The sequence below is a fragment of the Neoarius graeffei genome, chromosome 23 (assembly GCF_027579695.1).
Source record: "Neoarius graeffei isolate fNeoGra1 chromosome 23, fNeoGra1.pri, whole genome shotgun sequence".
NCBI lineage: Eukaryota > Metazoa > Chordata > Actinopteri > Siluriformes > Ariidae > Neoarius > Neoarius graeffei.
In genome coordinates, this window is record NC_083591.1 from 60,575,184 (window position 1) to 60,633,058 (window position 57,875).

The 57,875-nt window shown below is 43.1% G+C and overlaps 1 protein-coding gene, 1 long non-coding RNA gene and 2 other non-coding genes across 5 annotated transcripts; 2 read left to right on the forward strand and 2 right to left on the reverse strand.

The window, feature by feature from the left end:
* Positions 1-4,022: 4,022 nt before the first annotated feature.
* On the reverse strand, positions 4,023-4,763 carry LOC132871392 (uncharacterized). Its single transcript, XR_009651284.1, has 2 exons — positions 4,677-4,763; positions 4,023-4,446 (listed from the first exon to the last, which is right to left on the reverse strand). It is a non-coding gene; the product is annotated as an uncharacterized LOC132871392 (long non-coding RNA).
* A 37-nt stretch (positions 4,764-4,800) lies between these two features.
* On the forward strand, positions 4,801-4,872 carry trnap-ugg (transfer RNA proline (anticodon UGG)). The gene has a single exon. It is a non-coding gene; the product is annotated as a tRNA-Pro (tRNA).
* An 811-nt stretch (positions 4,873-5,683) lies between these two features.
* trnai-aau (transfer RNA isoleucine (anticodon AAU)) lies at positions 5,684-5,757 on the forward strand. The gene has a single exon. It is a non-coding gene; the product is annotated as a tRNA-Ile (tRNA).
* Positions 5,758-13,233: 7,476 nt separating this feature from the next.
* ngef (neuronal guanine nucleotide exchange factor) lies at positions 13,234-51,920 on the reverse strand. Of its 2 annotated transcripts, none has more exons than XM_060906602.1 (16): positions 51,731-51,920; positions 41,661-41,945; positions 34,603-34,684; positions 33,919-34,137; positions 33,763-33,830; positions 32,844-33,115; positions 32,030-32,190; positions 31,373-31,525; positions 31,106-31,235; positions 30,886-30,960; positions 29,869-29,958; positions 20,113-20,276; positions 18,937-19,095; positions 16,916-16,995; positions 15,004-15,108; positions 13,234-14,326 (listed from the first exon to the last, which is right to left on the reverse strand). In XM_060906602.1, the coding sequence occupies exons 2-16, from the start codon at positions 41,908-41,910 to the stop codon at positions 14,106-14,108; spliced, it is 2,229 nt and encodes a 742-aa protein (XP_060762585.1). In that variant the 5' UTR covers positions 41,911-41,945; positions 51,731-51,920; the 3' UTR covers positions 13,234-14,105. The 2 variants fall into 2 exon arrangements, with proteins under 2 accessions (XP_060762585.1, XP_060762586.1); XM_060906603.1 differs by lacking the exon at positions 51,731-51,920 and adding an exon at positions 50,502-50,757.
* Positions 51,921-57,875: the final 5,955 nt, after the last annotated feature.

Below are 57,875 nucleotides of genomic sequence, written 5' to 3' on the forward strand. Positions count from 1 at the left end.
AATTAAATGTGATGTGGCCCATTGTTACATTAATCTAATATTATAAGTGCATCACACATCATAGTTTCAGTGTACTGTTAGAGTGACATGTTAGTCAGGATAGCATCATTCAGGAGTGTAGCATCAGACAGAATGTTTAAGATGGCCTGTGGTTTTCTGATCTAAAATGCAGTCACTCTGTAACTTGAATCTGGTTAAAAACTGGTGCTCTTAATTTTGCACTGGCCCTTGGCATCTTAGATTTTTCCATAAGTGGCCTGCAAACAGAAAGGTTTGGCCATCCCTGTTATAATGCATAATAATATACTCAGCTAGAGACAATAATTTCAAAAAGGCAGAATGAAAAACATCATGAGCTTTACACAACTGCCTGCTTCCAAAAATATTGAACTGTTTAGAATGTATATACAGTGGTGCTTGAAAGTTTGTGAACCCTTTAGAATTTTCTATATTTCTGCATAAATATGTCCTAAAACATCATCAGATTTTCACACAAGTCCTAAAAGTAGATAAAGAGAACCCAGTTAAACAAATGAGATGAAAATATTATACTTGGTCATTTATTTATTGAGGAAAATGATCCAATATTACAGATCTGTGATGGCAAAAGGATGTGAACCTTTGCTTTCAGTATCTGGTGTGACCCCCTTGTGCAGCAACAACTGCAACTATCCTTGCGGTTGATTCTCGCAAGCCATAGATTTCTCCTTTGTATGCCGAGTTTGTTTGTTTGCTCGCCTTCGTGCTCCCGTACAGTGGGAATTCCATAAAAGCTCCGCTTGACGTCATCATCTGACCTATTACGACAGCCGTGAATACAACAGGTGTGCACCACTGCTAGCTTTAAATAGCCTGCTTGGGTTCTTTTGAAGACTTTGTACTCGCGCGTTACAATGTGTGCTCAGTGACCCGTACGGTAAGCTTGACCCGCAAGATGGCCGCCACTAGGGAATCCCCGACTCTGTGATGTCATGTGAAAACTATCTATTGGGAGGACGTTGAAGGCAGAGCTGCCAAGCAAGAGGAAATGAGGAGGTTTATGGATGGGTGAGAGAGGACATGCAGGTGGTTGGCGTGACAGAGGAAGATGCTGAAGGCAGGATGTGATGGAAATGGATGATCTGCTGTGATGGCCCCTAATAGGAGCAGACGAAAGAAGAACAAGAAGTAGTTTTCACTTTTAACTGTGGGTGGTAGAAAAGGGCAACTGAACTTGCTTGAAGATTCTTGAAAACGTTTCACCTCTCATCCGAAAGGCTTCCTCAGTTCTGTCTGACTAATAAGGAGTATCAGATATTTATCCTCTCATGGATCAGAATCAGAATTCTGATGACAAGCTCATCTAAGGTGTCGTTGAGGCATCATGTTGGTGTGGGTCACTGGAGGCTGGGTGTGAATGGCGAGTCATTAGGGTGATCAAAGGATTGCCTGTTAGGGTGATCAATGGAAAGCTGATTCTCTCTGTCCTCTTGTGAGTCACCGAAAACAGCTGGGTCTTGGCGTGCACCCAGCCGTCTGGGAAGAGTGCCCAAGACCGCATTGTAGATGGTTGATAAATGATGTCTTAGACCCCCACCTCTGTTCAGTGATGGCCGTTCCAGGTTAACAAAAATGGCTTCTTTAACTCCTCGCTCATACCAACGATCCTCTCTGGCTAAAATGCGTACGTTGCAATCCTGAAATGAGTGTCCTTTGTTGTTAAGATGAAGGTAGACAGCAGAGTCCTGGCCTGAGGAACTGGCTCTCCTGTGTTGAGCCAAGCGCCTGTATAGCGGTTGTTTTGTTTCCCCAATATATGAATCTGTGCAATCATCACTGCACTGAATTGCATACACTACGTTGTCCTGTTTGTGTCTGGCTATTCTGTCCTTAGGATGGACCAGTTTCTGCTTCAGGGTGTTGCTGGGTCTGAAATGTACCGGAATGTTGTGTTTGTAGAAGATCTTCCTGAGTTTCTCAGATAGACCAGAAATGTAGGGAATGACAATGTTCTTGCGTTTGTTCCTGTTATCATCCTTGTCTGTTATGTTCCTTTTTCTGCTCTTTAGGAAAGACCAGTTGGGATACCTGTGGTTCTGAAGTGCTTTCTTGATATGATTCTGCTCTTTCTCTTTTCCCTCTACCGTTGTAGGGATGTTCTGAGCCCTGTGTTGCAAGGTCCTAATGACCTCCAATTTATGTTCCAGTGGGTGGTGAGAGTCGAAAAGTAGGTACTGGTCTGTGTGTGTGTGTTTCCAGTAGACCTCGATACTAAGGTTTCTGTCTTGTCTAATGTGTACATCACAATCCAAGAAGGCTAGATTATTCCCACTGACATTCTCCCAAGTGAAGTTGATGTTGCTATCCACTGCATTAATGTGTTTAGAGAAGGCTTCCACCTCATGGGTTTTGATTTTAACCCAGGTGTCATCCACGTATCTGAACCAGTGGCTGGGAGCAACTCCTGCAAAAGTGGTCAAAGCTATATGTTCCACTTCCTCCATGTATAAATTGGCCATAATAGGGGACACCGGTGAGCCCATGGCGCATCCATGCTTCTGTCTGTAGAAACTTTCATTAAACTGGAAATAAGTGGTAGTCAGGCAGAGGTCAAGCAGGGTGCAAATCTGATCCATGGTGAGGTTCATTCTATCCAGTAAGGAGCTATCCTGAAGGAGTCGTTTTCTAACAGATTTGACTGCTTCTGTGGTGGGAATGCAGGTGAACAGAGAAGTGACATCGTAGGAAACCATGGTTTCATCTGAATCTAGTTTGAGGTCTGCAACTTTAGTAGCAAAATCTTGGGAATTTTTGACATGATATGGTGTCTTCCCAACCAGAGGAGTCAAGATGGTGGCTGGGTGTTTGGCAATATTATATGTGACAGAGTTTATACTGCTGATGATAGGTCTGAGAGGAGCTCCTTCTTTGTGAATGAAAATGTTTCACCTTTCGGATGAGAGGTGAAACATTTTCAAGAATCTTCAAGCAAGTCCAGTTGCCCTTTTCTACCACCCACAGTTTACTACGACCTGGATGACTGAGAATCTTCACAGACGTTTTCACTTTTAAAGGTATATTAAAGGTCCACTATGTAGGATGCAACCAACTGAATGACCCTCCATCACCCCTCCTTTACCACGTGTGTATTGATTGTATGGTGGCTGTCAGGTGCCCACAGTGTACTTACAATATTTACATTTTACGCTCCCTTGCTTTTTCTTGTGCTAAATATTTAGTATGAGCCTTCATTTTTCAAACATTTGGGTTCTCAAACTTGTTAGCCAGCACTAGCTTCTTCATCTTCCTTCTGGTGTTTCCTAACAGATTCACGCTGCCACTTGTAAAAACACATAAAGAACTTTCCTGAGGTTTGTCCGTTCTAGACTACTGTAGCAGTGCAACATGGCAGCTCCGTGGACTGATGCCTTATACAGATATAAATGACTCATTGTAAGCTTATGAAAACACAAGGATTCGTAAAAACAGGTAATTATACATGAACAAAAACAAATGAATGAATACTATATTTCATTTCTGCTGATAGAGCCCCCTAAATCCTACATAGTGCACCTTTAAAGACCTGCAGCAGGATTCCTGTCTGTACTCATGAACAAACTTCACAGACGAGTCGCTGGCTGAAAACCCACCTCTTCACCAAACACATAAATGAGCACTGATTTACTCATTTAAATAAAATGATCTCATGTTCTGTGTGTTTTAATGATGTACAAACTCCTATCTCTCTCGCTCTCTCTCTCAGGGTTTTAGCTGGATGGCTTTCCTACTCCAGGACCTCCCGATCTAACAGGAGGAAGTTTCTGATGGAGACACAAAGCTTCTGTACTTCACTCCAGATGAGAGACTCTGCTGTAAAGGATGTAAATGTCATGAACTAGAATCTTCAGAGATCAACACACATATAAAGCACAGCCCTGCATGAAATGAGTTAAATAATGACTTGTAATACATAAGGATTATGGGTAGGCGGGGCAGGAAGTGGATGTAGTTGGGCCACTGAAGCAGGAAGTAAACAGGAATGCTAGAAGAAGAAGCCTTTATTTGTCACATGTACACTCAAGCACAGTGACATTTCTTCTCTGCATTTAACCCATCTGAAGCAGTGAACACACACACCTACCACACACAAGTGAGCAATGAACACACACACACACACACACACACACAGAGCGAGAGAGAGTGGGCAGCTATGCTCCAGCACCCAGGGTGCCTCACTCGGGGCACTTCAGCCCAAGGTTGCCCCATGTTGACCTAACCGCATATCTTTGAAGAAAGCTCCCAGAATGAAGAATCTAAACTTTACAAGAGCTTGTGGTCTGTTGTGTAGCTCAGTGCAGCGAAACCTCATGGAGGACATCAGACATGGAGCTGAGCTGCAGGACAGCAGTGAGGGACAGAGCCACGTGTCTCCACTGCAGTCACAACATAACACACACCAATCATCACCTGTGTGTGATTAAACAGAAATGAGTTACACACACACACCTGCTGAATCATCATTAAATAATCATGGACACTTTTACAGGAGGACACAGTTTGACAGTCTGTTGTGTTTCCACACCACTGATTCTAACAAACAAGAATCTATAATAACTTTTAAAGACTAGAAAAGTGTACAAAACTATCAGACACTCCACGGGTCATGGCCTGTCAGATATTCATCCTCTGCATCTCACCTCGTAACTTCCAGTGTGCCACAGTGATAGACATCTGAAAGCAATCCCATAATTCCATGCGGTGTAACTGTGGAATTGACACATCAGTTAATAAATTCTCTCACACTCATGAGTTTTCCGCGGCGGCTCGTTGGTCTAGGGGTATGATTCTCGCTTTGGGTGCGAGAGGTCCCGGGTTCAAATCCCGGACGAGCCCAAGTTGCTGAATATTATTTACTTTACATTGACAATATTATTAATTTGTGGCATTGTATAAAAGAATATCCCGTATAATAAGCATATAATAAACATACACACTGTGACTCAGAACTGAGGAAACAATTTCTCAACGGTAATGCTACAGCCTAGACAAGTTGTTTTTAAATAAAATAACACAACATTAAGGCAATTAGATTTGGATACATTTGAACACTTTTTGATCATGGAAGCTGGAAAATAATTTATCAGCTGGTAAAGACAGTCTGGTTTGAGGTAGCTGCAGTCAGACTCAGCAGGGATTTCACTATTTCAATTCCAAATATACGATAATATAATAATTATAATTTTATACCGATTTGCACAGAAGAGAAAGTTAATCCACACGGTTTTCTGAACGGAAACATCATTAATTAATCATTTAGCTGGAAACAGAACAGTTAAAGAACATGCTAGCGTGCTGTGTTAGCATGCTAATAAACTATCGCAGTAACCAGGGCAGGCATTAAAATTAACCTGCATTCATTCATAATAAATTAAAATACTTCTAACAGCCGTGTGTAAGTAAATAAACTGATGATTAATGGCTTCAAACGCTCGTGCACAGCGTTACACTGAAATGTCTCCCCTCGGATGTTGTTATCGCCCTTAGAAACGGAACATGAGTTTAATCCAAATAATTTCTCTCAGTTGACATAATTTAGAAAGCGAAACTATTAGGAAAAAATAAATAAATTCTCGGTAATAAATATTTCTCATTAAATAGGATAGATAATAAAGTTAATTTTCCTCTTTGTGTAAGTTGGCTTTAAGGCCGGTTAGCTCAGTTGGTTAGAGCGTGGTGCTAATAACGCCAAGGTCGCGGGTTCGATCCCCGTACGGGCCAGTAAACTTTATTCTGTTTTTTAAAAACAGCATGAGTCGTGGTTCGGGTGAGATTTGGACAGAAACGGTTCAAACACAGTGTGCACCCAATCAGGAGAACATGTATGAGGCCTCTATCAACGTGAATTTATATTCATATTTTCTATAAAAGGGACATCATTAGGTCACTGAGCTCAGGTGTACTGAGTGAACACCTTCACCTGTGAATAAAACACATGACACTGTTCATGTAAAAAAACAAAACCTGCTGGACTCGAACACATTTTATCCCAATTACACTTTTTATTCCATTTTTACACTTGAACATGGAAGTAGCAAGTTTATGCACATTTATCATCATATGTACAGAGAGGATAATAATATAATTAATACAAAAGATGGCGGCGCACAGTAGAGCAGCAGCTTCTCGAGCTCCCGGGACTAAGCCCTATTCAGAGGCCGTTTTTAGCGCTAGTTTAGAGCTAATTCAGCGTGTGAAGTACAGCCCAACCAAACGTATGCTCATCAGAGATAGTTTGGTTACTACAATCTCACTGAAGCTGAAATCCGCACTTCGAAGACAGGGGCTCCTGAGGACAACGGAGTGGCACAGCAGAGTATGGGGAGCGGCCGGCAAGAGGAAACGATGTGCCCGAAAACAAAAGCGAGGAAAACGGGCAGGCACGCTTGCCCAGCTGAAAGCTAGCAGGCCACCAATTCCAACTCTCTTCCTGGCCAACGTCCACTCCCTGGACAACAAGGTGGACTTGTTACGTCTGAGGCTGAGTGTTTCCACAGAGATGAGGAACTGTGCTATCCTTTGCCTCACGGAAACCTGGCTAAATCACAACATGCTGGACTCAGCGTTCCAGATTGACGGCCTGCAGCTCTTCCGGGCGGATCGCGACCACCGGTCGGGGAAGTTACGAGGAGGAGGGCTCTGTGTGTACGTGAATGAAGGTTGGTGTACAAATTGTGGACTGATAAAAGCCTACTGCTCTGAGGCGATAGAACTTATGACAGTGAAATGTCGGCCGCACTACCTGCCTCGGGAGTTCACCGCGGTGTTCGTCACCATTGTTTACATCCCACCGGGTGCTAATGCTAATGAAGCGCTACAGGAGCTACATGAAACTATTAGCTCGCTGCAGACTAGGCACCCGGAAGCGTTTTACATGGTTGCAGGGGACTTTAATCACGTGAAATTGACAGACACTCTGCCCAGGTTTTATCAGCATGTCACCGTACCCACACGGGGAAACAACATTCTGGACTGTGTGTACACCAACATCCGCGATGCATATAGAGCTCTTCCTCGCCCCCACCTTGGCCTCTCCGACCACATCTCCATCCTGCTGGCGCCAGTTTATTGCCCCTTGCTGAGACGGATCAGGCCAACAAAGAAGACTGTGACTGTGTGGCCTAGTGATGCAGCCTCTGTGCTTCAGGACTGCTTCCAGTGCACAGACTGGCAGGTCTTCAGAGAAGCAGCTACATATGAGGGAGAGGTGGACCTGGAGGAATACACCTCCTCCGTCCTCGGCTTTATCTCCAAGTGTGCTGATGATGTCGCCACCACCAGGACAGTAACCTGCTTTTCCAACCAGAAACCCTGGCTGAATGCTGAGGTGAGAGCTCTCCTGAAAGCTAGGGATGCTGCATTCAGGGCAGGTGAGGCATCAGCACTGAGAGTGGCGAGAAAAGAACTGATGGCAGGCATCAATAGGGCCAAAGCCACATATGCTCGTAAAATTCAGAGGCACCTCACCTCCAATGACCCCCGGAGCATGTGGATGGGCATAAAGTGCATCATGGACTATAGCATCAGAGATGCACAATGCCCAAGGGACCTCTCCCTGCCGGACAAACTCAACAGGTTCTATGCTTGCTTCGAGGATCCTGACACCCCCCCCCCCCCCCCCGCACTAGACTCACGTGGTCACTAGACCACTACCCGGTGACACGCCCCTCTGTGTGTCCACAGCGGATGTGAGGAAGACCCTCAAAGGTATCAACCCCCGCAAAGCTGCTGGCCCAGACAACATCCCAGGGCGTGTACTGAGGGACTGCGCACACCAATTGTCTGAGGTGCTGACAGACATCTTCAACACCTCACTGTCACTGGCGTCCGTCCCCACTTGCCTAAAGACTGCCACTATTGTCCCCGTTCCAAAGTGTTCCACAGTGACAGGCCTGAATGACTACCGACCCATAGCTCTGACCCCGGTAGTCATGAAGTGCTTCGAGAGGCTGGTCATGGCACATATCAGAGACTCTATCGATGTCACTGTGGACCCCCACCAGTACACCTACAGGAAAAACTGCTCTACGGATGACGCCATCTCATCAGTGGTCCACACAGCCCTCACCCACCTGGAGAGCAGAAACTCCTACATCCGCCTGCTCTTCCTGGACTTCTCCTCTGCTTTTAACACCATCGTCCCACAGACCCTGGTACAGAAACTCTCCACCCTTGGTCTGAGTCACACACTTGGGAACTGGGTCCTGGACTTCCTGACCAACAGACCTCAGACTGTCAGGATCCACAACTTCACCTCCTCCTCCATCACCCTCAGCACTGGCTCTCCCCAGGGCTGTGTGCTGAGCCCCCTCCTTTTCACTCTGCTGATGTACGACTGCTCGGTGAGGCATCCCAGCTGTCACGTAGTGAAGTTTGCAGACGACACAGCAGTGGTGGGACACATCAACAACAACGATGAGTCGGGATACAGAGAGGAGGTGGAACACCTGGTGCAGTGGTGCAGAGAAAACAACCTCTGCATCAGTGTGACGAAGACCAAAGAGATGGTGGTGGACTTCAGAAAGGACAGGCGCCCCATCCCTCCCCTGCACATCAGAGGAGTAGCTGTGGAAGTGGTCTTCAGCTACAGGTACCTTGGTGTGCACCTAACCGAGGACCTTACCTGGAACACCAACACTTCCCGGCTGGTCAGGAAGGCCCACCAGCGTCTCTACTTCCTCAGGAAGCTGCGGCGAGCTGGGCTTGGGAGCTCAGTCCTGAGGAGTTTCTACCACTGCGCGGTGGAGAGCGTCCTCTGCACCTGCATTACTGTGTGGCACGGCAGCTGCACCGCTGCTGAGAGGAAGGTTCTGCAGAGGGTGGTAAAGGCTGCACAGAGGACCATGGGGGTCTGCCTCCCCACCATCTCAGACCTCTACACAGCACGATGCAGGGGGAGGGCCCTCCGCATCATGAAGGACTCCACCCATCCAGCACATGGACTCTTCCAACCCCTCCCCTCAGGCAGGCGGAGCAAGACCACCAGGCTCAGGAACAGCTTCTTCCCCGAAGCTGTCAGACTGCTGAACTCCAGCCATGCCCTGTAGTTCCCCCTCCCACCCCCCTATATCCATATACACACACACACACACCCTTGACCCCCCCACCCCCACTCCCGTGCACTACAAACACTTTATCCTATAAGTGCAATTGCAATAGTAAGGACCCACAAGTGCAATACTAAGGACTACTTTTTGGATTACCTCATACTTGCACACACTTGCACATGCATACTTAGGCTGCTATATGTTAAAACCGGCTTCTTATTTAAGTTTGTTTAGCTTATTTAAATGTCTAGTTTTACAACCCCGATTCCAAAAAAGTTGGGACAAAGTACAAATTGTAAATGAAAATGGAATGCAATAATTTACAAATCTCAAAAACTGATATTGTATTCACAATAGAACATAGACAACATATCAAAAGTCGAAAGTCAGACATTTTGAAATTTCATGCCAAATATTGGCTCATTTGAAATTTCATGACAGCAACACATCTCAAAAAAGTTGGGACAGGGGCAATAAGAGGCTGGAAAAGTTAAAGGTACAAAAAAGGAACAGCGGGAGGACCAAATTGCAACTCATTAGGTCAACTGGCAATAGGTCATTAACATGACTGGGTATAAAAAGAGCATTTTGGAGTGGCAGCGGCTCTCAGAAGTAAAGATGGGAAGAGGATCACCAATCCCCCTAATTCTGCGCCGACAAATAGTGGAGCAATATCAGAAAGGAGTTCGACAGTGTAAATTTGCAGAGTTTGAACATATCATCATCTACAGTGCATAATATCATCGAAAGATTCAGAGAATCTGGAAGAATCTCTGTGCGTAAGGGTCAAGGCTGGAAAACCATACTGGGTGCCCGTGATCTTCGGGCCCTTAGACGGCACTGCATCACATACAGGCATGCTTCTGTATTGGAAATCACAAAATGGGCTCAGGAATATTTCCAGAGACAATTATCTGTGAACACAATTCACCGTGCCATCCGCCGTTGCCAGCTAAAACTCTATAGTTCAAAGAAGAAGCCGTATCTAAACATGATCCAGAAGCACAGACATCTTCTCTGGGCCAAGGCTCATTTAAAATGGACTGTGGCAAAGTGGAAAACTGTTCTGTGGTCAGACGAATCAAAATTTGAAGTTCTTTATGGAAATCAGGGATGCCGTGTCATTCAGACTAAAGAGGAGAAGGACGACCCGAGTTGTTATCAGCGCTCAGTTCAGAAGCCTGCATCTCTGATGGTATGGGGTTGCATTTGTGCGTGTGGCATGGGCAGCTTACACATCTGGAAAGACCCCATCAATGCTGAAAGGTATATCCAGGTTCTAGAGCAACATATGCTCCCATCCAGACGACGTCTCTTTCAGGGAAGACCTTGCATTTTCCAACATGACAATGCCAAACCACATACTGCATCAATTACAGCATCATGGCTGCGTAGAAGAAGGGTCCGGGTACTGAACTGGCCAGCCTGCAGTCCAGATCTTTCACCCACAGAAAACATTTGGCGCATCATAAAACGGAAGATACGACAAAAAAAGACCTAAGACAGTTGAGCAACTAGAATCCTACATTAGACAAGAATGGGTTAACATTCCTATCCCTAAACTTGAGCAACTTGTCTCAGTCCCCAGACGTTTACAGACTGTTGTAAAGAGAAAAGGGGATGTCTCACAGTGGGAAACATGGCCTTGTCCCAACCAGGCCCGGCGCCAGGAACAGTTTATTAAGGGGGCAATCAGAAATTGCAAGGGGGCAAATATTTTTCATATAGTGTGTAGTAGTGATGGCGGTCTGACAACGTGTTTCAAACAATTAACTGCGCCAACCACAAAACCACGGCCCCGAAGGTTGCTTAGTCCGGGAAAATCATGTGACATATTACCAGGGCAGTTGCGCTTTATCAGCCCCCGTGCCCACCTGTTACCCCTCCCCTCCTGTTACCCCTCCCCTCCGATTTTCTCACAGACACGCGTTACAACCGGAAAGATGCCAAACATAAAACAACACACGCAAACCTACAGGCAAGTCCTTTACATTTAAAATACATACAAATAGCTCCGCGGCATGAAAACAAAACGCCAATGCAAGTCTAAGGTACTTGGCTCGGCGGCCAAAATCATAATTAAAAAAAATCAACAGACCCTGCGGCTGCACCAGTAATAGCCTTCCTGACTCGCACCGACTCAACGCTAACCACTTAATCCGCGATCCCAGTTTAGGCGTGTAGGGGACTAAACACTCTGAAGTGATGAATTTTCACCCCCGCTGCATGGGCCAGGGTGACGTCAACGACACATATTCTTACGCTATTTGCGCACAAAGCGGACCATATATGAACACATACACCAACATAAACGGAGATAAACTTAGCCTACAAAGAAAGAAAATGGATTCACAATATTGTGATTGAATTGGTTTAATTCTGTGGGGGAAAGACTACTCCCGTAAACTGACTGCATATTGCAGGATATTGCAGAGACAGTGCACTTGTAAGTGTGCATGTAAAACCCCCGCCCGCCCGCACGACCCCGCCCCCTGTCCTTATCACAGGTCTGTATGTGCGCGGCTGTGTCAGCATTTCACACACACACCCACAATAACTAGTCCCCAGTAGTTAGGATTGATACATATGTCTAAAACAGGGTTAATATTAAATTCAGGCTTTTTGAAATAATCCTACCTTAATACAGTTGAATTCTACGATTGCAACGTAAGAATCATAACAACCAATCAGATTTGTTCTACCGTGCCAGTTTTAGTAGTGATTTATGTGAAATGTATATTTGTGCAATGCGCAACCACTTAATATTTCGTATTTGAAAATGCAAATTATTAATACGTCTATAATACATTATATTTTCAAGAGAAAACAATTAAGTGATCGAGTCTCCGTTGAGGGGGCGGGGCTGTAGCCACGAGGGGGCGACGCCCCCTTTCGCCCCCCCATGGCGCCGGGCCTGGTCCCAACTTTTTTGAGATGTGTTGTTGTCATGACATTTAAAATCACCTAATTTTTCTCTTTAAATGATACATTTTCTCAGTTTAAACATTTGATATGTCATCTATGTTCTATTCTGAATAAAATATGGAATTTTGAAACTTCCACATCATTGCATTCCGTTTTTATTTACAATTTGTACTTTGTCCCAACTTTTTTGGAATCGGGGTTGTATATTCTTTTATTTTATTTTCTGTTAGTTTTACTTCGTACTTTATATTTTTATATTTTATAGTCCATTTACTGCTCCCGGGACCTGAGTCCTAATTTCGTACCATAAACATGTGAATGTGAGCTGGTATGACAATAAAGCTCCTTGAATCCTTGATATTAAACGGCTGTGCAAAGATATGAAGTTTATCTTGGAGTGGAGAGCATATATTAATGACTGAGCGAACAAGTGAAAATATCTTCAACACAAGAAGATAAGCTTCATATCTGTGCGCCACCATGTAATGTTCTTTATATTATATGGATACAGGCACAAAAAAATACAAGTTAAAGAAAAGACTTTTAATTTTGAACCGTTTCGCTGTTTTGACAACGCGCGTCGAGCCAGCGGGAAAACACTGGGAGTGACGTCATCGGAATGAAATCTCTAGAAATACGTCACTCAGAGCCGCGATGGAGTTTTTCAACACGAGAAGATAAACTTCACATCTTCAGGCCAACGTCCCGGGTTTGGTTCTCAGTGTCCCGGATGGAAAATTAAACACTTGTGTGTATGTGAGATATAACTGTTTATAACTCTGTTTATAACCCAATAAAATCCACTTCACCACAAAATTCACTGTCTGACTGTAAGGAGTGTCACAATCACTCTTCTCACATTCAATCATCATCATACTCATTTGCAGATTAAAGTGTTTACATGAAGAATAGAATAGAATTTTATCACAAGAGAATTATAACTCATAGCAAAAATAAGTCTTTGGTCACGTTAACACATTAAAAAATTATATCATTTTTATGTAACCAAAGGCACTAAATGGAGTTCCTGTCGCTGCTGGTGTGTGAGTGTCAGTGAATGATTTCAGCTGTGCAGGTTAAAGAACTCTAAACTGACCTGTTAGAAATTTCCTCTGTGTGTGTGTTAAAGTTTACCATATTATTCACACAGAGCAGTTAATGTGGACTGCTGTAGAAAATTCACATTTATTTCTGATCTTCTACAAAAGTCTCAGTGATCAGGAGCCGCGAGCTTTTCAACATTTTATTCTGCATTTGCAATAAATTATCTTTTACAAAACACAACATCAATCACCTGAAATTACACACTGAGCTTAATACACATTCACTATACACAGGAACTCAGCCAGTGACCCAGAATGAACGTCATTATCTATAATCATGCACACACACACACTGCACAAATCACTGCATATTGCATGAGCTTTCTATTTAAGGAAGCACTTACTGTTAAACCAGTTGTGTAAGACTATGTGTGTGATTGATTAAGCTCTCAATTGCAGGACATACAAAACCTGTACTGCTCATTTTTCCGGTTTTAAGCAACATTCCATATAGCAAACAGTTTCTGTAAAACACACACACACGTCTCTTTCCCATGGAGTGTGAAAATAACTCTGCAGTGTCACTGAGGTGTGGCTGAGCACATTCATTAGTCCTGAGTTTCTTAAAGTTTGTTCATCGTCATCGATACTGTGGCGTGTCGTCATGCAGCATAAACAACAACAGGTTTAACACAAGCAGCCATTCAAAACACAAACGCGTCACTGTGCCTCGTCAATTTCCCCTCGTCCCTGTTCAACAATGCGAGTCACTAATATTAGTGTGTGCAATATTTATGTGTGAGAACCACGGAGAAGTGACGCTGCGTTCAGGAAATTCTGTGAGTTAGCATGCGAGCTAATTAGCACACTAGCTGCAGTGATTGTGTTCCTGCTCTACACTCGTGTGGCTTTATTGTTATGGGAAGTAGATGAGGACACCATATTGGAACACAGCTGATGTGTGTGACCTTTGACCCTGTGAGTCCACAATTTTATCTGATTCAGGTCACATGATCGAGGCTGATGCAGTGGTGGGGCTTGTTCAGGGTGCGGCTCAGAACTCCTGCTCTGATTGGTCAGTCCAGGTGGGTGTGTAGGATGTGTTTTTGGGGATCCAGCGTCCCCTGGAGGCCCCTCCTCCCCCCTGTGCCTGCTGGATCCTCTCACACTCTCGCAGGTTCTGAGCTCGAATCTCAGCACTCTTAATGTCCTCCACCACGCGGCACGGGAACCAGCCACGTTCTCCGTCATGCAGACGCTCACCCATCGTCCAACCTGCGGGGGAAGGGATGAGGATTATGATGATAACGATGATTTTAATGTACTTTATTTAATAAGGAGGTTGTAGACTCATACCCTTTTCATCCAACAGGGAACAGGTTCTGTTCTGATTCACACGCCAAATTTTGAACTGTTCAGAGTGTTTCAACCAAAAATAAATTGGTTCGGAACTTGAAAAGTTCACTCCGAGCTGGAAGCGCAATATAGCAGGTTTTTCCCGCGTGAACCGTGACATCAGTGGGTGCGTCGTTAGTTTGGAAAGGAAGCAGAGTGCAGCAATGGAGAACGCAATGGAAAAGGAAACATCTTCAGTAAAAATGGAATGAAAACAAATCTGCAATAACAGAAGAAAATCTTGCAGATAATCAATGCGCTCTGCCGTCTTGGTCTTACTGTTTACTCCTGTTGTGTATAGGCCACGCCCTCCGTTCATGACGCATCCTTGATTACAACAGTTCTGCTCAAAACTGATGAAAACGTGGGCCGGTTCGCTACCTGGCACCAAAGTTCAAAGAATCCTGAACGGAACCAGTTCGAGAACCCGTTCCCTGTTGGTCGAAAAGGGGTATGAGAGCGCAGAAGATCAGAACTGACATTAACGCTGACACCTGAATGTGACAAAAGTCTGCAGAGGTCTGTTTGTTTGTGTGTGTGTGTGTGTGTGTGTGTACCATCATTTGTCTCCTCGAGTACAAGCAGAACATCAGCCATTTCCACTGACAGCTCATCAGGTTCCTGAGCTGAGTACGACTGAATACACTGCACCTGTGAAGAATCTAACACAAACACACACACACACATTACCCACCTACAGTGGTGCTTGAAAGTTTGTGAACCCTTTAGAATTTTCTATATTTCTGCATAAATATGACCTAAAACATCATCAGATTTTCACACAAGTCCTAAAAGTAGATAAAGAGAACCCAGTTAAACAAATGAGACAAAAATATTATACTTGGTCATTTATTTATTGAGGAAAATGATCTAATATTACATATCTGTGAGTGGCAAAAGTATGTGACCCTTTGCTTTCAGTATCTGGTGTGACCCCCTTGTGCAGCAATAACTGCAACTAAACGTTTGCGGTAACTGTTGATCAGTCCTGCACACCGGCTTGGAGGAATTTTAGCCCGTTCCTCCGTACAGAACAGCTTCAACTCTGGGATGTTGGTGGGTTTCCTCACATGAACTACTTGCTTCAGGTCCTTCCACAACATTTCCATTGGATTAAGATCAGGACTTTGACTTGGCCATTCCAAAACATTAACTTTATTCTTCTTTAACCATTCTTTGGTAGAACGACTTGTGTGCTTAGGGTCGTTGTCTTGCTGCATGACCCACCTTCTCTTGAGATTCAGTTCATGGACAGATGTCCTGACATTTTCCTTTAGAATTCGCTGGTATAATTCAGAATTCATTGTTCCATCAATGATGGCAAGCCGTCCTGGCCCAGATGCAGCAAAACAGGCCCAAACCATGATACTACCACCACCATGTTTCACAGATGGGATAAGGTTCTTATGCTGGAATGCAGTGTTTTCCTTTCTCCAAACATCACGCTTCTCATTTAAACCAAAAATTCTATTTTAGTCTCATCCATCCACAAAGCATTTTTCCAATAGCCTTCTGGCTTGTCCACGTGATCTTTAGCAAACTGCAGACGAGCAGCAATGTTCTTTTTGGACAGCAGTGGCTTTCTCCTCACAACCCTGCCATGCACACCATTGTTGTTCAGTGTTCTCTTGATGGCAGGCTCATGAACATTAACATTAGCCAATGTGAGAGAGGCCTTCAGTTGCTTAGAAGTTACCCTGGGGTCCTTTGTGACCTCGCCGACTATTACACGCCTTGCTCTTGGAGTGATCTTTGTTGGTCGACCACTCCTGGGGAGGGTAACAATGGTCTTGAATTTCCTCCATTTGTACACAACCTGTCTGACTGTGGATTGGTGGAGTCCAAACTCTTTAGAGATGGTTTTGTAACCTTTTCCAGCCTGATGAGCATCAACAACGCTTTTTCTGAGGTCCTCAGAAATCTCCTTTGTTTGTGCCATGATTCACTTCCACAAACATGTGTTGTGAAGATCAGACTTTGATAGATCCCTGTTCTTTAAATAAAACAGGGTGCCCACTCACACCTGATTGTCATCCCATTGATTGAAAACACCTGACTCTAATTTCACCTTCAAATTAACTGCTAATCCTAGAGGTTCACATACTTTTGCCACTCACAGATATGTAATATTGGATCATTTTCCTCAATAAATAAATGACCAAGTATAATATTTTTGTCTCATTTGTTTAACTGGGTTCTCTTTATCTACTTTTAGGACTTGTGTGAAAATCTGATGATGTTTTAGGTCATATTTATGCAGAAATATAGAAAATTCTAAAGGGTTCACAAACTTTCAAGCACCACTGTATAAGTATTGTGACTCACACAATCTTAATAAATTGCATTAAGTCTCTGTGTGTGTGTGTGTGTGTGTGTGTGTACCTGGTGTGTGTGTGTGTGTGTGTGTACCTGGTGTGTGTGTGTGTGTGTGTGTGTGTGTACCTGGTGTGTGTGTGTGTGTGTGTGTACCTGGTGTGTGTGCACTGGCTGAGAGGAATCGTGTTCTGCGGTTTGGTGTGAGAGCGCATATCCAACGCAGTTTCTCACTCCTGTTCAGAGCAGACAACACACACACACTATTTTTGTGAGGTTGCATAGGCTACGTCCACATTAATACATTTTCATTAGCAAAACAGTGTTATAAAATGAAAATGATTTCCGTCCAGATGAATAATTTTGCTCCGTTTTGGAAATAATCTCCTCCCACATTAACACACCTGAAAACACAGATCACATGTACACTGGGCATGCTCATGCTAGTATAAACAGCTGATGCCGTTTGTTTTCTTCTAGATAAAGGGTCATGTGATCGGAGCGTGATGAATCAGGGAAGGACGTGTGGTGACTGATCAGACCCAGGAAGTGAATGTTGGTGTCTGTGTTTCTGAATGTCTGTGTTTCTACTCCGTCTACGCTAAAACACAACCGCACAATTTTCAAACTAAAACAGAAACAGCAGCATTTCCAAAAGTCTTCATTTCAGGGGCTCGAGAACGCTGCAGTCATGTGGACTCCAGTCATAAACGTGAACTCTTTTCCTGAAGTGCAGAGGTGTGCAGGAGACAGGTTTTTATTCCCGCCTGCTCCTGAAGGAATTTTTCCTGCAGTTATTTCTGCTGTTCCTTAAAGCTAAAATAAATGTAAATAAACTCTGTGTGAAAGAGCACTTTCAGAGCTGCGGGTTATGCAGCACTCTCCGATCTCATTCAGGTAGATTAGAGTCAGATCACAGGGGGATGCTGACTCAAAGTGTCTGATCCATCCTCGGTTTTGGACTGAGTTTGGAGATGAACATGCTGGTGTCTAGTGTGACGTATAACATGGAAATACGAATACCCCGAGCGTACCGGCACTGCTTTCAGAACCAGGAGCTCCCGGAGCTCAGTGTCTCCCCAAATCACAGACACGTTCAGCAACTGGTTCCTTCTGATTAACAACTTCTTCTTCTAATGAACAGAAAACTGTTTCTTTAGAGATTTATAAATCTTTCCCTTTTACATAAACATCAATTAAGCTCTGTGACTACCTTCACTGTTGATTCAGAGGCAAAATAATGACCCCCCCCATTCCATGTTTGTACGTACGTTTTATTGAGGTATTTCACCCACGTGACCAAGTCATGTGATGCTGCCATTTTGGACGGCACGGCTCGAATCAGTTTGAATGCGAGGAAGGCGACAAACGAAAAACACAGAAAAATGAGCGAGATGCAGAAAACACCTTCACTATCCAGCGACGTAGGGCATTTACAGGGCGAGCAGAGGGAGAGGTATTTGCAAAAATTGAGGTTAGCAGGCTTAGAGAACGACGTTTACCTGCTTCCACCAGGATTGTTCACTGACAGCTAAGATTTGTTCACATTTTCATTTACTTTCGGTCCTCAGGATAAACAAAATGTTATTAAATGTCATTGAAATAACTTCTTAGTCTGTTGAGACATGGCCCGTTATAAATTTGCTGTTACCAGGCAATGACCAAGAACTGTATTATTAGGGTCGGTGTCTGTGTTGTAGCAGTGTACTAGCAACTAGCTGTTAGCACTAGCTAATGTCAACAACATAGTAGCTGGTATGTTACTGTAGCAATGTTTACGTTCAGTCATTTGGATGACTGTTAAAACCTTTCAGTCTCAAGTTTTTCCTTTACTGGATTTACTAGTTTACTGAGCTAGCGCGCTCGGGCAAGCTGGGAGCTAGCGCGCGCTAGCCTGCCGGCGGCGGCCGACGCGCACTAGCCTGCAGGCTACAGTAACATACCAGCTACTGTTGTTGACATTAGCTAGCTTGACGTTCAAAATGGCGGGCACCGGGGCGTCACATGACCCTGTGACGTCAGGTGAAATACCTCAATACAGAAGAGTGAGGCGGAATACAGGTGTGTAAAAGGGGAGTCCTGCTCCTGTTTCTGCTCCTTCAGTCTCAACATTTCTTTGTGTTGTGTTGTGTATGCTCTGCATTTGTGTGTGTTGTGTGTTATTGTGCTTGTCTCACATGCTGTTGGTCTTTAGCATGTAGCTAATTGGTCGGTCCTCTTGATTCTCCAGCAGTTTGAGCACAAACGCAAACGCCAGGACCTGGCCCTGATCCTCCATATCCTCGGTCCTCAGCATGGAGCGACTGCACGAGTCCAACACCTGAAACTTCTCCCCACTTACACACACACACACACACACACACACACACACACACACACACTGAATAAAATAATTTAAACAAACAGTAAGTGCTTGGTGGCAGTGGTATCAATAATTCCAAGTCTTACCTGGAATTACAGAGCATCACATGTGACTGTGTGTGTTTGTGAATCACAGAGTGCTGTCTGGACCCTCGACAGTTCGCCTACAAAACCAAATGCTTTGTGGACGATGTGTTAAACTCACCCTCCTCTACATACTACAGCTCCTGGACACACCCCACACCTCTGCCAGAGCTTTGCTCAAGGACTCCATTTCTGTCTTCAACACCATCAACCTGACTGGCTGCACACCAAGCTGCTACAACTGCAGGTACCCCGCCCCATTTGCAGGTACCCTGCCCCGTCTGCAGGCACCCCACCCAGTCTGCAGGTATCCCGCCCCGTCTGCAGGTACCCCGCCCCGTCTGCACATTCCTTGCCCCGTCTGCAGGTATCCCGCCTTGTCTGCAGGCACCCCGCCCCGTCTTCAGATATCCTGCCCCGTCTGCAGGCATCCCACCCCGTGTGCAGGCACCCCGCCCCGTCTACAGGTACCCCACCCTGTCTGCAAGTGGATAACAGACTGCTTGACCAACACAAAGGTATAGGTGTGGTTTGGCGCCAGACACCTAAAAAGTTTTTCCCTAAGGCCATCACTCTCCTCAACAGCTCATCCTAGCTCCAACCTACCCACCCACCCATCAACTACCCATCAGGCTTTGTCACCAATTTAAAAAAAATATAAAAAAGTAAATAAATAACTAAAATTAAAAATTCTCTTCTACTTGTTATTTGACATTTTTCTTGCCACATGTATGAGCTTTAGAGGCCTTAAAGCACATATCCTTGATTAGCCAGCATAACTGCTGCAATAATGATTTTCAGTAATTATTTGCGTCGGCTGCCTTCCTGTGCCTATTGGGCAGTTCTGTGAGTATTATGGTTGTGTTGTGGTTGTGTGTGTGTCGCATGGCGATGACATCACGGCTGACCTGGAGCTGCGCTTGGTGATGAGTAGCAGGTTATTGAACAGGAACAGGTAAAGAGGATGGAACAGTTTACGGCTTCGCATAGTGCGAGTGCTCTTTGGCCCAGACATCTGCAGAACCTCGCCTTTCTTCAGGAGCCACCGGGAGTGAGATATCACTGGCACTGACTGGGGTCAAAGGTCAAAATCAGGGTCACACTCTTCAAAAGCAGCTTCCTATTGGCCTTGTGTGAACTTCACACTACTTTAAAGCATATATGCAGAGCCATGGCCTCACTTTCGTTTATAAATGCCTTGAGACCTCAAGAATGGCACAGGAATAGTTTTAAGCGTTAACAATAAATCTAATACAGTAATTATTTACGATTAAAGTGATTTAAATAGGTAGCGGTCTGAGTGAATGACGTTGACGTCACAGCAGGAAGTCTATCGGTCTCATCGCCATTTCTGCTATACTAAAACACAGAGCTGACTGCAACTCCGATCCTCCATTTTGGGCTAATTTATCACCATGCCATGTAGATGTATTGCTGGCCGGTGCAGCAAGACGACGGAAGGTGGATTTACAGTGCCTTGCAAAAGTATTCATACCCCTTGAACTTTTTCACATTTTTCCACCTTACAACCACGAACTTAGAAGTTTTTTATTGATATTTTATGTGATAGACCAACACAGAGTAGCACAGAATTGTGAAGTGAAACGAAAATGATAAATGGTCTTCAAAATTTTAAACAAATAAAAATCTGAAAAATGTGGTGTGCATTAGTATTCAGCCCCCCTGCGTCAATACTTTGTAGAGCCACCTTTTGCTGCAATTACAGCTGCAAGTCTTTTGTGGTATGTCTCTACCAGCTTTGCACATCTAGACACTGAAATTTTTGCCCATTCTGCTTTGCAAAACAGCTCAAGCTCAGCCAGATTGGATGGAGAGCGTCTGTGAACAGCAATTTTCAAGTCTTGCCACAGATGCTCAATGGGATTTAGGTCTGGACTTTGACTGGGCCATTCTAACACATGAATATTCTTTGATCTAAACCATTCCATTGTAGCTCTGGCTGTATGTTTAGGGTCATTGTCTTGCTGGAAGGTGAATCTCCTTCCCAGTCTCAAGTCTTTTGCAGCCTCCAACAGGTTTTCTTCCAGGATTGCCCTGTATTTAGCTCCATCCATCTTCCCATCAACTCTGACCAGCTTCCCTGTCCCTGCTGAAGAAAAGCATCCCCATAGCATTGTGACGGCCACCAGGGTTTTTTCTGTTTATTAGCTGTTTTTTCCTTTTACTCCCTAGACTAGGCGCGGGTGGAGTGTTTATGAGCAGCAATTGCGGTCACCTGTCCAGAGGCGGAGCTTGGCCCTTTATTAGGAGCTGCCTCCCAGACATCGAGACCCACTTTTCTTTCACATCCAGCATGCATACACTACTGACTGTCGACTTATCTCCTATCTTCCTTTATTTTGGTTGCCTACAATTGAGAGACTTTTGAGACTTAAGAAAAATAAATTCGCTTTTGGCATTTCACGTATCTCGCTCGCCTCGCCTCCCTTCTTATTTATTGTATTGGCTCCCCTAGGCCTTTACAATATGGGGGCTCGTCCTTTTTCCCTTGTTGGGTAGTTTTTTTTCTCCTCTCGCTTCTCCGATTAGGCTTTGCCGCGTGAGTATCATCTTTTTGAGTTTGCGCCTTGGCTTTTTGCGGCGTCTGTTTTGACCCGCTGCGTTTCTTTTTTTGTGGGGGGCGTGCGCTGTGCGTTTGTACGTGCATTTGCATTTTTGTAATTGACTTCGGTGCATATTTGACTTTTTGTAGAAGTTAAGTGTTAATTGCGCTCAGAATTGTTTATTGGAGATTATTGTGCAGCCGTCGTTTCTTTATTGATATGCTCTCCCTGGTCCAAATTGTTTTTTGGTGTTCGTAAGTGGTCACTTAATTAGTCTCAATTGGTACCAGCTGCCGACCTTACGTAGCTTTGCCTGGTTCCTTCCCTGTTAGGTATAGGGTGTGTCCTTGTGCGCACCATTTTTTTATTTTAGTTTGTTATTTTTGGGCGTCGGCGGTGAAGGTGGGTAGAGTGGTTGTCTCGGGTGCACGTCCGGGGCTTTGGGGTATCTCGGGCCCACTGGTTTAATGTGCTTAAAATCCCCCCATCGGTAACTGTCAGAAGATCTAGGGTCTACTTAGTTTAGTTTATCTAGTATAATAGATGGGTTGTGGACCAGCAAGCTTTGGTTTGGCTGTACCAATGTTTTGATCTCGCAATATTGAACTTTAGTTAATGAAGATTTGTTAATGAACACCTGTTGGACTTGTGGAGTGAAATTTGTTTTTTCATAATTGTAAGCCGCTGCGATAAATAGCCACACAATTGTAAAATGTCGGCTATTGATTCTTTTGTGGACGCTCCTTCGAGCGATGCATTAAATTCATTGACCAAAGATCAGCTGCTTGTAATTGCTGAGCACTACGATGTCGCCCTAACTAGCACTGAAAAGCGCTCTAAAGAGCTTATGCAATCAGTAATTAAGGATGCGCTGATTGATGCCCAGGTGCTGCCTGACGAGGGAGCCTCCGCGACCCCTCCTCCGGCAGCCGGCACCATGTCTTATGAACAGCAGAAGGAGCTTCTGCTTCTCAAATTAGAAAATAGTAAAAGTGAGCAACAAAAACAGCGCCTGGAACTAGAATTAGGAAGGACAAAAATAGATGTTGAGCGCCAACGTTTAGAGCTTCTTAAAGAGGGCAAGCATTATACGGGTGAGTTTGATGTTGTGCGTAATCTCAAACTTGTCCCTAAATTTGAGGAGGACAAGGTTGAGACGTTTTTTGCCTTATTTGAGCGAGTGGCAGATGCATATCGATGGCCTGATGCAGAGCGCACCCTGCTACTGCAATGTACATTGACTGGGCGCGCACAGCAAGCCTACTCTGCCCTTGGTTATGAGGATAGTAAAATTTACAAGTGCGTTAAGGATGCAGTTCTGAAAGCATACGAATTGGTGCCGGAGGCGTATCGCCAAAAGTTTAGGGCTATGCGTAAACGCCAAAACCAGACCTACACTGACTTTGCGCATGACCTCGCAGTTCAGTTCAATCGCTGGTGTTCCGCATCGGGAGTTGAAAACCAGGAAGAATTGGCCAATTTAATACTGATGGAACAACTAAAAAATACCCTCCCAGATGCAATGGCAATTTACCTTAGCGAACGCGACGCCATCTCTCTGACTGCTGCTGCCACTTTAGCGGATGATTATTCCTTAATCCATAAAAGCAGGTTTTCTGGTCCGCCATCCCGTGATATGCGTTGGTCTCGTAATATTCCAACACTCCGTAACCCACGTATGCAGGTGTCTTTAAACAAGAGTGATCCTCGCTCTCGTAGCCAATCAGGTTCTGACACTATCTGCAATTATTGTTTAGGGAAAGGCCACTGGAAATCGGAATGTCCTGTGCTGCGTGGTAAAGACAGCTTTAAGTCCGCTGTTAAGCACAATGCCTTGGCTGTGCCAACATCACATGTTGCCCGTGTAAATGATTATTTTTCACCTTTTGTTTTTGATGGCCTTGTTTCACTTAGTCCTGGTGGGAAAAAAGTCCCGGTTAAAATCCTTAAGGATACTGGCTCAGTCGAGTCTTTCATTTTATGATCTGTTTTACCCTTCTCTGCTTTCTCCGACACAGGTCGATTTGTTTATGTTCGCGGAATAAATTTAAATGTCTTGAATGTGCCCCTTCACCGGGTGTACTTGGATTCAGCTTTGGTAAAGGGGAAAGTTGCCCTTGCGGTACGCCCTGCGCTGCCGATACGTGGCGTTGCAGTAATCCTGGGCAATGCTTTGGTTGGGTCTCGAGTTTGGGTAAACGACGCCGTTTGTGGTGAGGATGTCAAAAATGATGAAATTGGACCGGTAGCTGTGACGACGCGTGCGTCGAGTAAAATGCCACCTGCGCCTATGCAAATTAATGTGCATTCTCTATCTGGTTTGCCTAACTGTTTCCCAACAACAGGTAATTGATGCCCAGCAGTCCGATGCTTCGTTGAAGGCGCTGTTTCTTAAGACACACAGTGGCAGTGATTACATGGTTCCGGGGTATGTAATTCATAATGGGGTTTTGATGCGCAAGCGTCCTCCTAGTGGCCCTGCTGATGACCACCTGTGGCAGGTAGTAGTACCGACATCCTTGCGCAATTTAGTAATGAACACTGCCCATGAAGATGCCGGTCACATGGGTGTCCGGAAGACCTATGATCGCGTTATCCGCCACTGCTATTGGCCGCGCCTTAAACGAGACATTGCGACCCATGTCAGGACCTGTCAAATTTGTCAGCGGACAGGCAAGCCCAATCAAATGCCGAAGCCTGTGCCTCTGCGCCCAATCTCTCCCGTGTCTAAACCATTTGAACATCTTGTGATTGATTGTGTTGGGCCACTGCCTCGTTCAAAGAGTGGATGCAGTTATCTACTCACAGTAATGTGCCAGACTACCCGTTACCCTGCGGCATACCCACTCCGTTCCATCACTGCCAGGCCCGTTGTAAAAGCGTTAACTGAATTTATCTCCACATTTGGCATCCCGAAAACCATACAATCTGATCGTGGTACAAACTTTACATCTAAGACCTTTGCTCAGGTGTTACATCTTCTGAACATTCAGCATAGTAAAGCGTCAGCGTATCACCCCCAGAGTCAAGGAGTATTAGAAAGGTTTCATCAAACGCTAAAGTCAATGTTGAGGGCATACTGTGTGGAGTTGGGTAGTAGCTGGGACGAGGGCCTTCCCTGGTTGCTGTTGGCGGCCAGGGAAGTAACCCAAGAAAGCACTGGGTTCAGTCCAAACGCGCTTGTTTTTGGCCATTCTGTACGTGGCCCAGTGGCAACTCTTGTGGGTAACTGTGATCTGCCGTGCGAGCCCCCACAGTCCTTAACGGACTATGTAAATGGGTTTCGCCGTCGGCTGTATTTAGCAGGGAAATTGGCCAGAGAAAAACTTCAGACTGCACAGGTTAAAATGAAAAAAACATATGATAAGAAAACTGTCCGTCGTGTGTTCAATGTGGGGGATGAGGTAATGATGCTTTTGCCTGTCATCCACTCTCCTTTCCAGGCAAAATTTGCTGGTCCGTATAAAGTCATTCGTGTAGCGCACAATGACAACTATGTTATTGCAACGCCCGACAAGAAGAAATCGACCCAGTTGTGTCACGCAAACCTGCTTAAACCGTACTTTGATAAGGCAAAGGTTATTGGTCCGGCTGCTGCTGTTAGTTTACATCTTAGCTCGTCAGTAGCAGGGACGAGTGAGGATAGCGCTGTAACTCATTCGTCTACTTTGCAAGCAGTGGCAGCGCTGGAGGATGTAGAAGTCCGCGCACCTGACGATGCAGTTTTATTGGGTCGTCTAAAGAATTCAGAGTCGTTGGCTAATCTATCAGTGCTGTTTAAACATCTCACCTCACAGCAGGCATTTGAGTTGGAGGCACTTATTAAAGAGTTCCCTTCGCTTTTCTCTGACACACCAACCCAGACAACACTCATCAGTCATGACATTGACGTTGGACAGTCTGCTCCGATCAGACAACGTTTTTATAGGGTCTCGGGGGAAAGACAAAAAATCCTGGAAGGTGAAGTAAAATATTTGTTGCAACATGGTCTAGCCGAGCAGTCATTTTCCAGTTGGGCGTCCCCCTGCATCTTAGTTAACAAGCCAGATGGCACGTACCGATTTTGTACGGATTACCGTAAATTGAATAGCGTGACCAAACCCGACTCCTTTCCTTTACCGCATGTTGAGGACTGTGTTGATCAAGTGGGTTCTGCCAAGTTCGTCAGCAAGTTTGACTTGCTGAAGGGATATTGGCAGATCCCCTTGACAGATCGAGCGCGCGAGGTGTCTGCCTTTATTACACCAAGCGGTCTGTATGCGTACAACGTAATGAGTTTTGGGTTGCGTAACGCGCCCGCAACCTTTCAAAGGTTAATGAACCAGGTTGTGGCACACTTAGATGGTGTTGCCGTCTTTTTGGATGACGTCGTTTTGTATAGTGATACTTGGGTATCACATCTCCAAGGCATCCGTCAGTTATTCATACGTTTGGCCCAGGCAAACCTTACCATCAACCTCGCTAAATGAGAGTTTGCGAAGGCGACAGTGACCTATCTTGGAAAAGTCGTGGGACAGGGTTTTGTGCGACCCATCCGCGCCAAAGTCGCTGCCATTGATTCGTTTCCCGAACCAGTCAACAAAAAAGAATTAATGCGGTTTCTTGGAATGGTTGGGTACTATAGGGGGTTTTGCAAAAATTTCTCCTCGACGGTAATACCGCTCACAGACCTGCTCAAGAAGAGCAAGCAATTTGATTGGACCCCCACTTGTCAAACAGCTTTTCAATCTGTTAAGCACCTCCTTACCTCTGCTCCTCTCCTTGCTGCGCCCCAGATGAACAAGCCGTTCAAATTGCAAGTAGATGCCAGCAAAGTGGGAGCAGGGGCTGTCCTGTTACAGGACGATTGCAATGGGTTTGAACGTCCAGTATGTTATTTTTCTCGTAAGTTCAACACTTATCAGTTGAACTATTCAACTATTGAAAAAGAGGCCCTTGCACTCATTTGGGCATTGCAATACTTTAAGGTGTATGTTGGGGGCAGTGTTTGCCCAATAACGGTCTACTGTGACCATAATCCGTTGACCTTCCTTCACTCCCTGCAGAACCCCAACCAAAGGCTAATGCGTTGGTGTATCTTTTTACAACCGTACCACCTTGATATTAAGCACATCAGGGGAAAGGACAATGTGGTGGCGGATGCGCTTTCATGCGCTCCTACCCCTTAGGCTTAATTCTCATCTTGTCTTCCAATTTCAGGTACTGGGATGCGGAGGACAAATTTGGTTGTTCCAGCGGGTTGGCTTCTGCATATGGTGGGGTCTGGTTGTATGTTTGAGGAAAGGGGATTGGTCTAGGTTATAGTGTTTTGAATATAACTCCTTATTTATGATTGACTTAGTGTTTGGAATGTTATTTGTATATTATGTGGAGACCTTTTTGTATTTGTTTTATTGGAGATGCATGCATAGATTGACTATGCTTTTGTGTATATTGTGTAGGCCTACATATTTTTGGATTGTATGCATAGTAATGAGTATCAGTGACGTCACGTGTGTTGGGTGTTTGTAAATGGGATATTGATTCACTTTGTAATGTTTAATGTGCTCCCTAAAACCTGGAGGTTTTATTTTAAGGGGGGAGGTGTGACGGCCACCAGGGTTTTTTCTGTTTATTAGCTGTTTTTTCCTTTTACTCCCTAGACTAGGCGCGGGTGGAGTGTTTATGAGCAGCAATTGCGGTCACCTGTCCAGAGGCGGAGCTTGGCCCTTTATTAGGAGCTGCCTCCCAGACATCGAGACCCACTTTTCTTTCACATCCAGCATGCATACACTACTGACTGTCGACTTATCTCCTATCTTCCTTTATTTTGGTTGCCTACAATTGAGAGACTTTTGAGACTTAAGAAAAATAAATTCGCTTTTGGCATTGCATGCATCTCGCTCGCCTCACCTCCCTTCTTATTTATTGTATTGGCTCCCCTAGGCCTTTACAGCATGATGCTGCCACCACCATGTTTCACAGTGGGGATGGTGTGTGCAGGGTGATGAGCAGTGTTAGTTTTCCGCCACACATAGCGCTTTGCATTTAGGCCAAAAAGTTCAACTTTGGTCTCATCTGACCAAAACACCTTCTTCCACATGTTTGCTGTGTCCCCTACATGGCTTCTTATGCCTGTCTTTCAACAATGGCTTTCTTCTTGCCACTCTTCCAAAAAGGCCAGATTTGTGGAGTGTACGACTTATAGTTGTCCTGTGCACAGATTCTCCCACCTGAGCTGTGGATTTCTGCAGCTCCTCCAGAGTGATCATGGGCCTCTTGGCTGCTTCTCTGACCAGTGCTCTCCTTGCTCGCTCTGTCAGTTGAGGTGGACGGCCATGTCTTGGTAGGTTTGCAGTTGTGCCATACTTTTTCCATTTTTGAATGATGGATTGAACAGTGCTTCTTGAGATGTTCAGAGCTTGGGATATTTTTTTTTATAACCTAACCCTGCTTTAAACTTCTCCAGAACTTTATCCCTGACCTGTCTGGTGAGTTCTTTGGTCTTCATGATGCTGTTTGTTCTTCAGTGTTCTCTAACAAACCACTGAGGCCTTCACAGAACAAATGTATTTATGCTGAGAGTAAATTACACACAGTAGGACTCTATTAACTAATTAGATGACTTCTGAAGGCAACTGATTGCACTGGATTGTATTTAGAGGTATCAGAGTACAGGGGGCTGAATACTAATGCACACCACATTTTTCAGATTTTTATTTGTTTAAAATTTTGAAGACCATTTATCATTTTTGTTTCACTTCACAATTATGTGCTACTCTGTGTTGGTCTATCACATAAAATCTCAATAAAAAACTTTTAAGTTCGTGGTTGTAAGGTGGAAAAATGTGAAAAAGTTCAAGGGGTATGAATACTTTTGCAAGGCACTGTACATTGCATTCATGGCCCAAGAATGTTCAAACTGCAAAGATTTGGAGGCGTTTTGTGAGAAGTTCACGGGCACATTGGGCGCCTATGAAGTGGTCTCTCCTCTGCTCTGCACATTTTACTGAAGACTCGTACGAGACCTCTGATCTGATGGGGAGCGTAGGCTATAAGCCCGGATTGAAAGAGGGTGCAGTACCAACAATTAAAGAAAAAAAACTACAAGAAAAGGAAAGTATTTATTTCATTTATTTATTTTTTTTAAAGGAAAGTGAGTTCAGTTGCACCAGTCCTCCCGTGAGCCGAGGGTTGTTGCTAAAACCCGGGACGGAACGGGACGGGACATATCGCTCGGGCAATGACCTACCTGCGGTTGTTGCTAAAACCGGTGACGTTTCATTCCGTCCCGGGTTTTAGTAATTGCCTGAGCTGAGCAGTAATGGCGGAGTACTCAGTATGAAGAAAAGTGAATGAGTGGAGCAGCCGTCTGATTTCTAAACTGGATATTGCCACCATCTCTCCCTGACATGGAAGAAGTGAACGAACGGAGAACTGAATGAACAACTGAAAGTCAGATTGTTTCAAAACAATCGGCCACAAGATCGGCCTTCAAGAAGCGAGAACACAGACGGGTAAGCGCCGACTCTCATTTGGATAAAAAACAACAACAGCACGTTGTTTCCCTGCATTTAGATTAATCCATGTAACCTGTATTGTGTGTTTAAGTTAGCGGTATAAGATTATTTAATTTGCTTCAGAATGTGATTCAGTTCGTCTGATTATTTAATTAGCCTTTTACGTTTTATCAGTGAAAATGCATGCATGTATATGTATGTTGCATAAGTTATAGCACCCATCCTGTTTTAATGAGAGTCAACCCACAATCAATGAAGTCAAATCAGTCTTAGTTGAGCAAGTCGGTAACGCTATTTCTTACTTTCACTATAAATTTTTATTTATATGACTTTGGTCTATAGCTGTAAAAGGCCTCGGCCTTAAAACCGGTTCCCGCTGTGACGTCACGCACTCAGGGCTGGCTGGCTCAGCGGGGCGGCGCCAATCACAACTTTGCGGTCGATTTTAACTCTCAAAATATATTTTTTTAAATTCCCATTTGTGCAGCATACAAGAGTCAAGGATGGAGATACTATCCACTCAGAAATTTATTTAAAAGTAAAGGCTCTGCGTATCTGCTTTAAGGTTTATATTAATATTAACGTTTATGTGTTTATTTACCTTTGATTTGAACTCCAGAGTTTTCTCGATGCTGATCAGCTCCTCAGTGCGGCTCATCTTCTTCACACCTTCATTACACTCCTTCACAATCTGAAACACACACACACAAAAACATAGCGAGTGCGACACCCAAAGCCATAAATCCTACACACTCCATCCATCCATTTTGGTGTATCACTACAGTGACGTGGCCGCTCTAATTGCTTCAGCCATTAAAGTCTCCAGGGAACATTATAGTAGTGGCTTCCCATTGCCTTTTACTGGATTATTACAGAGGTTTTCTCTTCACAACCATTCACACTCACACCTATGGTTAATTTAGAGTCACCAGTTAACCTAACCTGCATGTCTTTGGACTGTGGGGGAAACCGGAGCACCCGGAAGAAACCCACGGGGACACGGGGAGAACATGCAAACTCCACACAGAAAGGCCCCCATCAGCCACGGGGCTCGAACCCGGACCTTCTTGCTGTGAGGCAACAGCACTAACCACTACACCCCTGTGTCACCCCCTGAACACTACACCTTTAAAAAGCTAACATGACACAATGATCCTAAACTCCTAAATCCTAAAACAAAATGTAAAGATTCATGCTGAGTAATAATTATGCAAATTTGGCAGGCAGTTACCATAGAAATGATGGGAACAAACATGGCATTGTTCACACACGTTTGTCTCACTATCCTTGTGAGGACCTTCCACTGACATCATTACTGCAGTTCATTAATGCTGTGCTTGAACCTAAACCCAACCCCAACTTTAACCTCAGGAATGAAAAGGAAACATTTCGTTCGTTCGTTCAGTCGGTCCATATCTATCCATCCATCCATTATCTGTAGCCGCTTATCCTGTCCTACAGAGTCGCAGGCATTTTTGTTTAAAAAACACAACAGCAGCAATTTCCTTGTGGGACCATCCAAATGTCCCCACGAGGTCGAAATTGTCAGACTTTACTGTCCTTGTGGGGACAGTTGGTCCTCAGTAGTGTACACACACACACACACACACACACTCACCCTCTCAAGCTCCTGATGAGCCTTTATAGCGTTCCTTTCTCTCTCTGAATTCTCCTCCACCTTCTTCAGAATGTTCTAGAACACACACACACACACACACACTCGTTATGTTTGAACCTAAATCTGACTGGCTGATTGGTGCTAGTATTTAGTATTTCGCTGGCTGATTGACTCAGGATTTTAGTCTGTATTTTAAGTGTTCTAATTGGCTGATTGTTACCTGCACCAGCAGTTTGAGTCGTGTGATTCGCTGGAAGGGGAGAATCAGGAACGAGGTGAAAGACAGACCTCTGACTTTCGGCTGATTCTCCAGAATGGCCATGTTCTCCCTGAAGGCTGGTTTCTCCTGCCTATAACACACACACGCGCGCACACACACACACACACACACACATCGTTAAATGGTTAAATAAGCACACATGGTTGTATTACAGTACATTCTGCTATATATGGAAACACCCATCCATACACACACACACACACTCACAGGATGCGTCTGTAGTTCTTCTCCTGATAAACCTGGTTGATGACATAACTGATGAAGACATCAAAATGGTGAATAGCGTGATGATGCACGATGTCACACACATCAGAGATCAGCAGCGACTCCTCGATCCGGTGCTCCAGATCCATCAGGAACCTGAAAAAACGCATGGCATGAAATAAACATTCAGTCCATCAGGAGCTTGAACACATGGCTGTAATAAACAAACTACAATGGAATAATAACAGGATAAATATAATACACATAATTTAATGTAGCTGGAACCACATGCTGCTGCTGAGTTCTGGACTCTGATTGGTCAGAAGGTATTGATTAATTCTCTCTAACAGCAGCTCTGACAATAGTGTAGGTTTATATTAATGCTCTCATTCTAATACCTTATCGTTCCTATAGTAACAACTTATTCACAGAGACTCATACAGTGTACGTTCCACTGATAATAAACTGATTAAAGATGTGTGGAATTGTTGATGTGGTGAAGGTTTCTGGAAGGAGAAATATGTTTATGTAACATCTAAAAATGCCAAAATGTTCTCACTTCCACAAATAAGTCTGAACTGTATTTTACAAAACCCTTTTTGGTGTTCAATATGCAGCAAGTACAAGGACACACACACACACACACACACACACACACACCTCTCGCTCGCCTTCATGACATCAGCAATGTTGGAGAACAGGAAGTGCATGTCTGATTGGCTGAGTGTGTTAATGAGCAGTGGGTTCTGGAGGAAATGAGATTCCAAAAGCTCCAGACTTTTATAATACGATGCTTCAGATGTCACCAACTCAAACATTGCCTACAGAGAGAGAGAGATGGAGAGAGAGAGAGACAGGAAGAGACAGAGAGACAGACAGGGAGAGACAGAGATAGAGAGAGAGAGAGAGAGAGAGAGAGTGCAAAATAAAATACAAGTTTTTACTTTGTTTTAAATGTTCTATAATAAACACTGTTGTGTGTGTGTGTGTGTCCACCCATGCATGCGTGCGTATGTATGTGTGTATGTGCACGGGTGTGCGTGTTTGTGTGCGTGCGCAGTTGTGCGTTTGTGCATGCACAGGTGTGTGTGTGTGTGTGTGCGTGCGTGTGCAGGTGTGTGTGTGTGCGTGCGCAGGTGTGTGTGCGTGCGTGTGCAGGTGTGTGTGTGTGTGTGCGTGCGTGTGCAGGTGTGTGTGTGTGTGTGCGTGCGTGTGCAGGTGTGTGTGTGTGCGTGCGCAGGTGTGTGTGCGTGCGTGTGCAGGTGTGTGTGTGTGTGTGCGTGCGTGTGCAGGTGTGTGTGTGTGTGTGCGTGCGTGTGCAGGTGTGTGTGTGTGTGCGTGCGTGTGCAGGTGTGTGTGTGTGTGCGTGCGTGTGCAGGTGTGTGTGTGTGTGCGTGCGTGTGCAGGTGTGTGTGTGTGTGTGTGTGTGTGTGTGCGTGCGTGTGCAGGTGTGTGTGTGTGTGTGTGTGTATACCTCCTGCAGTATGACCTCTCTTTGAGGGAGTGTGTGTAAAAGTCCACTCTCCTGCACGGCCTCAAGATTCTGCCATAAAGTCAGAGAGCGAGATGAGTTACGCAGCTGCAGCTGAAGTGCAGGGGCTGTGACCCCTGAACCCCCTGTAACCCCCAACCCTGTGGTGACCCCTGGCCCTGCCTCCAGGCCTCTCTCAGGAAGGGCATCTCTCTGCCTCCTCTGTTCAATTTCTTGCTGTTCTGAAGAGTCCCGATACTCCTGATACAGGAACGCTAAACACACACACACAATAACACATGGCATGTAGTGACTGTAACCTGTTTATTAGCGTCAGTGAGAAAGATCAGCTGATGGTGGTGTTGAAGGTGAAAAGGCTTCAGCAGCAGTTGGACATCGTCTCAGTGACGTCACTGTAATAAATCACTGAGTGACACAGAGGAACATCACAAAAACACAAAACTGGAGTTTGGACCCCACTGAGTTTCTACTGTAAACATGTTGAGACTCGTACAGTAGTCACACACACACTGCTAACACACACTGCTATTACTGATAATAATACTGCAGAGAGAGAGAGAGAGTGTGTGTGTGTGTGTGTGTGTGTGTGTGTGTTTGGTCACTCCAAAGGTGACATTGCACACAGTGAGATGTTGTGTAACGTCCTTCAGGTGGGTGTGATTATATAAGGAAGTGGGACTGAGACAGAGAGAGAGAGAGAGAGAGAGAGAGAGAGAGAAATTAGAACACATTTTTGTGAGAAAATTAACATTGACTGTAAACACACACACACACACATTCTCATTCAGAAATGCTTAAGTATTCGCCAGTCACTTTGTAATCACATGCTAATTCAATTAATACATTCACACAGATAGCCGAGCTTGTGTGTGTGTGTGTGTGTGTGTGTGTATCCACTCACCAATATTCTTCACTATGTTTAAACTGTGACTGAAGTTCTCCCGCGCTGTCTCTCCACTTGTCACCATCCTGACCAACAATCAAAAACTTCTCATTATTCTCATTAAACACACACACACACACACACACACACACACACACACACACACACACTTACCTGTGTGTGTTGTTGTGTGTGCTGACCATGCGGTGAGTGTGTGTGTATGGATCATTGTCCTGCATGCTGCAGGCTTGGCTCATGTGTGTGCTCAGCTCCTCCATCTCTCCTCTGAGCCGCCAATCTCCAGTCTCTAACGGCAACAGAGAGGAAGCTCCGCCTTCTCTAGTGCACTTGTTGCCTGGCAACGCTTCTCCATAATGTGGAGGCGATGGAGGGCTGAATAAAAAATAAACACAAACACACAGTGATTATGCAAGCTGACATTCATTTCAATGTGTGTGTGTGGGTGTTGTATGTGTGTAATTCTCTCTTGTTCCATTAGGGGGCAGCAGCTGTCTTTTTCTCTCCCTGTTCCTGTGTCTCTCCCTGTCTGCCTCAAGATTCAAGAAGATTCAAGATTTTTATTTGTCATATACACAATAACAGACACAGCGGTTTATTATTGGGTAATGAAATTCTTATTTTGCAACTGCCTGACCAAACTACGCTTACCAATATAAAAAGAAATATATATATATAAAATATGAAATATAAAATATAAAGTGCATATGGAATGCAAAATATAAAGGTAGAGTGAAAAATGAAGATAACATTTAAAAAAAAGGCAAACAAACAATGTGCAAACATAGAGGTAGATATACTGTGCAATGTCTTTAAAAACCACACACTCAGTTTGCTCACCGTTGTGTGTGTGTTAGTGGAGCTCTGATTGCAGCTCTGGTCCTGCTGGAGTCACGTGGTGCTCTGGGCGAGTGGGTGGGGCCTGTCGAGAAATGGGAGTGGTTAGTGCTGAACCAGGAAATGAGACAGAGCTAAATGTAAAGAGAAAGTAAAATAACATTAGGATGTAAAACTGATAGAATAAGGGGACTCACAGACAAGGGGACTCAGAGATGAGGGAACACAGAGATGAGGGGACTCACAGAAAAGGGGAGTCAGAGCCAAGGGGACTCAGAGACACGGGGGCTCACAGACAAGTGGACTCAGAGATGAGGGGACTCAGAGACAAGGGGGCTCCCAGACAAGGGGACTCAGAGACAAGGGGACTCACAGACAACAAGGCTCAAGGACGAGGGGACACAGAGACAAGGGGACTCACAGAGATGAGGGGACTCAGAGGCAAGGGTACACAGAGACAAGGGGACTCACAGACAAGGGGACTCACAGACGAGGGGACACAGAGACGAGGGGACTCACAAACAAGGGGACACAGCCAAGGGGACTTACAGACAAGGGGACTCACAAACAAGGGGACACAGCCAAGGGGACTCAGAGACAAGGGGACACAGAGATGAGGGGACTCAGTGACAAGGGGACACACAGACGATGGGACTTACAGACAAGGGGACACAGAGATGAGGGGACACAGAGACGAGGGAACTCACAGATGAGGGGACTCACAGACGATGGGACTCACAGACGAGGGGACACAGTGTCAAGGAGACTCACAGACGAGGGGACACAGAGACAAGGGGGCTCAGAGATGAGGGGACTCACAGACAAGAGGACTCAGAAATGAGAGGACACAGATCCAAGCGGACACAGAGACAAGGAGACTCAGAGACAAGGGGACTCTCAGACGAGGGGGCACACTGCCAAGGGGACTCACAGATGAGGGGACACAGAGACAAGGGGACTCACAGACAAGGGGGCACAGAAACAAGGGGACTCACAGATGAGGGGACACAGTGCCAAAGAGACTCACAGATGAGGGGACAGGGTGCTAGGGGTTTGGATAATTGTAGATATGGAGATAAAGTGCTATAGGCAGGAGACACTCCATTTTTCTGGGTTCTCTCAGCCCTTAACAGTGAGATGTTGTGTAACGTCCTTCAGGTGGGTGTGATTATATAAGGAAGTGGGACTGAGAGACAGACAGAAAGAGAGAGTGAGAAAAACATGTGAGATATTTAGACAGACAGATAGAAAGAGAAAGAGAGAAGAAGAGAGATATTTATAGACAGAGGAAAAGAGAAACTAGAGCACAACGATACACAGCTTTAACACGCTCGGAACAAACACTTCATCGAGAACTATCAAGGGTTTTTCATTCATCCTTCTTGCGGAATCCTTAAAGGTTCCATGGAGAACACAGGGTTCCTAGCAGGCTCCGCATGAACATGTCTTGAAAAGGTAGAACCTTTAGCACACTGGGGGACGACTGACGCGCCTGAATTTAACGTTCTGTCAGTGAGAAAGTTTCAAATAAACTGAAAATGATAAAGAATATTTTATTACTGATTAACTGTTTTTTCACTTTATGGATGATTTACTTGAACAAGGAACTAAATTTATTCATATTCTCCTATAGACTGCGTGTGTGTGTGTGTGTGTGTGTGTGTGGGCGTATGCGTGCGTGCGTGTGTGTGATCTGCCACATGTTTTATGAGATCTTTTTAGCTGATTTGAGATTTAAGTCCAAAGTTGACAGAACAACCCCCCCCCCCCCCCCACACACACACACACACACAGAGGACAGGACAAAGCTCTGTCTGGTGAACCTGTGATTGTGTGCTGACACTCAGAGGTAGACATGATTGTGAACTTGACCGTGAACAATCAAACAATGGAAGCAGTGTGTGTCCCTTTTGTGTGTGTTTTTCCACTACAATTTAGTGTACTAAACAAAGGGCTAAAAATCAATTCACTAAAATAAAATATAAATAAAAAAGTTCCAGATCATTCTGGTGAAAGCATGCTGCCAGTGTTCTCATTCCCCTTGCTAGCTGAGAGAGTCCCAGTCACCTAAAGGCCCTGATTTTGGACACATTTGAAAATGTGCGTGTACGTGTCACATAAATAAATTCTGTTGTGAATGTGATTAATACACAGGCTCCTTTGTGGTTATAAATATCTGAATATGATGCAATAATTTCATAAATCACAACAGAAGATTAGAGTTTTACAGTTTGTCACGAATGAGAGAAACAAATGTCCTTCACACAGATTTCAGTTTTCAATGTGACAAAAAAAACAAACCTGGGTGTGATGGGTGTTAACTACCTGGCATTACTAATAACACATGCAGAAAACAATTGAAGAGAAAACACACGCACACACACACACACACACACACACACACACACACACACACACACACACACACACATATATGCCAGTCAAACATAAAACAATTAAACTTGTTCATCTGGTCTGGACTGTTTCAAGTTTTATAGAAGGGAAAACAGAATGATGTGTGTGTGTGTGTGAGAGAGAGAGAGAGAGTCGATTCAAAAGACAGAGTACTGATCTACTGGTAGAAATTATTAAATTAAATATTCTGTTATTTTTAAAAAAATAAAAGCGCTGCAGAAACTAAACTTAAGAGAGAGTTTTGTTGTTGAGGGAAAGTAAAGAGCACAGAATTATACAGTATTTTCATGGAATTGTTTTATATTAGTGATTCAGTAACTAGTTAATCAGCTAAGTGATTTAGCAGTGAACATATCAGTCTCAGCTAATGTTTAATAAATGGATATTTATTTACATTCCATGTGTTCCTCACTATGTCAGTTCATTCCACATGAATAAAGTTCAAGTGTGTGATTATCGCGAGTGTGTGATTATAATGAATGTGACACTATAATGAGTTTGAGATTATAGTGAGTGTGAGATTATAGCGAGTTTGAGATTATAGCGAGTGTGAGATTATAGCGAGTTTGAGATTATAGCGAGTGTGAGATTATAGCAAGTTTGAGATTATAGCGAGTGTGAGATTATAGCAAGTTTGAGATTATAGTGAGTGTGAGATTATAGCGAGTTTGAGATTATAGTGAGTGTGAGATTATAGCGAGTTTGAGATTATAGCGAGTGTGAGATTATAGCGAGTTTGAGATTATAGTGAGTGTGTTATTATAGCGAGTTTGAGATTATAGTGAGTGTGAGATTATAGTGAGTGTGAGATTATAGTGAGTGTGAGATTATAGCGAGTGTGTTATTATAATGAGTTTGAGATTATAGTGAGTGTGATTATAGCGAGTTTGAGATTATAGCGAGTGTGAGATTATAGCGAGTTTGAGATTATAGTGAGTGTGTTATTATAGCGAGTTTGAGATTATAGTGAGTGTGAGATTATAGTGAGTGTGAGATTATAGTGAGTGTGAGATTATAGCGAGTGTGTTATTATAATGAGTTTGAGATTATAGTGAGTGTGATTATAGCGAGTTTGAGATTATAGTGAGTATGTTATTATAGCGAGTGTGATATTATAGTGAGTGTGTGATTATAGCGAGTGTGTGATTATAATGAGTTTGAGATTATAGTGAGTGTGAGATTATAGCGAGTTTGAGATTATAGTGAGTGTGTTATTATAGCGAGTGTGAGATTATAGTGAGTGTGAGATTATAGCGAGTGTGTGATTATAATGAGTTTGAGATTATAGTGAGTGTGAGATTATAGCGAGTTTGAGATTATAGCGAGTGTGATATTATAACAAGTTTGAGATTATAGTGACTGTGTTATTATAGCGAGTTTGAGATTATAGTGAGTGTGTTATTATAGTGAGTGTGAGATTATAGCGAGTTTGAGATTATAGTGAGTGTGTTATTATAGCGAGTGTGAGATTATAGTGAGTTTGAGATTATAGTGTGTTATTATAGCGAGTGTGAGATTATAGCGAGTTTGAGATTATAATGAGTTTGAGATTATAGTGAGTGTGAGATTATAGTGAGTTTGAGATTATAGTGAGTGTGTTATTATAGCGAGTGTGATATTATAGCAAGTTTGAGATTATAGTGACTGTGTTATTATAGCGAGTTTGAGATTACAGTGAGTGTGTTATTATAGCGAGTGTGAGATTATAGCGAGTTTGAGATTATAGTGAGTGTGTTATTATAGCGAGTGTGAGATTATAGCGAGTTTGAGATTAAAATGAGTGTGTGATTATAGTGAGTGTGAGATTATAGCGAGTTTGAGATTATAGTGAGTGTGAGATTATAGTGAGTGTGAGATTATAGCGAGTTTGAGATTATAGTGAGTGTGTTATTATAGCGAGTGTGAGATTATAGCGAGTTTGAGATTATAGTGAGTGTGTTATTATAGCGAGTGTGAGATTATAGCGAGTTTGAGATTATAATGAGTGTGAGATTATAGTGAGTGTGAGATTATAGCGAGTTTGAGATTATAGTGAGTGTGTTATTATAGCGAGTGTGAGATTATAGCGAGTTTGAGATTATAGTGAGTGTGTTATTATAGCGAGTGTGAGATTATAGCGAGTTTGAGATTATAATGAGTGTGTGATTATAGTGAGTTTGAGATTATAGTGAGTGTGTTATTATAGCGAGTGTGAGATTATAATGAGTGTGTGATTATAGCAAGTGTGAGATTATAATGAGTTTGTGATTCTGAGTGTGTGATTATAGCGAGTGTGAGATTATAGTGAGTGTGTTATTATAGCGAGTGTGAGATTATAATGAGTGTGTGATTATAGCGAGTGTGAGATTATAATGAGTGTGTGATTATAATGAGTGTAAGATTATAATGAGTGTGAGATTATAATGAATGTGTGATTATAGCAAGTGTGAGATTATAGCGAATGTGAGATTATAATGGCTGTGTGATTATAATGAATGTGTGATTATAATGAGTGCGTGATTATCGTGAGTGTGAGATTGTAGTGAATGTGAGATTATAATGAGTGTGATTATAGCAAGTGTGAGATTATAATGAGTGTGTGATTACAGTGAATGTGAGATTATAATGAGTGTGATTATAGCAAGTGTGAGATTATAATGAGTGTGAGATTATAATGAGTGTGTGATTATAGCAAGTGTGAGATTATAATGAGTGTGTGATTACAGCGAATGTGAGATTATAATGAGTGTGATTATAGCAAGTGTGAGATTATAGCGAGTGTGAGATTATAATGAGTGTGTGATTATAGCGAATGTGAGATTATAATGCCTATGTGATTATAATGAATGTGTGATTATAGCGAGTGTGAGATTATAGTGAATGTGAGATTATAGCGAATGTGAGATTATAATGCCTGTGTGATTATTATGAGTGTGTGTTTATAGCGAGTGTGAGATTATAATGAGTGTGTGATTATAGCGAGTGTGAGAATATAGCAAGTGTGAGATTATAGTGAGTGTGCAATTATAATGAGTGTGTGATTATAGCCAGTGTGAGATTATAATGAGTGTGAGATTATAATGAGTGTGAGATTATAGCAAGTGTGAGATTATAGCGAATGTGAGATTATAATGGCTGTGTGATTATAATGAATGTGTGATTATAATGAGTGTGTGATTATCGTGAGTGAGATTATAGTGAATGTGAGATTATAATGCCTGTGTGTTTATAATGAGTGTGTGATTATAGCGAGTTTGAGATTATAATGAGTTTGTGATTATGAGTGTGTGATTATAGCGAGTGTGAGATTATAGTGAGTGTGTGATTATAGCAAGTGTGAGATTATAGTGAGTGTGTGATTATAGCGAGTGTGAGAATATAATGAGTTTGTGATTATGAGTGTGTGATTATAGTGAGTGTGAGAATATAGCAAGTGTGAGATTATAGTGAGTGTGCAATTATAATGAGTGTATGATTATAGCCAGTGTGAGATTATAATGAGTGTGAGATTATAATGAGTGTGAGATTATAATGAGTGTGAGATTATAGTGAGTGTGAGATTATAATGAGTGTGAGATTATAATGAGTGTGAGATTATAGTGAGTGTGAGATTATAGCGAGTTTGAAATTATGAGTGTGTGATTATAGTGAGTGTTAGATTACAGTGAGTGTGAGATTGTAGTGAGTGTGAGATTATCATCAGTGTGAGATTATAGCGAGTTTGAGATTATAGCGAATGTGTGATTATAGCGAGTGTGAGATTATAGTGAGTGTGTGATTGTAGCGTGTGCGAGATTAAAGGATGTGTGATTATAGTGAGTGTGAGATTATCGCATGTTTGAGATTATAGCGAGTGTGGGATTATAGTGAGTGTGAGATTATGATGAGTGTGTGACTATAACAAGTGTGAGATTATAGTGAGTGTGAGATTATAGCAAGTGTGAGATTATAGCGAGCGTGTGATTATAATTAATGTGTGATTGTAGCGAGTGTTTGATTGTAGCAAGTGTGAGATTATAGCGAGTGTGATTATAGTGAGTGTGTGAGTATAATGCATGTGTAATTGTCGCGAGTGTTTGATTGTAGCGAGTGTGAGATTATAGGGAGTGTGAGATTGTTGTGAGTGTGATATTATAATGAGTGTGTGATTACTGCGGGTGTGCGATTATAATGCCTGTGTGATTATAATGAGTGTGTGATTATAGCGAGTGTGTGATTATAATGACTGTGTGATTATAGTGAGTGTGAGATTGTTGTGAGTGTGAGATTATAATGAGTGTGTGATTACAGCGAATGTGAGATTATCATGAGTGTGAGATTATAATGAGTGTGAGATTATAATGAGTGTATGATTATAGCAAGTGTGAGATTATAGCGAGTGTGAGATTATAGCGAATGTGAGATTATAATGCCTGTGTGATTATAATGAGTGTGTGATTATAATGAGTGTGTGATTATAGCAAGTGTGAGATTATAATGACTGTGTGATTGAGTGTGTGATTATAGTGAGTGTGAGATTATAATAAATGTGTGATTATACCGAGTGAATGGAATCTGAACAATAAACAAGAACTGAAGAAGAAACATTGTATAAATAACCACAGAGAAAGTAGTAAAGTAACAGTATTGATAGTATAATAATAATATTCCTGTAAACTTTCGCTTACTCTCACTGTTTTGATCCTGGGTGTGGCCTTGGGCATGTTTTTTCTTCCTCATGGAACTGTAAAAACGAGAATTGCGTCTGATTGGTGCTTGCATGTTCACCTGCTCTTCATCATCATCATCCTCACCCTGGTGATGAGGAAGGGGGGCTGTAGGAGGGGCTTTGGAACTGAAGAGATGACCCTTCTGACTCCACTTGCCCCGGAACAGGGCTGCAATTGCCATGGTACTGCCCTCTAACCCTGAGGGCATCAGTGGCTCTCAGATCTGAATGCCAGAAACTCCATCTGACACACACACACACACACACACACACACACACACACACACACACACACACACACACACACACACACAGAGTACCAGTTAAAGGTTTGGGACACATCTACTCATTCATTGGTTTTTCTGAATTTTGACTACAACCCCAAACCAGAAGAAGTTGGTACGGTCTGTTGAGTTGAAATTGAAATTAAAACTGAAAACAGTGATGTGTAAATAATCCTTGACCTGTATTTCACTCAAATCAATCCAACAGCACATTATCTGATGTTTTACTTCATGAAGTTTATTGGGAGTTTTTTTCAAAAATAAACACTTATTTCAACTCTGATTCTTGCAACACATTTCAAATAAAGTTGTGACACTAAAGCCTTTCCCACTTTATAATGTTCCCGTTCCTTCTCCCAACACGTAAAAGCTGCTTATGGACTGAAGACTCCAAGTGATGAAGTGTTTCAGGTGTTATTTTTGTCCCGTTCTTCCTGTAAACAGGTCTTAAGGTGTGGAACAGTTCGGGGTCGTCACTGTTATCATTTCTAAATTCTCCACACATTCTCTATTGGGGACAGAGTGGACACGCCCTTTTCTCCCACAGCCACGCCTTTGTAATGTGAGCAGAATGTGGTTTTGTGTCATCTTGTTGAAATCTCCCTGGAAAAGATGTTTTTAAACATTTCAATAATTTTCTCATGGATTTGTTGATAAACTGGAGATCCTCTGCCCATCTTTACTCCTCAAAGACTCGGCCTTTCCTGGACACTGATTTTGTATCAAATCATGATTATAGTCACCTCTTGTCATCACCTCATTATTTAATTGTTTTACCTCATTACTCACCCTAAACTTTTTTTGGAATGTGTTGCAGGTCTGAAATGCAGGAATGGATGTATATTAACTAATGAAATGAAGTTGACCAACAAAACATGAAATATCTCGGGTTCATTCTGTCTGCAATGAGATACAAGTCACAAATTTTACACAATTTACACAAAGTACATTTAGAAATCACCATTTTCTTTTTTATTTGCATTTTCCACACCATCCCAACTTTTTCTGATTTGGGGTTGTACTCTCTACAGTCTGTAGAACAAAACTGAAGACATCAAAACTCTGAAATATTATCTGGAACATATACAGAATTATGTGGTAAACAAAAAAGTGTTAAAAAACCAAATCTATTTGATATTTGAAATTCTTCAGCGTGTCCAGCGTTTCCCTTGATGACTCTTTGTACACTACTGCCATTCTCTTAGGTGGGGTTTACATTAGACCGTATCAGCGGATCATCAGAGTAACGTTTTTAAAACGATTTGTGTGCACACAGCAACGCCAATACACGGATATGCTAATCACATGACTAATTAGACGGCACGTAAGTTGAAATGTGTAGTGCGACTCAGCACTTCCTCCTCAGTGGCTCGGCTCCGCAGGCATCCTGCGCTCCAAATCACTCCGCCCTGAACAGCGAGTGCCCTCTGGAGGGTGCGCACTCCGGCCCTGCGCAGCTCACAGAGCGCGCGAGTGAAGCGCACGAGCAGTGATTCGGGACTGAGCCGCTGTGTGTGTGATCTCAGTGCATATCGGGCATGCGCAAGTCACTCATCACTTGCAAGCGGAAGGATGGCAAGCCTAAAGACAATCATAGCTACACAATGGGCAGTATTTGCATCTTACCATCAACAACATTAAGAATGACAAAGCAAAGCATTATATTCATACTTTTATACTCTTTAATGAAGTCCGCGCCATTTTTCAGCAGTCGCGTCACATGACCAACGTGGCATGACCAACGCCAGCGAATCAGGAAGGTGGATGTCACAGTGATGTTGTCCAATGACGACGTCAGCTAGAGCTCAGCACAGCGTATCCTCGTTCCTCAATGTTTACACAGCACCGGATCAGATATGAACTGGGTTGAATACGTGGGCCCTGGCGGATTCAAACTGTTCCGCCTGTGGAGTCGTTTTCCGGCGTTTTAATGTGAATGGACAGTGCATCTTAGACGAAAATGAGACAGATACGGTCTAATGTAAACACCACCTTAACCAGCTTCATGAGGGAGTCACCTGGAATACTTTTCAATTAACAGCTGTGTCTCATCAAAAGGTCATTAATGGATGAGTTTCTTACCTTCTTAATGCATTTGAGATCAAACAGTAAGCAGTAAATAATAAATATACAGTAAACAGCCCTATTTCACATTATTATTTCAAAATACAACCCCGATTCCAAAAAAGTTGGGACAAAGTACAAATTGTAAATAAAAACGGAATGCAATAATTTACAAATCTCAAAAACTGATACTGTATTCACAATAGAACATAGACAACATATCAAATGTCGAAAGTGAGACATTTTGAAATTTCATGCCAAATATTGGCTCATTTGAAATTTCATGACAGCAACACATCTCAAAAAAGTTGGGACAGGGGCAATAAGAGGCTGGAAAAGTTAAAGGTACAAAAAAGGAACAGCTGGAGGACCAAATTGCAACTCATTAGGTCAATTGGCAATAGGTCATTAACATGACTGGGTATAAAAATAGCATCTTGGAGTGGCAGCGGCTCTCAGAAGTAAAGATGGGAAGAGGATCACCAATCCCCCTAATTCTGCACCGACAAATAGTGGAGCAATATCAGAAAGGAGTTCGACAGTGTAAAATTGCAAAGAGTTTGAACATATCATCATCTACAGTGCATAATATCATCAAAAGATTCAGAGAATCTGGAAGAATCTCTGTGCGTAAGGGTCAAGGCCGGAAAACCATACTGGGTGCCCGTGATCTTCGGGCCCTTAGACGGCACTGCATCACATACAGGCATGCTTCTGTATTGGAAATCACAAAATGGGCTCAGGAATATTTCCAGAGAACATTATCTGTGAACACAATTCACCGTGCCATCCGCCGTTGCCAGCTAAAACTCTATAGTTCAAAGAAGAAGCCGTATCTAAACATGATCCAGAAGCGCAGACGTCTTCTCTGGGCCAAGGCTCATTTAAAATGGACTGTGGCAAAGTGGAAAACTGTTCTGTGGTCAGACGAATCAAAATTTGAAGTTCTTTATGGAAATCAGGGACGCCGTGTCATTCGGACTAAAGAGGAGAAGGATGACCCGAGTTGTTATCAGCGCTCAGTTCAGAAGCCTGCATCTCTGATGGTATGGGGTTGCATTAGTGCGTGTGGCATGGGCAGCTTACACATCTGGAAAGACACCATCAATGCTGAAAGGTCTATCCAGGTTCTAGAGCAACATATGCTCCCATCCAGACGACGTCTCTTTCAGGGAAGACCTTGCATTTTCCAACATGACAATGCCAAACCACATACTGCATCAATTACAGCATCATGGCTGTGTAGAAGAAGGGTCCGGGTACTGAACTGGCCAGCCTGCAGTCCAGATCTTTCACCCATAGAAAACATTTGGCGCATCATAAAACGGAAGATACGACAAAAAAGACCTAAGACAGTTGAGCAACTAGAATCCTACATTAGACAAGAATGGGTTAACATTCCTATCCCTAAACTTGAGCAACTTGTCTCCTCAGTCCCCAGACGTTTACAGACTGTTGTAAAGAGAAAAGGGGATGTCTCACAGTGGGAAACATGGCCTTGTCCCAACTTTTTTGAGATGTGTTGTTGTCATGAAATTTAAAATCACCTAATTTTTCTCTTTAAATGATACATTTTCTCAGTTTAAACATTTGATATGTCATCTATGTTCTATTCTGAATAAAATATGGAATTTTGAAACTTCCACATCATTGCATTCCATTTTTATTTACAATTTGTACTTTGTCCCAACTTTTTTGGAATCGGGGTTGTATAAAGTGTCTTTTAATGAATAAAAATAAAGAAAAAACACTGAATTAGAAGGGGTGTTCAAACTTTTGACTGGGTCTGTATACTATAACCATACTATGCAGACTGTACATTGTACATACTATACGCAGACTATACATACACAGTTTATATAAAAAGTTTACACACCCCCTGTTAAATTTTCAGGATTTTTTAATGTAAAACATGAAACCAAGATAAATCATGTCAGATCTTTTTCCACCAAACAACAACCATCATCCATCCATCCATCCATCCATCCATTATCTATTCTGCTTATCCATCAGACTTGTGAGGAAAGCTGGAGCCAATTCCAGCTGACTTCATGGGAAGGGTTCACCCTGGGCGGGTCACTAAATTTATCACAGAACTACACAGAGACCGACAACCATCACACTCACACCTCTGGGGGTTTAGAGGAGCCAATTGATCAAATCCCCATGTCTTTGGATTGTTGGAAGAAACTGGAAACCTGCAGGAAACCCACAATATCTAAGTAAAAAAATGTTAATGTTTGAGTTTTTTTAAGGGGCCAAAAAAACCCCAAACAAACAGGATGTCCCTCCGAAATAGATGAAAGAACAAGAAGAAAACTTATCAGAGAGGCTGCTGAGAGACCTACAGCAACATTAAAGGAGCTACAGGAATATCTGTTGTGTACTGGTCACTCCCTGCATATGACAACAATCTCTCCTTCTTCACATCTGGGTAATGAGATAGGGTGGATAGACAGAAGCCCTTCCTCCCCAAAAAATCCAATCTTGCCTAAATCACACCAAACCATGTGGCAAAATGTGTCTGCTTCTGCTCTCCAGACCTGCCTGATCCATCCTGATGCCCTACTTCTTGTTGGAGTTCTCATCACTTCACTCCTGCTGAGGATGGCCCCATAAGAACAGCCTAAAGATGCACTTAGAAACCATGAAGATGGCTTTGGACTGCAATTGCACAGAAGTCTCCATCAGTGAACAATTGATAACTTCAACAAAATCGACTTCATATTAAAACTACCATATAATGAATTTCCTGGTTACACAAATGTAGCATATAGCACACAGTTATAGAAATGAGTTAATTATGATAACCCTATTGAGTGTCACCCAGATGAGGATGGATTCCCTTTCGAGTCTGGTTCCTCTCAAGGTTTCTTCCTCAGCGAGTTTTTCCTCACCACCGCCACCTCAGGATTGATCATTAGGGATAATAGGGATAGTGGAGGCAGTATCATGCAGTGGAGCTGCTTCTTTTCAGCTGGGACTGGGATGCTAATTAAGATAGAGGGAATCATGGATAGCTCCAAATATCACTCTATTTTGGCACAAAATAGTCAGAAAGTTGAAAATGAAGGAACGTTTCTCCTTCCAGCACAATGATGACACAAAGCACAAATCTAATTCAATGACTTCAGAAGAAGATCAACATTTTGGAATGGTCTAGTTATAGCAGAGATCTAAATCTTATTGAGTGGGATGAATTGGAGAGTGCTGTGCTCTGGAACATCTGGAACATTTTTGCCAGGAAGAGTGCAATAAAGTAGGTAAATTAAGATGTGCTAATTTGACAGACTCAAAAACACTGAGTGCTGTATTACAGGCAAAATAAACTTTAATAAAGTATTAGTTAAGGGGTGTGTAGACTTTTGCAACCAGATCAATGTGCATTTTTTCCCCTAAAACATGTCAATTTGTTTTTCACCTGAATTGTGTTGGTTGTTTTATCATATTAAAGGTGGAAAAACTACATGATTTTGGTTTTAATTTTTTACATCACAAAAACCTGCAAATTTAAAAGGGGTGTGTAAACTTTTTGTAGATACCATACTGTACATACTGTATACACAACACACTGGGCCTCATTTATTAAGCGAGATACAAATTTGTTTATTCAGAAATTATTTGTAGGACCATTCACGCAAGAAAGTTTCATGAAAATCCTGTAATTTCAGAAAAACATTTAAATCCTACTTGTGCTCCTGTGTGTGTGTGTGTCTCATCTCATTATCTGTAGCCGCTTTATCCTGTTCTACAGGGTCGCAGCAAGCTGGATCCTATCCCAGCTGACTACGGGTGAAAGGCGGGGTTCACCCTGGACAAGTCGCCAGGTCATCACAGGGCTGACACATAGACACAGACAACCATTCACACTCACATTCACACCTACGCTCAATTTAGAGTCACCAGTTAACCTAACCTGCATGTCTTTGGACTGTGGGGGAAACCGGAGCACCCGGAGGAAACCCACGGGGAGAACATGCAAACTCCACACAGAAAGGCCCTCGCTGGCCACGGGGCTCGAACCCAGGACCTTCTTGCTGTGAGGCGACAGTGCTAACCACTACACCACCGTGCCGCCCGTGTGTGTGTGTGTGTAAATTGAAAATAAGAAAACTAACTAATGTAATTGTCTTCTTAATTGACATCAAATCATGTATTAGTGCACATTTATTTACAGATTACACTGTGAAGGTTAAATAGCTTATATATATATATATATATATATATATATATATATATATATATATATATATATATATATATATATTTCAATTAGACACACGAATATAATGAACATTTTATTTATAGCTCATTTTGCTAGAGTCTCTGCCTGCACACAGTGTACTTAAACCACTACAGGATCAAAACATCTCTCTCTCTCTCTCTCTCTGTTACTCCTGATGTCTGATCCTGATGAGTCTCCTTCACCTAAGCATCACTCACTGCTGTTGAGGCTCCTACAGGGACATGATATGGACATATGGATGGTTGTGGATGTTCTCAACTGGACAGTATCATGATTGCACTTCCTATAAACTACTCTCATTCATTCATCTCATTATCTGTAGCCGTTTTATCCTTCTACAGGGTCGCGAGCGGGCTGGATCCTATCCCAGCTGACTACGGGCGAAAGGCGGGGTACACCCTGGACAAGTCGCCAGGTCATCACAGGGCTGACACATAGACACAGACAACCATTCACACTCACATTCACACCTACGCTCAATTTAGAGTCACCAGTTAACCTAACCTGCATGTCTTTGGACTGTGGGGGAAACCGGAGCACCCGGAGGAAACCCACGCGGACACGGGGAGAACATGCAAACTCCACACAGAAAGGCTGTACTACTACTCTCAAATCACAAATATTATACATAGAAATATTGCTAAGATCAGAAATTTAATGTCACTACATGATGCAGAAAAACTAGTCCATGCTTTCGTTCCCTCCAGGTTGGATTATTGTAATGACTTACTGTCTGGATGTTCCAATAAGTGCATAAACAAGCTCCAGTTAGTTCAAAATGCAGCAGCAAGAGTCCTTACTAGAACTAGAAAATATGACCACATAAAATTCCATAAAATATGGAAATAGCCCAAAGTACACTACTGCTCAACATTTTCACACTATCCAAGATTCACACTAGACCTGTGGTGTAGTGACCACCATTGAACAGCGTGCAAGATCACATCTCGAGACTTAATAATAATAATAATAATAATAATAATAATAATAATAATCAGTTCAATGTATATAGTGCCCTTCTCACACCTAAGGTCACTTTACAATTAGGAGAAAAAAAAAGTCCACCAAAAGAGGGTCAGGATGTAATTCCAATGGCGTAGCAACCACAGTCCCACCAGGTGCATGAAGATAAATCCCACATTGCCTGCACAGCCACCGCGCCGTCGCCAGGCAACATCACTCAGAACACCACGCCATGGATCCACAAAGCAAGCACAGAAGCACCACCACACAGAGCGTCGGTACGTCCCAAGCCACCTGCACAGCCACCGCAATGCCATTGAGCAACATCACTCGGAGTGCCGCACCAAGCACAGAAGTACCGCCACACAGAGCACTGCACAACCATGATGTTAAAAGAGCAACAAGCTCATTGCAGTCCATAGCAAGGCGCACAGGCATCACCCATGGCAAACCAAGGCCTGGAGGGAACCGACACCCAAAACTGGGTCCAGAGCCACACCACAACCAGTGGACAAAACACTCAAACAAAAACAAACATCAAACTACACAAACACAAAAAAGAAAAACAAAAGGAAAAAATAAGAAAAATAAAAACAAAAAGCTCTGGTGAGAAGCGGCAGCCAGAATGTGTGTGGCGTACTCTCAGCCGGAAATGGGAAAAAAAAAAAAACTAAACTAAACTGAACTTAACTTAAACTGATAAGCGGCAGCCTTTTTTTCCCCATCCAAAGGGCAGTTATTGTAAACCTAACCCTACACATACACTCTGGTTTCGATTGCAGCTGGCCTGAGTGTGGTCTAAAGTCAAAGGTTAAAATCAACACCTGTGTACAGAGCTGTAAGCCATAAATAAATGCCTCGGCTGACAGAGGATTTAGTGCTTTCTTCTTCTTCTTCTTCTTATTGAACAATTATTTACCAAAGGCGATGTGAATGTCAGTGAATAACAAGCAAGATGAAGTCGAGGTTATTATTCACAGATATTCACTGAGCCTGAGGTGGATAATTGTTTTAGTATAAATACACAGCTGATTATTAAAAAAAAAGTTTTAAATCGTATTAAAAAAATTATTTCAAACTTCAAAAGCGGCATGCAAATATAATAACGGTGTGACACAGACTTGTGTCACTTATCTATGCCGAGTCACATAAAATATTTTGTTTTGAAACAGATAAACCTGTGGAGGACGGCCCCCATATGAACAGTCTAAAGACAGATTTAGAAGACGCTCTGGACACTTACAGTTTTGCTGTGATGACTCTGGACTAAAATCCCCATGATAACTTTAGGACTGCAGTCGTCATGAACAGTTTTACACTCAAGTCTCCATCAATGAACAGTTGATAACTTCAACAAAACAGACTTCCTGTTAAACTATAATGAACTTCCTGGTTACACAGTTGTACTCTGTGACTCTATATGACGCAGTTATAGAAGTGAGTTATTTATAATCATGCTATCTGTTGTCACCCAGATGAGGATGGGTTCCCTTTAGAGTTTGGTTCCTCTCAGGGTTTCTTCCTCGTGTCGTCTGAGGGAGTTTTTCCTCACCACCATCACCTCAGGCTTGATCATTGGGGATAAATAAATTTATTAGGGATAAAATTAGCTCATATGTTTAAAATCTTAAATTTTCTGTAAAGCTGCTTTGCGACAATGTCTGTTGTTAAAAGCGTGACACAAATAAACTGAATTGACTTGACAGTTCCACCTTACCTTTGAATAGTTTTAGATCAAACTTCATAGCATCTTTAGTGCTTTTAGGAACAGCATTTTCTTTATAATTTGTAATTCTTCCTCACTTACAGTGACAAAGATTGGCTGCCATTTTGCCGAGTTGCTTGAAGTGATTATCGGGAAATAGTCCGAATTTCTTGACCAATTAGCGTGCGTGATTTTCTATTATCACCTGTGTATTGATACTAATATTAAATAATCTTATTGCCACGGAATTAAAATAATTTCCACTTCTGTTTGTTAGGCTTTACCCTGATCACTCGTTTCATGCTCACAGCTGACTGTGCACTAGAAATTTTATGACGTTCTGTGTGTCTCTAAATGCAAATGAGCTGTGTCGGGAACTCTCTTGGTAATTTACAGGTGATTGGAATTCCTCCACATGCACATGCAAGTAGGAAGAAAATCAGCCTTTTCAAAACTTTTATAAATTTTACATTTTTATCTTGGTGTGCTTTACACAAACACTTACACATAACGTCACTAAAAGTTGGAAAATAAGGCCCGGTGTACATAGAGTGTACTATACACACACTATACACACACTACACTATACACACACACTATACACACTATATAAACACTATACACACACTATACACACTATATAAACACTATACACACACTATATACACACTATACACTACACTATACTATATACTGTACACAAACTTTAACACACAGCACACACATACCCACATTCACACTCTCTCTCTCTGTCTGCTGTTAGTTACCTGGTGTGTGTGTGTCTGTGTGTGTGTTAAACGGCCACCGTTCCACAGTCCTCACTTGTCTTTTTCTCGGTCTGTGTTTACGTGTCAATGTTGTCCGTATCTGTCTGCTCTCCTGCCTGAGTCACGAGTCAATAAATCTGTTCTTCCTGTCACAGTCTGTCAGACTCACCTCGTCCTCCACCCTTTCCTCTCTCTCTCTCTCTCTCTCTCTCTGCCAAACCCTGTAAAATTCCAAACCTCTCCCTGTGTGTGTGTGTGTGTGTGTGTGTGAGAGAGAGAGACCTGACATAAAGAAAGAACAGGTGTGTCAGATTCTTTCATTTCTTTTCTCTTTTCTCTCTCAAAAGCTGACATCTAATGCCACAGGCTCTTCAAGAGAAAGTGTGTGTGTGTGTGTGTGTTGGGTGAGTGAGTGAGTGAGTGAGTGAGTATATATATGTATATGTATAACTGATCTGTGTGTATGTTATACTCTGTACTCCCTCTCACACCCTGATCACCTGACAGAGTTCAAAGGTCACTGCTTAGACACACACACACACACACACACACACACACACACACACACACACACACACACAACTGTGGCGCAACTTAACCTTTGGTTTTCCATCAGGTAAAAGTTGTACCTGGTACCTTTTTGGTATCACCTCTGTTGCGGTTCTGAGCGAGCTGAGAACTCCTCAGTGGGGAAACTGTCATTTCTTTTGCACTGGATCATCAGTGATTTATTCTCCACCAAGCAATGGCTGAGGAAGGGAATATTGCGTGGGAAGATACAGAGCCAAAAACAGACAGATGAACCGTGTTTATCACAAAGAACTGCTACTGTAGAGCAAGACACACCCGTGTGGACACATCATATACTGTGTGTTCTAGAGAGCATTTAATTGGATGAACACAAGACTCGTACAGAATAAGTCCCAGAAGTGAGAAAGTCTAAAATCAAGGCATTAAAAGTTCTGAAACACCTATTTTTACCGCAGAGGCATGTTAAAGATTATTACTGAACTGATTATCCTGTTGTATGATTTATTGTGCCTACTGCCTCACATACAGTCTGTAGCCACTATGTCATCGTGTTGTAAGAATGAGTGTAATACAGGCCGCTGGTTAAAGTCACCAAACCAGCTACAAAACAGATACGTGTGTGGCCAGAGGGGTCCTCAGAGGCACTCCAGGACTGTTTTTCCACCACTGACTGGAACATGTTCAGACAGGTGGCCACCTACAGCAACATCACAGATCTCCAGGAGTACACGGAGACTGTCACTACCTACATGAGGAAGTGCATGGACGACGTTACAGTCACCAGCACCATCTCCATTCAGGCCAATCAGAAGCCATGGCTGACAGGGGAAGTCCACAGGCTCCTGTGGGCTCGGAACGCCGCCTTCAGAGCTGGGACGAGGTGGGCCTGAGGACAGCTAGGGCCAATCTGTCACGAGGCATCAGGGTGGCCAAGAGACAGTATTCCAGGTACATTGCTGACCATTTCAACGACAGCAGAGACACTAGGAACCTGTGGTGGGGGATTCAGACCATCACAGACTACAAGCCCTCGCCGCAGACCTGTGACAACTCCACGTCTCTGCTGAATCAGTTGAACGACTTCTTTGCTCACTTTGAGGCAGACAACAGCACCACGACACAGAAGACCCCACCACCTCCCAGCAACCAGGTGTTGACGCTGTCCCCAGACAGCGTGAGGAGAGCTCTCAGGACGACAAATGCACGAAAAGCCCCGGGTCCTGATAACATTCCTGATCGTGTCCTGAGAGACTGTGCTGAGGAGCTCATAGATGTCTTTACAGACATCTTCAACACCTCGTTGAGCCAGGCTGTTGTCCCCACGTGCCTCAAAACCACCACCATCATCCCGGTGTAGGTACAACGCATGGTCCCCTTTAAGAAACTACATTTCCCATCAGCCAACTTCCGCGTTGACCTACGTCACGCCTGGGCGGGATCACCTACGTCACATCCTCCAGGAAGGCATAAGAGACGGAACAACGCTTCCGTCTCTCTCTCTCTCGTCTGGATGTCAAGCCGTCTGGACACAAAGAGATTTGCTCCACCAGAAAACCAGATAAAGACGTCTTTTCTTCTTTCTTCCAAGAAACAGAATTTAGCACTTTTCTTTCGTACCCTTGGCCAAGGTAGACTCCAGAATCGCACGATTTTTAACTCAGTCGAGTTACAACCGGTTTTATTCATTATAAGTACGTACGACTGCAGCCCAAACAGTTAATTTAAAATTAGAAGCAACCGGATCCTTCTAATTAAATCGCTGTGCACATTGTCTGATCAGAGACTTTCTTTTCATCATGAGCGACCACGCGTCGGACCAAGAAATCCTCTGTTTCCACGGAAGTGACTCACGTGCTTCACAACGGTGAAACTCCAAAAATCTCGGAACATCTCTTCATAATCTTGCGTAGAGGCAAGATACTAAGTAAGACTGGAAAATTTTGGGCATAAAACTAGTCTTAGGAATTAGTTTTATTGAAGTAGTGTGAATTTAAACTCAGGAATGGTTTAAATGTGTACACTGTAAACACGCAGCGTGTTGAATTGATGATTGTTCTATTTTGTTTTAATCTCTCAATTGTTTAATACAGGGGTTCCCAAAGTGTGGTGCGCGCACCCCGGGGGTGCGCGAGCTGCCACTAGGGGGTGCACAAGACAAAAAATGTAATGGCGATTTTTAACTCTTCTTCTATGCCATAACGGTTCTGCAGTAGTTTGTGGCTTCATTAATTCATTCATTCATTCGCGATGCTCAACTGGTTGAAATCGGCAAAACTAAACATCGGCAAAGACTGGGAGATGTTGAGATGTTGAGAAAGATTTGAGGCTGAGACTGTCTTCAATTACCCCAAACATCGGAGAGCTCTGTGCCAAGATGCAGGCCCATCCGTCGCATTAATATTGGTATGTATTTGGCCAAATGGCATTCATCTTGCTAAAAATATATACTGCTACTGAAAATAGGACCTATATAGCCTACTGACCCACCCACCATCTGTCTGTCTGTCTCTCTCTCGCTGCAGACTGAGCCGCCAGCGCTGCACTTCACAATCAGATGGATCCTCTTCTTTATCTGTTCCTGATATGCTCCTTAATTGTTGTATCTCTTTAAAATGCATATGTTCATAATTATCATTGCTATTTTTACTGTTATTATATGTTAACTTTTTTGCAAATTAAATTCATTCTCAATTCATTTTCATAACCTTGTAATGACAGGGTTGTGTTGCTAGTGTTTTAAACATGGATAAAATCATATATTTTCCCCATATCTGGCTGGTAGACTACATGCCTCAATGTGATCTCCCTTTGGAATGAATTTGCACATTTACCATGTTGCAACGTTTTAAAACTGTTACATTTCAATCAAATTCTATCTAATTCAAATACGAGAGCGCATAATATGTTAATGTGATTCAATGTTCTCATTCGAGCATGACGTGCTGCCTTTGTAAGAAAGCTTTGGTGTGTTTTTTTTTTCCACTTTTGTGGTTTCCTGCAGGTGTGGCAAACGATGTTTGTTATCATTTTAGCACGATTAAAGATGCTTCCCTTATAAGAAAGCGTGTGTTTTTTTGAAACTGGGGAACTGGGGGTGTGTCAACCTGGTTGGAGTATAGAAGGGGGTGTGTGGCCAAAAAAGTTTGGGAACCGCTGGTTTAATAGATAGGCTGTGCATGCTTCTCTTTATTCTTTACTAACATCCTCAATTTCCTTATTACACATTTTGACCTCATCAAGATTTCAGTGGATTTAGTATTGTTATAAGCTAGTGAAATTAGCCTATGGCTAATTCTTTTGTCCCATTAGCATCCAGGGCTAAGTGTATTGTCTCAAGGGAACACGTGGCGGCCCCCCTCCACACTCACATACACACCTTTTGTCTTAACTCCACGAGGTAGGATCCTTGGGCCTTAGCTAGCCACATACGGCTAATTCTTTTGTCTAATTAGCAACCAAAGCTAACTCTCTTGTTTACTTAGAAACAAGTGGTCACCAGGCCTCACACACACAAACACATCTTAGCTAGCATTCTTTTGTCTTGTTAACAAGCTAGGCTAACCTTTTGCTTAGGCCACAAGCCTCACAAACACATCTTAGTTAGCTACCAAAGCTAACTCTTTTGTTCTACTTAGAAACACGTGGTCATCCCCCACGTAGTGACCCCCAACACACTTCACCACAACACACACACACACACACACACACACACACACACACACACACACACCTCACTGTTTGCTGAAGATTTCAACCATTTATGCTTACTTATATGTATATATCTGCTGACATTATTCATTTTTATCTTTGTTATAATAAATTCCATTATTATTGAAACTGTATGTCTTATTTGTTGTTCCAATACTTTTGAAGTCGCCCAAATCTCAAAAGAATTCAAAGGTGCATATGAGTTATGTAATATGGTAAGTGATCATAATAATTTGGAATATACCATAATTTAACTGTTTGATAATTTATTATTAAGCATCAAAATTAATGGTATGATTCAATGAGACTGATTCAATGAAAACAATTCAATTAGAATGATTCAATGGTATGATTCAGTGAGACTGATTCAATTTAATGATTTAATTATTAACCTTCAGATTTAATGAGATTGATCACTCAATTACCAATTGCACCTACACCGGTCCCGAAGAAGCCGTCTCCCTCCTGCTTCAATGACTACTGCCCTGTTGCACTCACTCCCATCCTCATGAAGTGCTTCAAGCGGCTAGTCATGCGGCATATCAAGTCTGCCCTCCCCCCCGCCCTGGACCCTTTCCAGTTTGCATATCAGTCCAACTGTTCGACCGATGACGCCATCTCCACTGCCCTCCACTCAGCCCTCACCCACCTGGAGACAAAAGACTTGTATGTCAGAATGCTGTTCATAGACTTTGGCTCAGCATTCAACACAATCATTCCTCAGCAGCTCATTCATAAACTGGACCAGCTGGGACTCAACACCTCCCTGTGCAACTGGCTGCTGGACTTCCTGACGGGGAGACCACAGGCTGTACGGGTCGGCAGCAACTCCTCCAGCACCATCACATTGAACACGGGGGCCCCCCAAGGATGTGTGCTAAGCCCCCGCCTCTTCACTCTGCTGACCCACGACTGCACACCAACATCCAACTCTAATCTCTTCATTAAGTTTGTGGATGACATGACTGTGGTGGGTTTCATCAACAATGGCGATGAGACAATCTACAGGAGTGAGGTGAGCTGCTTGGCCATGTGGTGCAAGGACAACAATCTCCGTCTGAACATGGAGAAGATGAAGGAGATTGTTGTGGACTTCAGGAGAGAGCACACCCAGCATGCTCCACTATCTATCGATGGTGCTGCAGTGGAGAGGGTGAGCAGCACCAAGTTTCTGGGTGTGCACATCTCTGAAGACCTGTCCTGGAGCAACAACACCGCATCACTGGCCAAAAAAGCCCAACAGCATCTGTACTTCCTCTGCAAACTGAGGAGAGCAAGAGTCCCGGCCCCCATCATGCACACATTCTACAGAGGCACCATCGAGAACACCCTGACTAGCTGCATCACCGTGTGGTACGGCCAAGGGAGTAACTTTGATTTTGACATTGGTGGGGACACAAAAGTGATCCAAGGCAGAGCTTCTGAAAGGTGTTTTTTTTTCCATTAGCAATCATAATTTCATGTCATGCAGATCTTATAGGTTAACGCAGATTTTGTTGAGTTTTTAAAGCTCGACAAAAACCCTGCACTTACATTCTTGACTTTGAAGAAGAATGAACGAATGTCTCGTTTCTTGGGAGGGGGGCCATCATCCATGATACTCAAGTCAGCATGCGAGTCGTAGGGCAAGCATGCATGGACATCGAAGTCCAGCTCAATTTGTAGGCTGACGGAGAGTGGGGGGTGCGTGGGGTAGGTCAGGTGTGTACGTGTGAGATACGGGGGGTTGATGGGCGGGTAGTCACAGCTGCTGTGGGAAGTGTGCTGCTTTTACAGCAGATGGAGTGACAGCTGGGATAGCCAACCATGTAAGTTAGCGAGAAACAGGTAGCTAATCAGAGAATGTATATCTACGTTAGAGCGGGGATTATTAGCAGTGTCATACATTTAACCCTTTGTGTGCCAT

Excerpts from the sequence above, each read along its gene's own strand:
- ngef (XM_060906602.1), bottom strand. The coding sequence starts at position 41,910 with ATGCCCTCAGGGTTAGAGGGCAGTACCATGGCAATTGCAGCCCTGTTC. Across the intron at positions 20,277-29,868 it reads CTCTGGAGTTCAAATCAAAG|TCAGTGCCAGTGATATCTCA; the intron begins GTAAATAAACAC and ends CTTTGACCCCAG. Across the intron at positions 19,096-20,112 it reads ATCACCAAGCGCAGCTCCAG|TGGGGAGAAGTTTCAGGTGT; the intron begins GTCAGCCGTGAT and ends TGTGTGTGTAAG.